The following is a 52,966-nucleotide window of genomic DNA, read 5'->3' on the forward strand; positions in this document are numbered from 1 at the left end:
TACGGTGACGACATGTGGAAAGTACCACGGCGTCATAACACACCGTCAGCCACCAAAGTGAAAGCGGCAAATTTGAAAAATGTAGGCGCGAAGGGATAACGTTCCATAGAACATTTGAATTTCGCGCCTTTTTCTACTGACAAGATTTGCTTGATCATCTATAATTTACTTGGAGGATGAAATATCATCAGAAGAGGAAAATAATCGTAGTACGGAATCATTTATTCAAATCTCGTGTCATTTATTCAAAATGGCGTCACCGCTATCTCATAAAACGTTCACGAAACTGTCGACACCGTCATGACGGCTGTCATCTTACGTTACGTTGACAATCGACGTAACGTAACGCCGTCTAGGAAACCGCGCCATCTTGTTTACATAAGATCGGTTTTCCTAGGATAGCGGTGCCGTCATATAGCGGCCGTCTCCATACTAAATTATTCGGCTAAATATGGATGTCGTAGTATTTGTATGGAGACGGCCGCTATATGACGGCACCGCTATCGGAGGAAACCAAAGCTATAGACCACGTTCTAGTGACGTCAGTCAACGCTATATAGCGGCCGTAACATGACGGCACCGTTTTCGGAGGAATCCAAAGCTTTAGATGTCTGGTCAAAATAACTCAACTTCCATTCAATAGATGGCGCTGAAACGGTAAAAATATAGTCATGGTACACGTTGGTAAAGTAAAGATATTGAATATCGTCACGGACAAAGTACCAAAAATATGTACACACTAGGTAGTTATTACCTTAATGTATGAGCTATAAGGTTGCGTATACATATTTTTAGCATTTTGTCCGTGTCATTCAATATCTGGCCTGGCTGGACGAGTACTCACCAGTCCAGGATCCTGCCGACGAACGGCGAGATGAGGGTGACATGAGCCTCCGCGCACGCGATGGCTTGGTAGAGCGAAAACAGCAGCGTCAGGTTGCAATGGATACCGTGTTTCTTCTCCAATTCCCTGAAGAAATGAACTAAATAAAGTAATAGGACCTAAAGTATATCACTACATAGTACAAAACAAAGTCGCTTCCCGCTGTCTGTCTGTATGTATGGGAGCGTTCAAGTATTACGTAACGCATTTGGGGGGAGGGGGGGTCTTGTAAAACGTTACGATGCGTTACAGGGGCGGGAGGGGGGGTTTGAACTACGTGTTACGTAACATTGATTTTAACCCTTCAGCCGGCCTAGCTAGAGCCAAAGTGACAATCGCTATCGCTCCGTAGCGATCGAAACGCAACTGTGACTGTCGCACTAATATGGAAGAGTGATAGAAAGACACAAAGCGTTTCGTTGTCGAAGCGATAGCGATTGTCACCTTGGCTAGGCCGGCAGGTACTTTAGGTAAAAAAATGGTCACTTGGTGGTTACGTAACGTTTTACTAGGGGGAGGGGGGTACAGAAAAACGTTACGGCGCGTTACATGGGGGGGGGACGGGGGGTCAAAAATGTCCAAAAATTGCGTTACGTAATACTTGAACGCTCCCTATGCTTAGATCTTTAAAACTACATAACGAATTTTGATGCGGTTTTTTTAATAGGTAGAGTGATTCACGAGGAAGGTTTATGTATAATCATAATCATTTATTTGCACATAAAAAGGGTTTTACATACAGGTGTTATAAAGTTACATTTCCAAGCTTTTTTAGCTGTTAACCCGTGCGAAGCCGGTGCGGGTCGCTAGTATTCAATAAACCGGACTAATCCCAACATGGTTGGGTTCCCCTCTGGTTTGGTAAATCACTTTCCGAAAATCATAATCGCTCTAGCATATTTGAACGATTGAGAGGGAAATAGACGATGGAACAAACGAAGTAGTTAGCGGTTGGCCATCTGTTTTTACTAGTCGTCAACAACTCTGATTTTGTAATGCCAATTAGGTTGGCAAATGAAACCTGAGAGGGCCTTTTATTAAGATAGTATGACATCTATTAATTTAACCATGGATCGGATGTCACTGGTATTTTTTGTATGGGGACGAAAACGCTATTTTTTCGTTATTTCCTAATTATTTCATTTCTAATTGGGCAATCTATTAATACGAAGTCGTTACCTAAACACACAGCTGAGTCCTACATTTCGAGTGTAAAACCGGTTCCGATCCCTGAATTTAACATCAAGACGGACATAATCGAGAGCACAGGCTTCGCCAATAAAACCAAGCAAAGAGAAGAGGAGAGTCTTACTTGGCAGCCTGGATGCCTTCCCAAGTGGATGCCAGCTTGATAAGGATCCTCTCCTTCTTGATGCCATACTCGGAGAAGGCGTTGATGAGCTTGATAGCCTTCGCAATGCTGGCTTCTTTGTCGAATGACAGTCTGTAATATATATGTGTCTGTAATAAATGTCTTAAAATGTACAGTTCACACACAATGTGTTGAGGAATCATACAAAAACCGTGTATCAGCTTTATTATGTTGCTAGACTTTATTATTAAGAATATTTATTTACCTGGCGTCAACTTCAACAGACACTCGGCCAGGGATGATTTTTAGGATCTCACATCCAAAGAGCACACTCAGCATGTCCAGTGTTTCGCTCACTTGTTCCTCGATGGTGCTGAAGTTATAAAAAAACATTATAGGTAATAATATCATACATACAAATGTTTTAGAACTAAAGTTTTAAAGTTCAAGTTAATCTTGGACCTAAGTTTAAGTTAAATTGAACCTTTGAATTCCTGTTGTGAAACAAAGTAACAATGTAAATAATACTTTTGTAAGTTATGCTACCTAGAGTCTAAACCGTAACTCAACAACATCCAAAATACTGGGCATAACCTTGAAATGCTTAATCCTCTTTTTTTCTAGCACTGCCAGCGCGAGCTACGCGCAATGTTTGTATCCATAGCCGATAACATGGGCTTTTCGCTTTTAAGCAAAAAGCGACTACAGATAGAGAACCCGCTTAGCAGATCGCTGGCAGTCAATGTGTAATTCAATTTATAGGTGTGGTGCTTAAACAGTTAAATTGTAGTAATTGTAGCATTATTGTCACCTGCCAGTATCCTTGCCATGCTTGATGGCTTTATCCAGAATGTGCTGGTACTGCTCCATTGCCGCAGCCGACAGGATCAGACTGGGGTTAGTGGTGGCATCTGTAGGCTTGTAAGCCTTCATGGCTGAAATGGAGCAAGCATTAGCAATAACTTTAAAAACAATATTTGATCTCAAGTATATGAATATTATTTGTCTGCGTGGAATAATAATAATGGTTGATAAAAACTACCCTATGTCTATTCCCAGGAGTGAAAATACCTCCATGCCAATTTTTATTATATCAGTTCAGCAGTTTAAGCATGAAGGGGTAGACAGACTGTTACTTTCATATTTATAATATTATAGTAGAGATAATGTCCTCACCTCACACCTATCAAGTATATTAGAAGTTTTCTTTAGGTCCATAAGGAGTCAATGGAATTTGAGTATATCAAAATAGCATAATATAATAAATTCATGAGATGAGTGGTCAAACCTCAGCCAAGCTATATATTATGTTCATTTAAATAAGAACTGCATGCACATCACATAGTTTTAATTAAAGAACCCATTTGCTTGACTTATCAGGTTTGACCACTGACCCCTCAGCATAATATGCTCTTAGCAGGCAACATATCCAAATTGCTAGTGTTAGGTACATTTTTTTTACATGCATATGATGTAATAATTCATACAACTTCTTAATAAGTGTGATAGCAGTTTATTTACAATTCATTTATTTTGCTAGCATACATTTTATGTAATTATACTTGATAGCATTCCTATCTTTGCAACATCAAAATATTCTCTTATCATCTCATCATTAAATAACACATCTAATTGAGTAAAGTACACTGGGCAATCATGTAAAATAATCTTTAAATGCAAAGTTAGAAGCAAAAGTGTAAAGTTTAATGAAGCAGTGATTGCATGCTTAATTTAGTAAGTGAGCTAACCTTCAAACTCCCCGGTGTCGGCGACCACCGTAGATACCTGCTTTAGCTGGTCAAGGGCGCTCATTTTGGTGCGCTTTGCTTGAGGTTCACCACTCATACTGACTATTGGGTGCTACAGTATTGTTATAAGTAGAGCGTGAATATTATGCCGAATGCCGACGGACAGAACACGAATATAACCTCTAAGTTCACAATCGCTTGAAGGTGACCCTGTCCAAAGAGCATAATAATCACTACATTCAGCATTCACCCTGTCACCCTGCCACTACCAGCTAGCGATGGGCGAGTCGAGTTATCTGATTCGAATAATTCGAATCAGCCTACAGATGAGTTAATTCGAATCAAGACTATGGGCAATTCGAATCAACTCGACCACTAGCTAACTCGGCGAACAACTCGCCGAGCCGAGTCAACGCTATCACACTGCTACTAAGGCCATTCAAAAATAAACCTTAATACTGTAGCCCGAAGGCTCTTTTTACAACAACTGCCGCTCGATTCGCCGTCTCAACTCGAGTTGGTACTATGACCATTCAAAAATAAACCTTAATTCCGTGACCCGAAGGTTCATTTTACAACAACTGTCGCTTGATTCGCCATTCCAAGTATCCCAACTCGAGTTCACTGCTAGTATGGGCATTCAAAAATAAACCTTAATTCCGTGCCCTGAAGGTTCTTTTTACAACAACTGCCGCGTAACTCGCCGTCTCAACTCGCTCCGCGCCTGTCCCTGTGACCTTGTCGCGAACCACGCGAATCGTCGAGTCGAGTCAACTCGATTTTGAATTCGAATCAGCGGCCGAATCAATTCGAATGATTCGAATTGAAAAAAAGTGGACTCGTCACATCGCTGTCTACCACTACACTACACCACTACGACCTACTACGACAACGACATTCATTCGCTAGCCTTCTCTAGTTCATTTATAAGTTAACGTATTATTATTTGAAGACATCTAAGACATCATTAATTACAAAATAATGCACGTGACTTTTACCTGACTTATATTTTTAACTTATTACGTTAAAATGTTAATCATTCTCTTTTATTTTTATTCATTTATATACATCTTATTACATCAAAATCTCTCAATGAGAATGCAATGAGAAGTAAAATTTTGTGAAATCCGAACGTCCTAGGACTGTCAAAGTGACAGTCACCGTGACAGAGGGGCTACCGCGAACCACGTACGACGTGTTGCATCTCTGTCGCACTTGTAATTTCGTATGTAAGTGTGACAGGGAGGCAACACGTCGAACGTGGTTCGCGGTAGGCCTTCTTAGCTCAGAGGGCCTACTGCGAACCACGTTCGACGTGTTGCCTCTCGGTCGCACTTGTAAATTCGTACGTAAGTGTGACAGGCAGGCAACACGTCGAACGTGGTTCGCGGTAGGCCCTCAGCTAATAGATGTGGTATACGCGTGCGTCCGTGAGGGACAAAACATATGCAATGCGACACTATGCTTGTCAACCAGGTCAGTAAAAAAAGGCGCGAAATTCAATTTTTCTATGGGACGACATCCCTTCGTGCCATAGAAGGTAGCATCCTATAGAAGTGGTCTACGCGTGCCTCCGTGAGGGACAAAACATATAAATTCGACCAATCATAGCGTCGCATTGCGCCGCTATGATTGGTCGAATTTATTTGTTATGGTGGGCAACAAATGAATTCGACCAATCACGGTGGTCAATTTACGGTGGGGAATAAAACAAGATGCGAGACTGTGACAAGGACAAACAATAATAGCGCTTTCGCTGCTACTCCTACTGAAAGATATATAAGACTATCCCGTTCTGTCAGTTATCCCCACCACTCATGCCCAATCCAGTTATACTAGATTCATGGTGCCTACATTTTTCAAATTTGCCGCCTTTTTCTACTGTCAAGATCAGCCAGCCTATTATGGATAGCTTTATCCATCTTTATCCACGTGATAAAATAACTGTCACTGTTTAACACCGTGGGAAAGAAAGTGACGGACACCGTTTTATCACGCTGTCACGTAGACAAGAACGACCATCATATCCGTACTGGTTGACCAAGTATTATATATCGGATGTCAATGTTTTATGCTCTGGTTTCCTAGGATAGCGGTGCCGTCATATAGCGGCCGTCTCCATAGAAATACTCCATATTAATCATAATCATAATCATAATCATTTAATCGCAATCCATGGTATTTAGCCGTAGTAGCCGTTTAGTATGGAGACGGCCGCTATAATTATGACGGCACCGCTATCCTAGGAAAACCGATCTTTAGCGCGGCATGAAATATTGCACTCTTTAGAAGTAATACAAACTATACTTGGTCAAGCAGATCTTGTCAGTTGAAAAAGGCGACAAATTTGAAAAATGTAGGCACGGAGGGACTTACTCTATGACATAGTTTGTCAAAGGACTGTCACCTTTCAAATATAGACAGAGAGAATCATACTCATATCATACTATCTTTGTCTTACACACCCAAAAGAAAAGGATGAGGAGTTTTTTTTTGTTCTTATTTACTGACAATTTGGTTTGACCAACTATAGTATCCTACGGCCACTATTCCAATATTTTCAATTTCATCTGTGTCCATTCTGTGCACTATTCTGTGTCATAAATATTTCACATTTTAGAGTTTGAGTTTTTAAATAGGAATAAATATAATGGGCAAACATTTCGGCGAATTAGCAACTATTCGCGGAATAGTCTACTATAAACTCTCTCATCATGAATTAAACCCTTTAGCCGGACTAATAAGTAGGGGACTTCCAAATGTTTTGCCGAGGACTCGAGCTACTATACTTTACTGGTTACCACGTAAGTGTATTTTACGGACAACAAACAAATTTAGGAAACGTGTTAAGGGAAAACCACATCCGCTTTGCTAATCATCATTTCGCATTTATAAGTTACTGGAACCTAAGATGGTCCAGGTAGTATCGTACCTAACATAGCCCATTTTTTAGGGTTCCGTAGCCAAATGGCAAAAAACGGAACTCTTATAGATTCGTCATGTCTGTCTGTCTGTCTGTCTGTCCGTCTGTCTGTCCGTCCGTATGTCACAGCCATTTTTCTCCGAAACTATAAGAACTATACTGTTGAAACTTGGTAAGTAGATGTATTCTGTGAACCGCATTAAGATTTTCACACAAAAATAGAAAAAAAAACAATAAATTTTTGGGGTTCCCCATACTTCGAACTGAAACTCAAAAATTTTTTTTTCATCAAACCCATACGTGTGGGGTATGGATAGGTCTTCAAAAATGATATTGAGGTTTCTAATATCATTTTTTTCTAAACTGAATAGTTTGCGCGAGAGACACTTCCAAAGTAGTAAAATGTGTGTCCCCCCCCTGTAACTTCTAAAATAAGAGAATGATAAAACTAAAAAAAATATATGATGTACATTACCATGTAAACTTCTACCGAAAATTGGTTTAAACGAGATCTAGTAAGTAGTTTTGTTTTATATGTCATAAATCGCCTAAATACGGAACCCTTCATGGGCGAGTCCGACTCGCACTTGGCCGCTTTTTTTTTAATTAATGTTAACAAAGAAAGACATTAAAATTACCTAATATTAAGGTCCTACACGCCAACATTACGCCAACCTAATATTGGTAACGGGCCATAAGGTAGGTACGTTAGTTTTCGTCCAGCTCTAGTTTTCGTTTGCAGAAATATGTACCTACTTATTGCAATCCTTAATGTCAAAACAATATATCTATCTACATAAAAATGATATTTCGCGAGTAGAAAATTAAAAATGTAATATATTATTTGCAAATCTCTCAAGTGGACGAAAACTAGAGCATAGACGGATAAGAGACGGATACTAGCGCAATGACCCTAGTCGACGGAGCACAGAGTGAGTTGAGGCGACACGCGTCTTGTAACAACCTATATTTCAGTAGGTACTAATAGTGAAAGCGAGAAGGCGCACAAAAGGGACTCAACCTGCTGTGATTTTGGTTTTGGCGGGGCCATGTAAGCCAAACAATCTTTTGTTTTTCAGCATTCGTTCTAGGATACGCATGGTACTCTTACGTAGAGTATGCGTTTTTACAATCGAAAAGAAAAAATCCGAAAGACTACTTAAATGAAGTCGACCCCAACCCACCGCCGCCCCCGGCGCCTGGAGAACCAAAGAAGTGCAAGCCCAAGAAGAAGCAAAAAAATTAGTAGGTAGTGAGTAAAGTGTTGTGAAAGGCTCGAGCCTTGCTGTATTAACCGTTAATGCTTGGGAGTCTTTTAGGGTCGAAAACATTCTGGTAAGGATAACGAAAAACTAACCCGGTAGAATTAACTATTTACACGATGAATTAATTCGGATTATGCAAAACGGTAGGTCCTATGTAGGTACATTTGTACAGTTAGCAATACCATTAGCTTTAGCACTCTCAGGAGTGCCAAGGTAATAGTTTTGCTGGTTGTACCTACTTATAGGTACCTATTGCACTTTTTATAGTCACACTTTCATACAACATAAACTCAGAGTCGTAATTAGATTCCAAAAAATGTTGCCACTGCAATAATTTGTTTGTAAAATAGTAAATTCCTTTTTATAAATAAACACGCTAAGATAATTTATTTATTGGTAATTTTACTCCTACGATTTAAAAAAGTAGTTTTATTTAGGGTGCATTGGGGTAATTTTGAAAATGGCAAATATCTACTAAACTAGAAACACTTCATACTTTAGCAAGTAGCAACACTTATACCACTGGCACGCTTACGTGGCATCTTGCGTACTGTTGCTACACAGTAGAAAGCTTTTCTAGTTTAGTAGATATTTGCCATTTTCAAAATTACCCCGTCTTCGGATTTACCCCAATGCACCCTACTTCTTTTTACAATTTTACATAAATACAAGACGCGCTAGTAAAAAGTGGCAACCTTGTCTTACTTTTTTTGGAATCTAATTACGATTTTCAGTTAGGTATATATAGCTGGTCAACCAAATTATGTCAGTAAAAAAAGGCGCGAAATTCAAATTTTCTATGGGACGATATTCCTTCGCGCCTACATTTTTGCCGCCTTTTTCTACTGTCAAGATTTGGTTGACCAAGTATTCCTATATTTTTACCTGACTGTAACAAAAACAACCAAAGTGTATGTTTGAAAAAAAAAACAATAAAATCTTCATTTACAAGGGTGAAGTGACTTCATGTGTACAATAAAAAGTAAATTCTAAATTAAGTAGCCTTCAAAGTCTGCGAGTTTTTCAAACTTAAAATCTAAAGCGTTTATTGCACCCATAACTAGCTGGTGACCGTCCACAGTGGAGGCATACTGTGCAGACGCACATGTGTGAATTTGAAGCCAGACGACGCTCAGAATTCGACACTAAGCGTGACGAGCTAAAGGCCAGACCACCTGTGGCCATCACATAATCGGAGGGGTGCTGACCTGCAGCGAGTGTGGCCGCGCATTTGCTGCAAAGATTGGCTACGTCAGTCACCTGAGAGCGCACAGCGCACCAGCGACGCTCTCAGCGGTTGAAAGCAGTAGCTGTGGCCGAAAACGACTAGATGATGATTACAAATATATGGATCAACTATTACTTATTCTGTGGTAAGGGGACGGCAATTTACCTAGTTATTTTATATAGGTAACATAAAATATAAATTATTTTTAAGGCTTAGAGAGCATTAAGGCTCAGGTATAGCACTCACAGCACTAAAGCACGTGGAAGTGGAAGGAAGTATTCGCCTAATATGTAATTTGTTTTTTTTTTGTATTGCTACTGTAAAAATATATGTTACGTAACATTGGGTTAAAAATTATAAAAAATAAAATACCGTTTTATACGGCAGGCATCTAGTTTTTCATTTAATTGCCTAGTAGTTAGTCTATTGCCTAATCGCATTCACCTACTTTATTTACGTAGGTATACTAGGTATAAGGTGCTATAACATGGTTAGAGTCTGTGCGGAAAGAGAAGAGTCGTGAAATGTATTGGGCCCCATACATTCCACGACTCTTCTCTTTCCGCACAGACTCTATTACTAATAATTTTTAATTTTTTTTTCAATATTTTTTAATAAAAAGACACGTCAAGATTGCTATGCAAAAAATAATATATCTATGAAAAAGTTTTTGGCAAAAAATTCATTTTTGGTACAAGCTTTTATCGCGGACTGTACTTTTCTTACGACAGACAACTAATACTCATCGAGACAATTCTAAAAACCCCTAACACAATTAGGTTGCGTTGTTTCATCACAGAGTTCCTATGGCCACCTCCTGTCTCCATCATCAGATCAGCTCGATGGTACCATAATATTGCAACATGTGTATGCAAAATTTCAGCTCAATCGGAAACCGGAAAGTGTATCAAATTTAACTTGCAAGATTCCATTACAAGTTAGTTACATACAGGTCGAGTTCCTATGGCCACCTCCTGTCTCCATTATCCTTGGAGGATATAATCAAACGGAGACGCCATGTCTGTAATTTTCTGTACAAAACAGTCTGCCGATTTTTGCGGGGGAGGGGAACGTCAAATGTATGCGTAACGTAAAAATAGCCATGTCAGATAAACGTCAGTCCATACATTGTGTATGACCGTTGGCCGCCTATTTTCGACAGAGGGGAAAGCCTGTTAATGGCTACTCCGTTTAGTTGTATCCTCCAAGCCATTATCAGATCAGCTCGATGGTACCATAATATTGCATTGTCACCCGACTTACATGTGTATGCAAAACTAGCTGTTGCCCGCGACTTCGTACCCGTAGATTAGCATATTTTCCCCATACAAACTTTGGACCCCCATTTCATCCCTTTAGGGGATGAATTTTGAAAAATCCTTTCTTAGTGGACCCCTAGACCTTATAAGGAACCTACTTGCCAAATTTGGACTTTCTAGTCCCAGCGGTTTGGGCTGTGCGTTGATTTAAGTCAGTCAGTCAGGTCTTTCACGTTTATATACGTTTGTATATAGATTTCAGCAGCCCATCGACACCCCATACTATGATAACTTAGGAACGTACTTGTTACCAACGTTGAGGCATAGTAAATAATCTTATCGAATTAAAATGACTGCTGTTGCATTTTGGTAACACATACCATACTTGCTTTTAAACATAGACGTATTATACCTACTTTTCTTTAGGTTGGTATGATCGGTAAAACGTCTACCGTCCGTCATTCTAAATTGTCGTGAAAGCGGTTATGTTACGTGTTTATTTTTGTGTTTAGACCAAATAACTTTAGCTTTTAGTTAAATGGGGGGCAAATCTTTAAGAAAATGTGAAGTTTGTGGGGTCAGGCGTGTAAGGAAACTTACTTCTGATATATTTTTAGCAAGATTTCCCCTTGATTCAAACAGGTCGGTAAACTGATGTTTTTGTGCGATATTTTCATTTTGAGTCGTTACCAGATACTAATTTAATTAGTTTGGAGTAGTTTTTATCGTTTACAATCCTTGATTAAAACGAAAACATTCTGTGAATAGATTCTTCTTGTAAAAAACTAGGTAACCTAAGACACGAATAGTGTGCGAACAACTTATCGATAATCCCTTTATTTCAGATATCGACTATGGGTAAAGGTAACAGGTAATGAGGATTTGGAATATTTACCTATACAAAGGCTAAATGAAACTCCATTATGATTATGATTATGATTATGATTAACCTCTGAATATCTACAAGTGAATGAGCCTGACAGCTTTTTCCCTTTGTGGGAAGTTGGAGTTCACAGCCTTCACAGGCAAGACTCAGTGTTTGCAGGAGTGCTCTAATAGTAGTTTATGCAACAGTGATATAATAAGGGTTCTTAAAATTCAAGGGTCGAAGTTACAAAACGAGACGTAGTCGAGTTTTGTAAAAAAAGACCCGAGAATTTTAAGAACCAATTATGAGCTGTTGCATACATTACTTTTTCTATGACAGCTGCAGCCAAAAAAAAAAAAAAAAAAAAAAAAAAAAAAAAAAAAAAAAAAAAAAAAAAAGTTATTATTAAAAAAAAAGTTATTATTAAAAAAAAAGAGTTATTATTTAAAAAAAATTGAGTTATTATTTAAAAAAAAAAAAGAGTTATTATTTAAAAAAAAAAAGAGTTATTATTGTAAATGAAAACATACCTCTTTCAATCAAGATGATCGGAACTTGTATCTTTAAAAAAAATAAAGCAGTTGTATTATACTCATAAGATGACTGCTAGCAGTCATCTTATGAGCCTATAGACAAAGCATTCAAATGACATTGCTTTAGATATCACTGTCAGTCATTTAATTGACACATTTAAGTGCTGGAGTAGAAAAAAGTAGATTGTAGCTTTAGTTACGTTCATAAGCGTATTGTGTAATGAATCAAAGTCCTTTGTACAATCATTTACTTTTAATTTACTCCGACTAGTTACTTCTACGTACACTCTTAAACAATCTTAAGTTCACAAGCAGTAACCTTCGTGCTAAATTTAGTGTTACTCGTTCCAGCGCCGAGCGAGAATGAGCCTTCCACCCCATGGTACATTATATTTATACTCTTTTATCATTACAATCTGCGGGTAGGAGAGAAGGGTCATTTTCGCGACGACCGACAGATTAATTAACAAATATTCGGGTATACACAGATCATATTTTTAATCACTACCTACTGAATACCATTATTTTAACTCGAAATCTTACGAAATATCACAATTGTAATATGCCTACGTAAATATAAAACTATTTGTATCTTATCTTTATTATGTAAAATAAAATTATTTTTATATTTTGCATTTATTTTATTAATCCACCTGATTTTCAATATTTACTTTTACAGTAGTACAGTACAACAGCACGTATCGCACATTTATCGATATCGATAAACAGTAGGTACCGGAAGTGTCGAGCCCTAGCGTTGTTTTTTTTTGTGTTGGCAGTATTGACATGTATTTGGTGTGTTGGCACAATGTACGTTCTTAATTCGGTTTAAGGCTTGTTCGAGAGTGCCGACTCTTAAAACGTAGTGATTTAATACTCTTTGGATTTCAGCTCAATCGGAAACCGGGAAGTGGATCAAATTTAACTTGCAAGATTCCATTACAAGTTAGTTACATACCTACAGGTCGACCTAATAAAAGCTTGTTAAAAAAAATACGAACGTTGCCACATTCCAATTTCAATTTCATGTGTGTCATAAATATTTGACATTTTAGAGTTTGAGTTTTATAAATTGAAATAAATAGAATGGGCAAACATTTTGGCGAATTAGCGACTATTCGCGGAATAGTCTACTATAAACTGGCTCCTCATGAATTAAACCCTTTAGCCGGACTAATAAGTAGGGGACTTCCAAATGTTTTGCCGAGGACTCGTGCTACTATACTTTACTGGTTACCACGTAAGTGTATTTTACGGACAACAAACAAATTTAGGAAACGGGTTAAGGAAAAACCACATCCGCTTTGCTAATCATCATTTCGCATTTATAAGGTACTGGAACCGAAGATGGTCCAGGTAGTATCCTACCTAACAGCCCATTTTTAAAAATTAATGTTAACAAAGACATTAGGTACCTAATACATATTAAGGACCTACACGCCAACATTACGCCAACCTAATATTGGTAACGGGCCATAGGGTAGGTGCGTTAGTTTTCGTCCAGCTCTAGTTTTCGTTTGCAGAAATATGTACCTACTTATTGCAATCCTTAATAGGCGGGGGAAGAAAAAATTTTGCTTGCATTAATTCGTACAGTTTCGAAAGCTTTTTCTAATCAATATTTAGGGTTTACAGATGCCCACGATATGATTATCTCCAGTACCGTAATTGAGCTCTTCATGAAATTAATGACCCTAGGGTCAATATCTAGAACACTATACAGACTAAGTCATACAGTCGGGATAATGTATCAATTATATGTCTTAAGTTAGTTCATGATTAATAACAAAGAAATCCCGAGAGTTTCCTGTGAGCTGTGTACAGTAAGCTCAATCTATAGTTTTTTTTTAAATAATCGATATAAATGTAACTTAAAAATTCCTACACAATTCGAAAATTTGATGATTAGGTCATAATATTAATCTCAATTGATATGGAAATTTGCACCACTAGGATACCGTGAGATCTATTTATTATGATTTTTTATTTTTTATTTTATGCTTAAAAAATATGTTTATTCATCCTACACTCGAAAATTTTATATTTCTACAATTATATGTTTATTTAACACGTGTTATCAAAAAAATATTGGAATAATAACAAGTGCTTTGCGAGAAATCAAAATAAATAACAAATAATTTGAGACCAATACTTTTAAAATTGCTACGCTCAAAATAGCTACGTTCAAAAAGCCTAATGACAATACTTTGAAAGTCAATATTTATAAAAAAACGTCACCTTTCTCACTTGTTTGACACTGACATATCCCATCCATAGAAGTGTCAAGAGTGACGTTCCTTTAAAAACGTCACTTTTGTCACTTGTTTGACACTGCCATAGCCCATCCATACATGTCAAAAGTGACGTTTCTTCAAAAACGTCACTTTTGTCACTTGTTTGACACTGACATAGCCCATCCATACAAGTGTCAAGAGTGACGTTTCTAAAAAAACGTCACTTTTGTCACTTGTTTGACACTGCCATAGCCCATCCATACATGTCAAAAGTGACGTTTCTTCAAAAACATCACTTTTGTCACTTGTTTGACACTGACATAGCCCATCCATACAAGTGTCAATAGTGACATTTCATAAAAAACGTCACTTATGTCACTTGTTTGACAACAACATATATCCCATCCATACAAGTGTCAAAAGTGACGTTTCTTAAAAAAAGTCACATTTCTCACTTGTTTTACCCTGACATATCCCATCCATACAAGTGTCAAGAGTGATGTTTCTTCTTCAAAAACGTCACTCTTGTCACTTGTTTGACACTGACATAGCCCATCCATATATGTCAAAAGTGACGTTTCTTTAAAAAAAATCACTTTTGTCACTGACATTTCCCATCCATACAAGTGCCAAGAGTGACGTTCCTACAAAAACGTCACTTTTGTCACTTGTTTGACACTGACATAGCCCATCCATACAAGTGTCAAGTGTAACGTTTCTAAAAAAAAACGTCAATTTAGTCACTTGTTTGACACTGACATATCCCATCCATACAAGTGTCAATAGTGACGTTTCATAAAAAACGTCACTTTTGTCACTTGTTTGACACCGACAATCCCATCCATACAAGTGTATTAGTGACGTTTCTTAAAAAAAATTCAGCTTTCTCACTTGTTTGACCCTGACATATCCCATCCATACAAGTGTCAAGAGCAGGGATGTTGCGAACATCCGCATCCGCATCCGCAACCGCGGAACATCCGCATTATTTTCAACATCCGCATCCGCATCCGCATCCGCATAAAATCGATGCGGAGCTTATGCGGATGCGGATGTCGAACAAGTCGGTACAGGAACGTCTTACCGGCGGCGTAAGTGCTAGGTAATTTCGTCATTACCTATAACGAAATCGTCTAGATCCAGAAAATTCGGCGAAGTTACTGTTTATTAAATATAACGCACCTATATTCTTGCTCAAATACTAAACGTTTGGTTTTTTTAAATAAAAAAATACTAAAAATGTAATATTTGACGTTTTCTAAGTACCTAATCTTGACAACCGCATCCGCATCCGCGGATGTGAGCCTTTAAAAATCCGCATCCGCATCCGCATCCGCGGATGTCAAAAAATCTGCATCCGCAACATCCCTGGTCAAGAGTGACGTTTCTTAAAAAAACGTCACATTTTCACTTGTTTGACCCTGACATATCCCATCCATACAAGTGTCAAGAGTGACGTTTCTTCAAAAACGTCACTTTTGTCACTTGTTTGACACTAACATAGCCCATCCACACATGTCAAAAGTGACGTTTCTTTAAAAAAAGTCACTTTTGTCACTTTTTTGACACTGACATATCCCATCCATACAAGTGTCAAGAGTGACGTTTCATAAAAAACGTCACTTTTGTCACTTGTTTGACACCGACAATCCCATCCATACAAGTATATTAGTGACGTTTCTTAAAAAAAATTCAGCTTTCTCACTTGTTTGACCCTGACATATCCCATCCATACAAGTGTCAAGAGTGACGTTTCTTAAAAAAACGTCACATTTTCACTTGTTTGACCCTGACATATCCCATCCATACAAGTGTCAAGAGTGACGTTTCTTCAAAAACGTCACTTTTGTCACTTGTTTGACACTAACATAGCCCATCCACACATGTCAAAAGTGACGTTTGTTTAAAAAAAAGTCACTTTTGTCACTTTTTTGACACTGACATATCCCATCCATACAAGTGTCAAGAGTGACGTTTCTTAAAAAAACGTCACATTTTCACTTGTTTGACCCTGACATATCCCATCCATACAAGTGTCAAGAGTGACGTTTCTTCAAAAACGTCACTTTTGTCACTTGTTTGTCACTAACATAGCCCATCCACACATGTCAAAAGTGACGTTTCTTTAAAAAAAGTCACTTTTGTCACTTTTTTGACACTGACATATCCCATCCATACAAGTGTCAAGAGTGACGTTTCTTAAAAAAACGTTACATTTTCACTTGTTTGACCCTGACATATCCCATCCATACAAGTGTCAATAGTGACGTTTTATAAAAAACGTCACTCTTGTCACTTGTTTGACACTGACATAGCCCATCCATATATGTCAAAAGTGACGTTTCTTAAAAAAAAGTCACTATTGTCACGGACATATCCCATCCATACAAGTGCCAAGAGTGACGTTCCTACAAAAACGTCACTTTTGTCACTTGTTTGACACTGATATAGCCCATCCATACAAGTGTCAAAAGTAACGTTTCTAAAAAAAAACGTCACTTTAGTCACTTGTTTGACACTGACATATCCCATCCATACAAGTGTCAATAGTGACGTTTCATAAAAAACGTCACATTTTCACTTGTTTGACCCTGTCATATCCCATCCATACAAGTGTCAATAGTACCGTTTCATAAAAAACGTCAATTTTGTCACTTGTTTGACACCAACATTAGTGATGGGTAGGACATCAATTTAAAATGAGTTTGTATGAGTACCTCATTCTCTAAAATGAGGTGTTACAATGTCTTACTTCAAATGAGGTGAGGTACTAGCATATTTTCAGCGTCGACTATTCCATTAATTCCAACGACGACAAAAATATTTAATGTACATACTTATTTATGTATTCATCACTTCCTTTATAAATAAATAAATAGTAACATTTAATTGGAGTGCAATTCTGGAGGTTAAAAATAGAACTTTTAGGAGAAAGATAATTTTAGAATCAAGTAAAATGAATAGAGGAGTGAAGTAAGACATTTTTGCGGTACGAAGTACTGCGACAAATTAACAAAATGAGTGGTACAAATGAGGTGCCTCACGAGTGAGCGACTCAACACTAACCAACATATCCCATCCATACAAGTGTCAAAAGTGACGTTTTTGTTTGAAAAAACGTCACTTTTGAAAGTTCATGAACGACCAAAAATCGTGTTATTAAATAAAATTATCAGTTTCGTACGGTAGTTCCCACGCTAGCCCAGTGCGGATTGGGGACTTCACATACACCTTTGAATGTCTTCGCGGTACAGTAGACTTTTTAAACTTAGGTCAGCTAAACGTGGGACACATGTCGTTAGAAATTTCGCAATTTATACATTTTAAACTTAGGTCAGTTGAGATTAGGGCTCGCGGTCGTGTCCGGGTTTCGTGTACACGTGTTCGGTACCCGTTTCCGTACTACACGTACACGGTTTTCTGACCCGTTCTACACGTGTACACGGGTACACGTGTAATTAAGATCCGTGTATCCGTGTACCCGTGTACACGGCGAAACGGATCTTAAATACACGCGGGTCTAACCCGTTCTTGACGTGTAGCGGAGATTAAAGTTATGTATAGCTTTAAATAAAACACAGATTCAGGGTCAGGAGCCCCGATTGTTTACCAGTTTTATCGGATTTTCAAATTCGGACTTGCAAGTTATATTTGACCCACTTCCGATGAAACTGAAAATTTCCATACGTGTGTAAGTCGGGTGACAATGCAATATTAATGGAGCTGAACTGATGATGGAGACAGGAGAAGGCCATATGAACTCTGTGATATAACAACCGAATTGTTTGGGGTTTTTAGAATATACTCGTGGAAAGAAAAGTACAGTCAGCGATAAAATCTTGTACCAAAAATGAAAGTTTTGCCAAAAACTTATTTATTCTTTATTTGAATAGTCCAGGACTTGCTTATTTTAATCGCTTAATATCGCTTTCAAATAATTGCTAAAAACGACACCGTTATTGGTAGAGTGAACAGAAATGAAAATATTTATTTTTGCGTAGTACCTAGTTAAAAATATCAAATTGTATTATAAAAAGAAACATAAATGCTATTATTGTTCGACACAGGCTGTGAAATGCTTTACAACGGTTGTCATTTTTAACACGCTTTTATTATGTCGACCTGTATGTAACTAAATTGTAATGGAATCTTGCAAGTTAAATTTGATCCACTTCCCGGTTTCCGATTGAGCTGAAATTTTGCATACATATGTAAGTCGGGTGACAATGCAATATTATGGTACCATCGAGCTGATCTGATGATGGAGACAGGAGGTGGCCATAGGAACTCTGTGATGAAACAACGCAACCTAATTGTGTTAGGGGTTTTTAGAATTGTCTCGATGAGTATTAGTTGTCTGTCGTAAGAAAAGTACAGTCAGCGATAAAAGCGTGTAACAAAAATGAAATTTTGCCAAAAACTTATTTTAAATTAAACAGTAATTTTCAAAGATATAAAAAATTGTTTTTCTACAAATTGTCACAAATGGTAAAATGCTTGTTTCCATATAGAAAATACCCATTAATCACAAAATTATTTGTAATATGTAGTGACTGTTTATGGTGCATAATATTTTGTGAATTGATTACTTTAAACTTAAAATATCTACAAGTAAAATGTGAAGATTTCATTAGTTGATTTATTGATTGATTGATAAAAACTTCATTATATATCATATACCACACAATAATAAGAACGGTAGTTTTAAATCCCATCCTCATTCCCATTCTGACCCTTTACAAATATACTACAGAACTGTTTATTTAAATATACTAAACATTCGAATAAATTATAACTGTTATACCCAAATGTAAACTTTCGTACAATTTCCATACATTGACGACATCACTCAAAATTCTTCTTCGAGTCAGATGGCCGCTGGCCTTGCATCGAAGCAGATAACTTATAAATGTAAAAAAATCGCATTCATTTTAACGCAGTTTTTGGTTTCACTATACGAAGTAGGAAGAAATGTACTTACTTAGGGGTCGTCATGGTGGGTGATTTTTGATGTATTGATAACAAATGTCTTCCTATGGCTCCTGTTGAACCACCATGGCACGAAAACTCGTTATTTGCCCGGTCATTGCACAAAGAGCAATAGGCTTTGTCACCGGATCTGGCAAAGTTCCACACCCAACTTCTTCTCATTTAATTAACAGTAAACAACAAAACAAAAACTATTAATAAAACAACAAACCGGTACGATTAACGTAGATAGACTTTAGTATCCAACTGACCAATAGGTGAACTGGAGTCTAACTAAAGTTCTGAGATACTTTTTAAATCTTAGGCATAGATATTATTCATTGTTTGCTGTCTCTGTCACTATTAAAATGCTTTTAATAGCCGCGCGGCAACAAAACAATAGAATAATCCTACCTGAAAGATTAGTTGTTGTATTTTTTTGCAGATGTGTCTAGCTTATCACAAAGAGATAAGACCAAAAGCACCAACGCACGTTGTAAAAACAACACGTTCTATTGAATGAAACTTCTGCACTTTGTTTATTATCTATGTCATGTATTTTGTTTTTCACACGATATGGCAATTTAAAATACTTAATCTCATTTTGTTAGTACCCCGTTCGTGGTAGTTTCAGTAAGCATAACTATCTACTTTTGTCTTAGTTAGATAATCATTTAGGTCGTTAAATATTCAATTATAAATATAGATTTCATTGCTATACGTATAAAATGCATGTATGTACCTACCTAGACTTAACAAATATGGAGTGCCCTAACAGGGTGTCATATATGTACCTACCATCCTCAAATTATAACAGCTGATGTATAATGAGCATGACTATAGATGACAATACAATAAAGAATAGGTTTACTTTCATTATCAAAAAACTACATCAACGAAGAAAATTATATAAATGAACTCAACGGTACCTAAGTTATTGTTAATTTTAATTTAATTGGAGTAAAACAAAACATATGAATTATTGAAACAAAGTCTACTTTATTATTGATATCACCAATCAATACCACGTTAAACTGCAAAGTAATCGAACTTTCCTAATCTCTCTTATATTCCACCGTATCTCTTCATAGCACGAATCTCTGCTACACGAAAATGAACGGTTGAACCCGCGGGTAAATAAGATCCGTTCTTTCGTGTACCCGTGTACGCGTGTACACGGGTACACGGGTACCCGTGTAAACGTTTCTGGATCCGGGCGGGTTCGTGTAGTTCGGGTTCTTAGTACCGCCGGGCTTAAGAACACGGGTACCCGTGTCAGCGTGTAACACGTGTATCGGGAGCTCTAGACTTGAGATACGTCAAATATTAGTTATAGAAACGATATGGATCGGATATATCAGTGTCAAAAAGTGTTAAAAGTGACGATTCTTAAAAAAACGTCACTTTTGTCACTTGTTTGACACTGACATAGCCCATCCATACAAGTGTCAAAAGTGACGTATCTTAAAAAAACGTCACTTTAGTCACTTGTTTGACAGTGACATATCCCATCCATACAAGTGTCAATAGTGGCGTTTCATAAAAAACGTCACTTTTGTCACTTGTTTGACACTGACATATCCCATCCATACAAGTGTCAAGAGTGACGTTTCTTCAAAAACGTCACTTTTGTCACTTGTTTGACACTAACATAGCCCATCCATACATGTCAAAAGTGACGTTTCTTTAAACAAAAAAGTCACTTTTGTTACTTGTTTGACACTGACATATCCCATCCTTACATGTCAAAAGTGACGTTTCTTAAAAAAAGTCACTTTTGTCAATTGTTTGACACCGACATATCCCATCCATACAAGTGTCAAAAGTGACGTTTCTTAAAAACAAACGTCACTTTTCTCACTTGTTTGACCCTGACATATCCCATCCATACAAGTGTCAAGAGTGACGTTTCTTCAAAAACGTCACTTTTGTCACTTGTTTGACACTGACATAGCCCATCCATACATGTCAAAAGTGATGTTTCTTTAAAAAAAGTCACTTTTGTCACTTGTTTGACACTGACATATCCCATCCATACATGTAAAAGTGACGTTTCTTTAAAAAGAAAAGTCACTTTTGTCACTTGTTTGACACTGACATGTCCCATCCATACAAGTGTCAAGAGTGACGTTTCTTCAAAAACGCCACTTTTGTCAATTGTTTGACACTGACATAGCCCATCCATACTTGTCAAAAGTGACGTTTCTTTAAAAAAAGTCACTTTTGTCACTTGTTTGACACTGACATATCCCATCCATACAAGTGTCAAGAGTGACGTTTCTTAAAAACACATCACCTTTCTCACTTGTTTGACCCTGACATATCCCATCCATACAAGTGTCAAGTGACGTTTCTAAAAAAAAAACGTCACTTTAGTCACTTGTTTGACACTGACATATCCCATCCATACAAGTGTCAAAAGTGACGTTTTTATTTGAAGAAACGTCACTTTTTACAGTTCATGAACGACCAAAAATCGTGATGTTAAATAAAATTATCAGTTTCGTACGGTAGTCCCCACGCTAGCCCAATGCGGATTGCGGACTTCACATACACCTTTGAATTTCTTCGCGGTACGGTAGACTTTTTAAACTTAGGTCAGCTAAACGTGGGACACATGTCGTTACAAGTTTCGCAATTTATACATTTTAAACTTAGGTCAACTGGACGTAGGAAAAAAGGTCGTTAGTATTTTCGTGCACTAGCAGACATTTAATTGCTGGTGACTGTACGCGTACGCTCGTATAAAACGCTACTCTGTAACCGCCCTAAGATACCTTCATCCTATCCAATCCGTTGCTTTGCGGCCGTGCGGCCTTGAGGTATCGCCATCGCTTCCCCTCCCGCCCCGCGCCGATCATTTAAATAATTTAACGATAGCCATTTTTACAATTGTGACAAAAGCTCATTGTATTAATAGGAGATTCTTTGACGTTGTGATAACATTAATTACAGACTGTATGGTGCATTAAAAAAATATACTGTAGAATTAATGCGCGTGGGGTAAAATACGTTATAATTGTTTAAAAAATAGTAAAAATAAAATCCCCTGGTTTTTTATTTTATTACATTGAGTAGAATAATTGGCGTAACAATATAGTGGAAAATCACCAAGTGTTTAATTAATGTTGTATTGTAATTATTTATTTCAAACATTTTTATTGCTCGTGACGTATGCACCACTAAAAAAGTGGTGCATATTTTACTTACAGTGTAAAATATTTAGTTATGCCTTTTGAACAAAAAATCGCTACTGTAGAATTTGATGTTTACATCTTTTTAAAAACTAAATTTTTAAATTTTTTTTTTCCAAAAATCTCAATATATTTTTTAGAGATTACTTTACACATACATTCACAAAATAGTGTTCTATTATATTCCAAACACAAATATACTGTAGGATATAATGTGATGCTCTCGAACAATTTAAAGTTTAGTAACCGGCCTATAATGTCAAAACAATATATCTATCTACATATAAATGATATTTCGCGAGTAGAAAATTAAAAATCAAATATATTATTTGCAAATCTCTCAAGTGGACGAAAACTAGAGCATAGACGGATAAGAGACGGATACTAGCGCAATGACCCTAGTCGACGGAGTACAGTGTGAGTTGAGGCGACACGCGTCTTGTAACAACCTAGATTTCAGTAGGTACTAATAGTGAAAGCGAGAAGGCGCACAAAAGGGACTCAACCTGCTGTGATTTTGGTTTTGGCGGGGCCATGTAAGCCAAGCAATCTTTTGTTTTTCAGCATTCGTTCTAGGATACGCATGGTACTCTTACGTAGAGTATGCGTTTTTACAATCGAAAAGAAAAAATCCGAAAGACTACTTAAATGAAGTCGACCCCAACCCACAGCCGCCCCCGCCGCCTGAAGAACCAAAGTGCGAGCCCAAGAAGAAAAAAAATAAGTAGGTAGTGAGTGAAGTGTTGTGAAAGGCTCGAGCCTTGCTTTATTAACCGTTAATGCTTTGAGTCTTTTAGGGTCGAAAACATTCTGGTAAGGATAATAACGTAGTAAAATTAACTATTTACACGATGAATTAATTCGGATTATGAAAAACGGTAGGTCTTACGTATGCGCTTTTATAGTCAGTTTCATACAACGTAGGTATAATTTTATTTTTACCTGACTAACAAAAACAACCAAAGCGTATGTTTGGAAAAAACAAAAAGTTTTAATTTACAAAGGCGACTTCATGTTACAATAAAAAGTAAATTCTAAATTAAGTAGCCTTCAAAGCCTGCGAGTTTTTCAAACTTAAAATCTAAAGCGTTTATTGCAACCATAACTAGCTGGTGACCGTCCGCAGTGGGCATACTGTGCAGACGCACGTGTGAATTTGAAGTCAGGCGACGCTCGGAACACGACACTAAGCGTGACGAGCTGCCATCAGACCACCTGTGGCCATTATAATTACGCCGGAGGGGTGCTAACCTGCAGCAAGTGTGGACGCACATTTGCTACAAAGACTGGCTATGTCGGTCACCTGAGAGCGCACAGCGCACCAGCTACGCTCTCAACGGTAGAAAGCAGTCGCTGTGGCCGAAAACGGCTAGAGTCGGACCAAGAAAAGTCTTTAGCGGATTTGATAGCCCCCGCAGGGCAAGTGTTATTTATACGTCATAATTTCATAGAAGTTTGACGTTTAAAATAACACTTGCCCTGCGTGGGCTATCAAATCCGCTGCAGACTTTTCTTGGTCCGACTCTAGATGATGATTACAAATAATATGGATCATGTAAGGGGACGGCGATTTACCTAGTTATTGTATAGATTATTTTTAAGGCCTAGAGAAAGCATTAAGGCTCAGGCCTAGCACTCACAACACTAAAGCATGTGTTTAAATAAGTATTCGCCTAGTTTTTTTTTTTGTATTGCTACTGTAAAAATATAATATGTTACGTAACATTGGGTTAAAAATGATAAAAAACTTAATACCGTTTTATACGGCAGGCATCTAGTTTTTCATTTAATTGCCTAGTAGTTAGTTTATTGCCTAATCGCATTCACCTACTTTATTAAGGTAGGTATACTAGGTAAGTAGGTAGGTATACATGGGCGCTATGCATGTCTCTGCGCGCATCCGATGGGTTTTTAATTCCATGTTCAAAAGAAGAGAAGTGGGTAATTCCACCGTAATTAACTGACGACGCATTTGAAGCAAAGTTGCGAATTTTAATTTATGATATAATGTAATTATAAACTTTCATAAATAGGGGGTTACTGCAACGAATAGAGTAACTTATACAAACAGTGCCTTAACTAAGTTTTTAAAGATAATAAAGGCCTACCGGGAAACGCGAAAATCGAAATTTAGTTATCTGCCTCTATCGCTCGAATATGCAAGAGTGATAGAGAGGTTAGATAACGAAATTTTGATTTTCTTGTTTCGCGGTAGACCCTCGGATTGTGATGGATTGTGATTGTGGTGCCCCCTACGCAGTTTCGCGAAATAAAACAGAGTAAGTATTGTTAAATCATTCATTTACTAAGCTCTTAACATTCAAAATGCACAAAATAACATATTATAATGGTTGAACCATTTGCTAGAATGTAAATTATAGGCCAATGGACCTTTTCCACTGTGTTACATTGATAATGTTAAGTTTAAAAAATCTTTAAGCACACATTCAAACATACCCGTGCTAACAAAAAAAAATTTAAATAGGATCACCTAAACATTTTGTAGGCGGTTTGTATAGTGAGAATATTCAAATTGAGAATATGTATTGAGATACCATCTCACCAAAACCTAAAAGGGAAAGAAGAGGTAGCGAAAACGAGACCTCCCTCGGCGTTTATCTCGAAAGTTTAAAAAACGTCACTAATTTGCTCCAAATCCCAGTGTTTAGCAACTTTAGTATAAAAAAAAGTACTGCACTTTCTACCACTATTAAATGCTGTGCATTTATCACAATATCATCACGTAGTGTTATATTTTATGACATGTGTATAAAACAAATGTTAACACGTCACTGTCCCGTGCCCCACATATGGGTCACGGCAAGCCTCTATTAAAAGGCTGTAAGGTTGACAGTTAACAGTTGGGATAGTGAACGTGTTAACACATTCACTGCCCCCGACGCACATGTGCGGCGACCGTCATACAAGTTTGTTCCTAGGCCACGCCCCCTGGCAGTGAATGCGTTAAACCGCCTCAAACTAATGAAAGCAGATTTGTTTGAAGTGACAATTTACAGGGTTCCACAACGTAGGTACATCGGTACACGGGTACTCGCAATGTGTCAATAATACGACAACTCGTTTTGATCAATTATTATAAGGGACTGGTTTTATTTTTGACACTCCAGAGCTCCAATGTATTCAATTTTGTTGTATGTGGAAGGTAAAGTCCAATTGACAAAATAATGACTATTATTTCATCACAGAAGTAACCACAATAATAAGAATTAAGAAAATAAATGCTATGAGACACAACGAATTTGAATCCTGCGAGCGTATGATGGTCATCACTAAAATTAAAACGTTCTTATAAGTTGGAAGTTAAATAAAAAAGGTACTAATTTATGCATTTGTTGATATACCTACGTGATCATTATCTGTTGTTTTTGTACATGGTCCAAGAGTCCTTGCAATAATTATATTCAAATTTGTGAACTTTACGTGCTAGGATTGTTCCACTCTTATAAAAAAGTACGTTTTAATTTTACATTTACAAAATGATTAAAATAAAACCCAACATATTGTGAATAAATGCGAGAATGTACATAGGTGCATAGCATCATATGATAATTATCAAGCCATGTGACTCGGTTAAGTCAAATTTAACTTTTAGGTACCTAATTAAAATTAATATCAAAGAGTGCATAGCCACAGTGACTATTTTAAAGAAAGTTACCTATAACATGGTTACTACATATAAATGCGCTAACTGTAGATATTTTTGTCAAATATGAACTTTATTGTAAAGTATATAGTAGGAAGCCGTCATTTTCAATGCAGCGTCAAACTATAAAAAATATTCTCAGTGATTACCACTTGATTATTCCGCGAGAAGAGTAACGCGAGTCACCATTACATTGCGTGTTTCATGATGCAAATTGAAGTGGTTTTCCTCTGTCTCTCTTTTTATCCCATTCGTTATATTTACACTTTAAAGTCACATCGTTAACACAATATCACGCAATGTAATGGTGACTCGGGCTATTTTTAGTGTACTGCACAAAACTTTGTTTCGTAAAATGACGTTGGTTGTTGGACTGAATGGAACAGATGAGCTGAGGGTGTGCGGGATTTTTTAAATCGACGAATACCAATTTCATATCCATTAAAATCCAGTTACATGTTGAAATTAAAAACATTAACTAATTAAAATTAGGCTAAACCTCACTTTCCAATTCTTTTATAACTATCTCACAATCAACAACGTAATCATTAAATCACACGAGCGGACTGCAAAATAAAGGTACAAAAGACGTTCATTCACAATTTTAAATTAATAATATTAATGGTTAATGCTATTCAGCGTTGCTTCAAATATAATTTTTGTTATAGTAAAATCGTGTTAGCCAACGAACTACAATAGAAGGGCATCACGGCAAAATACCCTACGTAGATTAGCTCTTTTAATGGAGACATACATAGCAAACATAAATTTTGCGGTCGGCTAACAAAATAAATATTTTCTACTTTAAATTAACTTCAGTGGTTATGTTGAGAGCCGAAACTAGCCCGATACATATAATATCACATATCTGACCTTACAACATACAAGTAAATCGTTAACGTTTCACCCGCGCTATCGTTTCAGCAGTCTAGTAGGTCGCTGCTCGACATCCGCGATGATACAGATTTGGTCCTTGTATACCCTAAGTCTGTTGTGTGCTCGTTGCACGGATAAACTTCGAAACTGGGCTCGACTTGTTTATTAAATTCTATATTTTTGTAATGTACAAGTTTATTATCAAGACAGACTCCATTTTAATTTATAGATATACAATTTCACTAACTTTACTAATTTAGAACAACGCGGACGTTGAAAAAATGCTCTTTAGTAATATAATACAATTACATAATACATACAGCGTTCCTAAATCGATTCCAATCTGATAGTATCGAGTCAATCATTTCAGCTCTAGACATTTATATGAAATATTAAGCGACACGTGTTCATATAGAAAAGTATTATTTTCCGCAACTTATCGAAGGATGTCGGTTATGGATATTCGTTCCAACAAAAAAAGCAGTCACATCGAAACATTTAAAAAGCCAAGTCGTCGGGTGTTTACCATAACCGACAGTGATAGGTCACGCTCACGCATCGCATCAGAACTGAATCTTACAATAGTGACGCATTAGGGACGCTGGTGCGCAGCGACCCGCGCTGCGGCCACCGGGGAATCCAAAGTCTCGGATTAAGACCTAACGTGACGCCGACACCACATCACTACAACTAAAAGGAGTTACACTAGCGTGCTCGCACAGATGTTAAGGCCTGTCTCCATATTGCGCGGCAAACTATCGAACATTGGCTCGCGAGGCAGCCGCGCGCGCGGTAGCCATTGCGCGCGGCTGCCTCGCGAGCCAATGTTCGATAGTTTGCCGCGCAATATGGAGACGGGTCTTTACTTTCGCACAGTGGGACATTAGGTACACAACAGGGATGTTGCGAATATCCGCATCCGCAACCGCGGAACTTCCACATTATTTTCAACATCGGCATCCGCATAAAATCGATGCGGATTTAATGCGGATGCGGATGTGGAACAGGTCGGTACAGGAACGTCTTAACATCGGCGTAAGTGCTAGACTGCTAGGTAATTTAGTCATTAACCAAAAAAACCTATTAGAAATGAGCAGTCAAGCGTGAGTGGGACTTAAGGTACGGAACCCTTGGAACGCGAGTCCGACTCGTACTTGGCCGGTTTTTTGAAATAAAAATTACTAACTTGTAATATTTGACATTTTTATGGTACTATCTTGACATCCGCATCCGCATCCGCGGATGTGAGCCTTTAAAAATCCGCATCCGCATCCGCGGATGTCAAAAAATCGGCATCCGCAACATCCCTGGTACACAAACCGCTCGTTTCTGAAGTGCCCCCGTGAATGCGGTACGGTCTAAATAGTAGGAAAATGTAACATTGTCACGCTGATAATGAATATGTGAGCCTTAAATAATTAGATATACTGGATCAACCAAATCTTGTCAGTAGTAAAGGGCGGCAAATTTGAAAAATCGCGGGTTAGCAACACTGTGTTCGAATAATTCCAAAATCGCGTGTCATCTGTGTGTTATCTAATGTAGATCGTGAATGACAGCCATCATCTTATTGTTTACATTCTGAATTGTTTCTATTTGAAGAGAAATTCCTGCTGTCACCATTAAATACCAAGATTATGCATGACCTCAAGCAAAGCTAAGGTGCCTACAATGTACAATCATGCTCGTTGACGGTAAACATTACTAAAATTTGAGGTTATGATAATTCACTCGAACTGACGTATGAAGGGCGGAAAAATAAACACGTTTTGGTTCGATGTCCATTGCTGCTTTTCTTAGCGCAATTCTGCTCTTTGAGTGTTACATGGTGTTACCCTACTTTAATTTGCAGTACATTGCTACTGACAAGATTTGCTTGACGCACTATAATATATTGACTGTGAACAGTCAGTAGTGAGTGGGTGTGGCTGGAGCGGGGTGGGTGTGGCGAGGTCAGTGTTGGCCGAAAGTTAATGCGAATTGAAAATGTTGGCCATTAACCATTATAAATTGAACCTTAAACCGTATCGGACGATTATAGTTTACGATTCAATTTATAATGGTTAATGGCCAGCATTTTCAATTTGCATTAACTTTCGGCCAACACTGGGCGAGGTGTTCACTCGACGTCCATGTGGTCGGGCGCGGGCGGTGCGTCGGGCGCGGGCGCCTGCCCGTCGCCCGTGGAGGCGGGCGGCGGGGTCTTCTCCTTGGGCTTCGGTTTGTTGAGGATCGGATTCACGGTGCTCTCGAAGTTCTGGAAGATCATTTTTCTCAAAAATGGACGGCAAAGTCGACGTTGCCGGTTAAAAAATAGGTCGCGAAGTGCGTAGTTTATGGTCATTCAAAAAATTTAAAAGTTAAAAACATTGCAGTCTCGATTTCGGGACTGCAATGTCGCATACAAATTCCATTATTTAACGAGTTATAAACTTTTTAAAACTTTAAATGGCCATATCAAATGAAGGCATAGGTCCCTTAAACAGCCAAACAGATGATCAGCACTTATTATTATAAAGCCTATAACAGACTATCGCACCGCACCGCGACCTTGGAGCGTCGCACCCATAAGTGAGAGCGAGAAACAGATATCTCTTTCTCGCTCTCACTTATGGGTGCGACGCTCCAAGGTCGCGGTGCGGTGCGATAGTCTGTTACAGGCTTAATGTTGGTACCGCGACTATTTAGGTGTCTCAAATAGGTTGGCGTATTTTCAGCAGAAAAATACACTTCTTTTTTTTTTTTTTTAAAGGCGGCAAGCAAATTTTCTTAATAGTTGTATTTTTTTCTGTGAATATTACAACGTTGCTTCTGTAAGTTCTGTAAAATATTTCTATTTCTTGCACCATTTTTGAGAAAAGCACTATATATGACTCGGCTGGAAGGCTACGTGCTGGCTTCGGATTCAATTAAACGGACTCCCAAGGTCGTCCGTTTAAAACGAATCCTCAGCCTGCAAGTAGCTACTTCCGAACCTCGACAATAATGTACTATTTCAATACAAAATCATAAAATAGGGAAGCATTTATTACGTTTGGAAACGCTCAGCCTGCGGTCTACCCGGCCGGCCGCCGTCCGAATGCTGTTTAGTGTTTGTAAATGTATGTGCGTGGACTCCGACTCACCCGCGACGTGCGAGTTCCACTAAAAGAGGGCGAGCGAAGGTCACCCCGCCCCAGATGGCGATCGGCATTTAAACATAGCAATACGGCGTCCACCCGCCGCGGCTCTATTGTAAATACAGATGATTACCGATCTCAAGAAAAGATGGGCTACTTATGTTATGAGTTTAGTGCGGTCTAATAATTTAAATCTTCTCGGGGCAGAGGTGTAGGGTTGGAGCCGGTCTACCTAACTTTATTTGACGTTCATAAGTGCATTGTAATTATGCCTACTTGAATAAACTATCTTTAATACTGTTCGTATGATGCGGCGCGGTCGTCCGCCGCGGACGGCGGACGGTCAAACCGAGCGCGTGCGGCGGCCGGCGTGTTAGGCGCCCGTCGGGACGTCACCTTAACGCTCATTGTAAATATCAGCCAAATTTTTGGTGCGGGGCTTTTCGAATTCAGAACAGTTAGTGGTACCTGTCGCTCCTGGCGGATCTGGTGCGTGGTGTGCAGCGGCGGCGCGTGGCGCGGCGCGCGCTGCAGCGCCTGGCGCGCCGCCTCCACCCAGCTCAGCGCCGCCGCCGCCGCCTCCGACACCTTAGCCATGTCCGCTTCCGTCAGGTGGTTGTATTTCAAGTCTCCCGCTCTATAGTTAAAATGGTTATTTTCATCACACTAGCTCGTAAATGCTCTATTTATACAACAACTTATCCACAAGAGTGGCGAGCACAAGTTATTATTATTATTCCGTCTTAGACAGGCAGCTGATGCTAGGGTCGACTACAAAGAGATGTAACCACTTTTTCACCTTATTACAAGGCAGTAAGGTGAAAAAGTGGATACATCTCTTTGTAGTCGACTGTACGTCTAAATCATAGTTCACTTAGCACGATTTCACTGTTTAATATTAGATAGTTTGTTAAGTCTATTTTTAAATTGATTCACACTAGTAGAGTTTGTTCCAAGCCTTTACTATTCGGTTTAAGTGTGTGATTGTCAGTGTCATAGGGAACATCATTCACCGCGAGGAGTATAGAAGTACAGATAATAATGGTCAAAGTGAAATCAAAAAGTGTTACTTGAACAAGTCGACGGCCTTCTTGACGAGCTGTATGGCGAGCGAGTAGTCGTCGAGCGCGCCGGGCCGCAGCTCGAACTCCAGGCGGCGCTGCTTGATGGGCTCGCCCTCCGTGCGCAGCTCCGTCAGCTTGTCCACGTACACCTGCGCCACAAAACAGATACACTACAGAAATCAATCTACATACAAAGTGCGCTCGAGCAACGCACACATAGACACTGCTCACGGACACGATATCTCGGACCGGTTGGGACCAGTGCGAGCGCGAGTGCCATCCGCTTGAGGCACGCGTCTGTGAACTTTTTTGTGCAATAATGGAGAAACAAAAATAAAGTTATTATAACTGTTCAGTGGACGGTTGTTTCAATTCAACATTAAACGGTGAATTGTCGTTTTTTAAGCTACCAGTGGTTTACGAGATGTAAGTTGGTATCTGCTTGTATTTCGATGGTTCGTTTTAACGTTAAACAGACAGGTAGGTAGGTAAGCACCCCGCCCCGGCCACTACTAGATACGAGTGCCACTACCACGATAGTTTTTTGTGCATAAGTCATAGTTGACAACCCTAGAGCGACCGCCGAGCGTAGGTATGAAAAGTGAAGTACATACATGTGATTGACTTCTGTACTGTACCTGTTTTGTGCCTGCGCCGACCAAATTGTTGTGCTTATGACCAGGGATGTTGCGGATGCCGATTTTTTGACATCCGCGGATGCGGATTTTTAAAGGCTCACATCCGCGGATGCGGATGTCAATATAGTACAATAAAAAACGTCAAATATTACATTTTAGTAATTTTTATTTCAAAAAACGGGCCAAGTGCGAGTCGGACTCGCGTTCCAAGGGTTCCGTACATTAAGTCCCACTCACGCTTGACTGCTCATTTCTAATAGGTTTTTTTGGTTAATGCTTTGGTTTGGCTAAATTACCTAGCAGTCTAGCACTTACGCCGATGCTAAGACGTTCCTGTACCGACCTGTTCCACATCCGCATCCGCATTAAATCCGCATCGATTTTATGCGGATGCGGATGCGGATGTTCAAAATAATGCGGAAGTTCCGCGGTTGCAGATGCGGATATTCGCAACATCCCTGCTTATGACGATCTAATACAAACATCCATACTAATTCACGTAGCTCCTCTAGGTATATAGGTTTCATTTAGAGTAGCCCGGCGGTTTGAGCTTGTAGAAAAAACCCCTCTTTCATATCCCCAGTAATCGTACTTCATATGCAAAAAATGGTTTCTTTAGGAGAACGTGCAGGCTCTATGACAAATATTTCTAAATGTAGATATTTATTTTCTATGAAACACTTGTTATTTTTAAACCTTTAAAATTATATTCAACAGCCATAATATTGTTATCAGTGTTATTACATAACTGCAAGTATCCTGGCACTTATTATTAACACACCGTTTATGTTATTAGCCGGGTCCACACAGAGCGAGCAGACGCGCGCTGCGCCGGCTCCACGAACTCGTGCAGCGCCTCGCCCTCGCCCAGCTCGCCGCGCAGCTCGTACACGTACTGATCCCAGTCTGTACCTGTCTGTTCTGGTCCTCGCCCTCCTCGTAGAGCCAGGCCTCGAGCGCGTCGAGCGCGGCCACGAGGCGCGCGCGCTGCGCCGGCTCCACGAACTCGTGCAGCGCCTCGCCCTCGCCCAGCTCGCCGCGCAGCTCGTACACGTACTGATCCCAGTCTGTACCTGTCTGTTCTGGTCCTCGCCCTCCTCGTAGAGCCAGGCCTCGAGCGCGTCGAGCGCGGCCACGAGGCGCGCGCGCTGCGCCGGCTCCACGAACTCGTGCAGCGCCTCGCCCTCGCCCAGCTCGCCGCGCAGCTCGTACACGTACTGATCCCAGTCTGTACCTGTCTGTTCTGGTCCTCGCCCTCCTCGTAGAGCCAGGCCTCGAGCGCGTCGAGCGCGGCCACGAGGCGCGCGCGCTGCGCCGGCTCCACGAACTCGTGCAGCGCCTCGCCCTCGCCCAGCTCGCCGCGCAGCTCGTACACGTACTGATCCCAGTCTGTACCTGTCTGTTCTGGTCCTCGCCCTCCTCGTAGAGCCAGGCCTCGAGCGCGTCGAGCGCGGCCACGAGGCGCGCGCGCTGCGCCGGCTCCACGAACTCGTGCAGCGCCTCGCCCTCGCCCAGCTCGCCGCGCAGCTCGTACACGTACTGATCCCAGTCTGTACCTGTCTGTTCTGGTCCTCGCCCTCCTCGTAGAGCCAGGCCTCGAGCGCGTCGAGCGCGGCCACGAGGCGCGCGCGCTGCGCCGGCTCCACGAACTCGTGCAGCGCCTCGCCCTCGCCCAGCTCGCCGCGCAGCTCGTACACGTACTGATCCCAGTCTGTACCTGTCTGTTCTGGTCCTCGCCCTCCTCGTAGAGCCAGGCCTCGAGCGCGTCGAGCGCGGCCACGAGGCGCGCGCGCTGCGCCGGCTCCACGAACTCGTGCAGCGCCTCGCCCTCGCCCAGCTCGCCGCGCAGCTCGTACACGTACTGATCCCAGTCTGTACCTGTCTGTTCTGGTCCTCGCCCTCCTCGTAGAGCCAGGCCTCGAGCGCGTCGAGCGCGGCCACGAGGCGCGCGCGCTGCGCCGGCTCCACGAACTCGTGCAGCGCCTCGCCCTCGCCCAGCTCGCCGCGCAGCTCGTACACGTACTGATCCCAGTCTGTACCTGTCTGTTCTGGTCCTCGCCCTCCTCGTAGAGCCAGGCCTCGAGCGCGTCGAGCGCGGCCACGAGGCGCGCGCGCTGCGCCGGCTCCACGAACTCGTGCAGCGCCTCGCCCTCGCCCAGCTTGCCGCGCAGCTCGTACACGTACTCCTCCAGCGCGTTGCGCGCGTCCGCACGCTCCTTCTCCTGCCGGTCCTGCGCCTGCATCTTGCCCTGAGGGAACCGATGCGAGGGGAAACTTTAAGTAGGGTAAGGAAAGTTCAATATATACTCTGGTGAGCCAGCTTTGTCACTGGAAAAAGGAGGCAAATTTGAAAAATATAGGCGCGATGGACCGATTACCATACAACATTTTAATTTCGCGCCTTTCCAACTGATAAAGTAAAATCGAGCTACGGGCGAAAGAAGACGAAAATTTACCTGGCAACTGTAGAAATAAGTCGTATTACTTTTTTTCTAATTACATTGCACGCATAGTGACATGTCTATGTACCTCTTGTTCCATGTAGGAGTTGAGCTCGGGCTGCGAGAAGCCGTGGGTGCGCGCGTCGATCGGCAACTCGACGGTCTTCACTAGCACCTTCTTCTTGTCTTTCGACTTGTCCTTTTTGTCGTCAGATTCCTGAAATATCACACGAACGGTTCACATCTTACATAGACTGCTTCCCCCATCACCGACGCTGCTTGGAAACATGTTTGTTGCGCGACTCTAGTGCAGCTTAATTGCCAATAGGATTAAAAGAGGACGTTAGTTTTCCAAGCGGCGCGGTGCGCCCATTTGCACCAGAGCTCTTCCAAAATCCACACAAACTACTAAGATAAAAGAAAGCTTACTTCACTACGTCTTCATCTGAAACGCTGCCAGAAAAATGTTAGAAACAAATATAACCGTAAGGACAAAAACATGCGCGGACACAGAGACAGAACTGTAAAGAAACTTCACTTGACGAATGCATGAAAATAAAAGGAATTAAAAGGCGATATTCAAAAGCCTTATGAAAGTACTGTGCAAATGGGGCCTCGGAGCGAGGAGGGGGATGACACAAAGCATGGATGTCTGCTGGCTCATTCAGGGGTACTACTACAAGTGTCTAATAATACAAGAATAAAGTGAGAAGCTAACGGTCTATTCAATCTCATTGTTTTATTTACCAGTCAATCAACTAGCCTCAATAGCACTAGTTTGAATCAGATATTTAACCAGTTAACAGAGTTGCAATCAAAATCAAAACCTGTAGGAGCGTTTTCACAGCCGCAGTTTTATGTAAGAACTTACTAATGTATAAAATTACATTTAACAATAATTTAATTAGTGCAAAATACGACCCCATTTTTATTAAAACTTGATGAATGTAAACTATTCGTTACATAAAGCGGCTGTAAAAACCGTTCGCGGCTTTATTAAGGCTTCATCACACTGCATCGAGGCGTGGCGTACGAGCTGATCGAGAGCGTGATGCTCGCGCCCCGCTGCAATACGACAAAGCCTTTTTTCTAGGCTACGATCAGTATTGGCCTTCGGAAGTGTTGATATTAAGTTCATCAGGTAAAAAGTAAGATTGAATAGACGTGGGAGCGTGAATAAGTCAGCAAACATCTCGCAAATCACTCGACACTCGCGCTACCGACACGTACCCCGCTGAACCACGATCCTACTCTCTGTGTCCACGACTGTCTTTGCTGAGGCTCCCCTTGCATATCGTCTTGCCTCACCTCTTGGCTCTCGGGCCCATTCTGCTGTTGCTCTTGTGACCCGTTAGTTTCCATGGGCGTTTCCTGGTTGTTCGCGTTCTCGTTTTCCATTTCTATGCTGTCGCTTTGGGCGTCCGCTTTCTTTTCTACCAATGACGCTGAAGCGACAGTGACGATTCCGTGAATGTTCACTCTCACTTTCAATTTTACTTTCTGTGATTCGCCCTCAGCGGTCGGCTGGACATCCTTTATGTTCCATTGACCTATGGAAAAATGTTTTCTAGAGTACTACATATTACAAAAGCTTTGTAACTAGGTAATAAAATCAAGAGAAGAAACTGAACATAAAGATGTTTGACGCCACTTACCGATGAACGAATCGGGATAGGGCACGGGGTCGGTATAGTAGGCTCTGACCGTGAACGGTTCCTTTCTGTAGAACGTCAGCATTTTAGAGAATGGTGCTGGATGGAAAGCTGGGAACACCTGGGGAGATAAAAGATATTATTTATTTTTTTATTTATTTAAGCCTTTATTTTTCCTTAAATAGTTTTACATAATAAAAGTTTTCTAATAATTTTGTTGTTCATTTTACTATATTAAGAACCCCTGTCGGGTGTCGGGTGTAGGCCTCCTCCATATCTTTCCACAACGTGGGATTAATTGTTATTCGAAATGATTATTTTTTAGGTATATTTGATTAATGATGAGGAAATTGATATTCCGATGTATAGTATTGGCAAGGTGCGAAGTCGGTGGAGGGGGAAGTGGCGCTGATCGTCACAAACACAGGTAATCTTATGGAATGGCCGCCATTAGTACTAGCGGCAGCCGCTTGAACTAATTTTACTCCATAAGATTTAACGTAGAAAGTCTGCCAAAATGAGGGCAGCACCAGTCGTGCACCTAGCGAATATACATATTTTTTTTTTTTTTTTATTTATTTGACATTTAGATTTTATTCTAGAAACATTCTAGACTAGTAATTTTTATTACAATTTTTTTTCATGTGTGACGATCCTTTTGTGAAATTCTTAAATTTGTGTTTAATTTGATTTGTATAATAATCCAATATTCTTATGGAATAATAACATCAATAAATTGCTCTAATAATTAGCTTAAGATAATTTATAAGTATGTTACGATTCATAAGTGCTTGTTGCTAGGCCTACATGAATAAAGTATATTTTGACTTTGACCACCTTTCTCGGTCTCAGTCAAAGATATTATAACACCTGACAAATAGCAAAATAAATAAATTAAAAGTAAAATACACACAGGGCATTTAGACTACTCAGAGCGAAATGTAGCTCCCGTTCCGCAACCACCCTTATTGCAGCATCACATTGCGCGCTTGTCTCTTGTAAGCAAGAGACGGAAGGCACTAGAGGCGTTGCGTACCTCCAGGTCGCCGTCCTCGCCGCGCGCCGCGTCCCAGGCGAGGCGCACGGCGTAGGGCTGCACGTCGGTGACGCTGAACTCGCGCACGCGCACGGCCGGGCTCAGCATGGCGCACTGCAGCGCGCAGCCGCGCGACACCGCCTCGTCCTGCGGACCGAACACCGTTAACCTGTCATATCCCAAGGGCTCAAATAGGAGCCGTAAATAAATTTTCCAGATTTCCCACGATATTCAAAATTTCAACTCCCACGGCTCAAATGTGAGCCACACTGGGAGACAACGACAAAATTAGTTTTCGGGTCGCGGGATCGGACAAGTTAATCGGCTTCCCATATCGGACCTTACAATGAATACACTCACGCTTTTACTAAATTATTGGTATCATCTTGGGTCGTCCCATTCGTTTTTCGTCAAGTTCTTAAATTAGTCCTATTCTGCTTTCGTCACTCATTCTACATTGAAAGCCACCGACGATTGTGACGAATGTAGAATGAGTGACGAAAACAGAATAGGACTAATTTAAGAACTTGACGAAAAACGAATGGGACGACCCAAGATGATACCAAATTATTGGATAAACGTAGACAGACATTTTTGACCCAATCTATTTAATAAATCGGAAAAAACTACAAGAGTAGGTAATTTGACCGTGAACTCGCAGGGTATTTAAAATGGGGGTCAGTGCATCTTGTCTTGCTCTGTGACACAAAATTTGAGACATTTACTATTTCATTTAAGTGAACTACATTCACCGATTTTGGAAAAAAATGGTAGTATGGGCAAAAATAAAACGTAAATTTTAACAATGCAGATCGATTCTATTTGACTCAAAAACTTCTCAGAAACTAACCTAAGTTAGGATACTAGCTAGGACGTAACTCAAGTGTGTAACAGAACCGAAATTTATCTTACCTGGTTAAGTGTTGTTGAAGCCACTTTCCCGAAGACTTGTTCAATCAGAGCTTTAACCGCAGGGACTCTGGTAGATCCACCTACAATCTCCACTGAGTTGATGTCCTCAGGACGTAGTTCTACAAAAATAAATAAGTTAGGACTTAGGAGTCATTTGATTGTCTGCATAAACATGTACTACTATTCAGATTGGGGTGTCATAATATTGATTTTAAAAACAATTTAGAATCGGCAGTGTGGCGAAAACTCACTAGCATTGTGGAGTATAGATCTAAGAGTCCTCTCGACGCGGTTGAAGGTGTCAGCGCAGATCTCCTCCATCTGCGAGCGCTGCAACTCGCCTGACACATCTCTTTCCTCCATGAAGCATTCAACATGGAGAGGCAGTTTAGTACTGTTTGCTGACATTTGTTTCTTCAGCTTCTCTACCTCTTGGATCAAACGGAAGAATGCCCTGAAATATTAAATTAGTCAACTCTGCACTTCCCCCCTCTCTAGTTCTACCTACACAACAGTTACCTAGTCAGGACATGCATGTGGCTTGCCTAGCCTAGCCTGGCAAGGCCCAATGTGCATGGCAATGTACACTCCTAATTAAAACCTTTCATAAATCAAATACTTAAAGTAGCTTTTCATAGCTTTTTCAAACAAGCAAAATTTATCCCAATTTACCATACAATAAGATTCAAATTAAAAATAGGAAAAGTTTATATGGTAGCCTTTACGAGGCTAGAATGAAACACAGAAGCTATTAGTATTAAGAACTGTTAGGGTGTAGGGACTATCGTATCATTTAACAACCAAGTTCCAACAAAAGCGGGATCATGCTATGAACCTTTAAGATAAAATTATTATTATTTCCGTGAATATAATTGGCGCAAGTCTGAAAGAAAATAACGACTAAATAAAACCTGACCTGTAGAGCCTGATATATGGATATATGATCACGCGTCATGTTGCGGAATTTCACTAGAACAAATTTTTTCATACTATACTGAACTATCACCCTATATATGAGAATAAGCGCTCTCTTGACAATGATCATATACTACTACTGGTCAGGCTTTATGTGTGTGTATGAATGAACTATCCTTATATTTCTTGGATGGAAATATTTCTTGGATAAATTAAAACTATGAAACAAAAATGGTTACATACCTCTGGTTTTTCCTAGCGTCTAACTTAAGTCTAGTTAGGATGTCCTGGGAGAAGTATTCAGCCAATGCCATGTCTATGTCGCGGCCTCCACAGTGGGCGTCCGTAGCAGTGGCCAGCACACGCAGCTTGCCCTTATTAAAGGCACATGCGGACACCTATACACAACATTAGAAAACAAAATTAAATTAATGTATGTGCCTTGTTTTTAAGTAAAACTAAGAGGTTTTATAATCTGAGAGACATAATCACAGGATTAATAGTTGTGCCCACTGACCATCCAGCCTCTAGACTCAACTTAGGCCAATTCTTTCATGAAACCGATGCTGCCAAAAATACAGGGGTGCGGGGGACGAGGTGCGCGAGTCCCGTGCCGTGATTGGTCCGTTCAAACACACGTGGGCGTCAGACAGTAATATCTGCCGGGCGCTAGTGATGTGACACGTTGAATAATAAGTAATAACATTGTCAATCACGGTCAATAATGTAATAACAGTAATAATATGCAAGCATGTTTTGAATGCTATGTTGATTCGTTCGTTCGAAAACATTAACCCATAACGTTGTGGTTTCGTTAGCAGGTGTATCTGCTTTATATAATTAATTTAAAAATAAACTATTGGTAAAAAGGCGTCTTATGGGATTTAGAGAAGCGCGAGACGAGACGAGATGCGGATGCGGATATTCGCAACATCCCTGCTTGGAAGCACTTCTTCACGCAGCTCGCCCTTCGGCCTCGCTTTAAATTACTGAGGGTTGCACGCTTGGGAGTCGGGGTGAAGGCTTCGGGCCTTCGGCGGGTCAGCCTTCGGCCTCCCAGCCTGATATTCGCCCTTCGGGTTCGCTTAACCTACTTGGAAATTTTCCTTTGCCCGTGTCCGCCGCCATTTTGAGCGTTTTCAAAAAATAATTCACATACTAATCTTGGGCCCCCAAGCTCGCCGCATGCCAAATCTCAACGCGCTCAGACCAACTTGAAAAAAAAAAGACGGCCATTTTCATAATCATAATCATAATCATAATTCTTTATTGCAACCATGGTATTACAAGGTGTTTTTATGTTAGTTAGTACATTTTGAAACTTTTTAAATGCAATTTGTGTTGTCTCGGGCCCTCTATGGCATTTGGTCGAGCACCCCCCACCTATCTCTCACCTTTGAAGCTTTTCATAAAAAATAAGTGGCCATTTTTACCGCCATATTGGTTTTATTAAAAAAAATCCATAGGAATACAGCTAGGTGACCCCGAGTTTTCGTGACCAAAATTTTAGCGCGCTGGGAGCATTTTGAAAAATGATCGCCATTTTGAATCCGCCATTTTGAAAAAATAATGGCGGCTTCAGAAACTGTCAGCGTCCCTCTATGACATTTGGTCGAGCATCTCCCACGTATCTGTCACCGTTTAGTGACCAAAAGTCGGATAATCCGGTAGACCAAAAGTCGGATTTTTCTGGAAGTCACCAAACCACCCCCTCTATACGACCGTATCAAAGTCAAATACCCCAGGAACCCCCTTCTGGGAGAGCAATTATGTCAATTAATCAGTCGGGTTGCGGCTTTATATACAGGGTGGATTTTCTTTTTGGCTCAGTGAGGGCAGCTACCAGATCCCGTACTGCTACGAGAAAACGGTCTTAGGAGACCTTCCCTCGATTTCAAATTAGATCCCATTCCTATTGAGGATCAAAAGCTTGTATGGAAGCAAAAAAAAATTCCGGCTAGAAAAGCCACAAATCGAGGAAAACTTTTCCCATAATATTTGAATGAAAATGAAGACTTTTATTTTTCACATGCTACTTTTGTATGCCAATCGATTCCATTCCTATCTAGTATCAATAGTTTCCTAGGGGTCGACTTACGGCAATGTACTAAAAAGCCACAAATTAATAAAAACTTTTTTCATACATTTACTATGGAGAAAATGTGAAATTTTATTCACAATTTTCTACCTCGCCCATCATTCGTACAGCAATGTCTTCATACAGTATTATGGTTCTTAAATGTAACAGGACAGGACTGATTGGTCAGATAGAAAACTGTGAATTAAATTTCACGTTTTCTCCATAGTAAATGTATGGATAAGTTTTCTTCAATTTGTGGCTTTTTAGTACATTACCGTAAGTCGACCCCTAGGAAACTATTGATACTGGATAGGAATGGAATCGATTGGCATACAAAAGTAGCATGTGAAAAATAAAAGTTTTCATTTTCATTCAAATATTATGGGAAAAGTTTTCCTCGATTTGTGGCTTTTCTAGCATGAAATTTTTTTTTGCTCCCATACAAGCTTTTGATCCTCAATAGGAATGGGATCGATTGGCATAAAAAAAAGTTTGTCAAAAATGACCTTTTTCTCGTATCCTGTATGTTTTTTCCAAAATCTGTAAATGCCAATCTTCATTAATTTAAAATCGAGGGAAAGTCTCTTAAGACCGTTTTCTCGTAGCAGTACGGGATCTGGTAGCTGCCCTCACTGAGCCAAAAAGAAAATCCACCCTGTATTCGCGGTATCCTACTATACCCACCCATTAAAAACATCCTGTATAATTCTATTAAGAGTTATTACATGGTTTAAATCAAATATTGATTTGTTATTATGTAAATGAAATGTTATTTAACACAATCTAACTAAATGAGGTTTAAATTATTTGGCCGAATGTTCAAGTATCATTGCCATGTTGGCAGTCGTACACAGAAAAAAAGCAAAAATTAAAAAGTTAAACCGGCGCCCACTATTCTCAACAAAAATGGAATCAAAATAATGCATTTTAAATTGCAACCGTGTGTTTTTGTATAAAATTGGTCTTGTGATTAATTTTTGCAAAGTTTTTATAATCGCTAAAAGTAATACGAGTACCTATGTAGTGCTGAATTGACAATATCGGTTATGTTCAAGGGAAAATTGGTACCTGACCGTAAGTGTAATTCTCATATTATTTATTTGTTTTATAGTGAGTTTTTCGCAAATACCTATGCGATTTGAATTGAATTACCTTATCAATAGTAAACAATCACATTCTATGGATATGGACATCACTAGTTTGGGGTTAGGAATGTCACGTAATAAAAGACAAGAAAGGATGTATACGGATGCAGCGCGATAGAAAGAGACTTTCTTAAAAGACGTCATCGAGTTTCAAGCGCTGTCAAATTTGATGAGACGCTTAAATTAAAATATTTTTTTATCCAAATCTCTAAAAAATCGGCTTACCTGTGAAATGAAATGCCATTTTTTTGTACACCAGAGTTTTTAGTGTTCTTGCCACACAATTTGACACAACAATAATGCATTTTTGATAGCAAAAACTTCTTCGAGCTACCGAAGTTTCTAGACCGAGCCCGGTCCGCCGACTGAAGTAAGCGGTGTAGGCGTGACTCGAAGATGGAGTAACGCTACCGTATGTGTGGCAGAGGGGGTAGCGCGACTATGCTATGTCTAGAGGCTGGATGGTCAGTGGTTGTGCCTGTTTTCAATTTTCTCTTTGTCTATTGTGCATTGCTTTTTACATGATAAGAGTAAAGATAAGTAGATGCAATTAGATAACCAGTTCCTCTGAGATTATTTATCAGTGTAAAAAAAGTTAAATAAAATAAAATTTTACTTTTTCTATCAGAAATCCATCCATAATATTGGAGGCCATTATTATAGGAGAAGGAGGATATCCATGTTCCATTTACCTGCAGGGAACTATGTCCAAAGTCTACAAAAACCACATTTCTCGGTTTTTCTTCTGGAGCAGGCAGATCTTGTTTGTAGATACCGTAGGCGAGAGCAGTGGCAGTGGTTTCATTCATAAGTCGCAGCACATTGAGCCCTAGAAGCAAAAAACATTTTATCAAGTCATATTGCAGTGAAACTGATATTCACTTGTGATTAACTGTACAATCACCCATATGGGAATTCAGTGATATTATTTTCAATAACCTACCATACAAATAAATGTGATGATACAAACAAAGTGTTGAGTTTCAAAATGCTGTGCAGGATATTTTTTCTTTGATTAAGTTTGGGACATTTTAATGTATAAAAACAAAGTGGTTTGTTATTAAAATACATACAATGTACCTAATAATTTTCATAGTGTATTTGGAAAATTTTAACTGTTATTTTGTGGTACAACATATTCTGAAGTACAGTTGAATTAAAGATTTTATTACATTCTTTCCAGACTTTATCAGTTTAAATTGTTTAATAACTTTTAAATAGTATGCAAGTAGAAATACTTAAACATACAGATTTCATATAATAAGAGGAATGTTCTCTTGAAGCTAAAGCCCCGTCTCCATATCGCGCGGCGAACTATCGAACATTGGGGCTCGCGCGGCAGCCGCGCGCAATGGATACCGGGTTGGCTAGCCAGCGAGTTGGCTCGCGAGCCAACCCGGTATCGATTGCGCGCGGCTGCCACGCGAGCCAATGTTCGATAGCTTGCCGCGCGATATGGAGACAGGGCTTAATAGAATCTAAAAAACACAAACATTATAATCAAAGGTGTGAATTTTACCAGAGATGGCAGCAGCATCTAACAGAGCATTTCTCTCGGCATTGGTGAAGTAGCTGGGCACGGAGATGACACAGTCATTCACTTGAGTGCCGAGGGCCGTGGCTGCGATATCCTTGAGCTTTGTAAACAACATTGCCGTTATCTGGAATATATTACATGTAATATTAAGATTATTAAGTTAAACATTGAAAACAATGTTTGTGCTCACTTAAATCTTAAAACAAAAGTGGTTTGTCATATAGTTATTGTTAATTGCAACTCTAGGCTTGCATTGTAAAGGCAAATCCTTAACTCCCCTAGTTTCCCCTACTGGGCAGTGACCTAACTTGATGTAATTACAAAAAAAAACTAGCCTCCCCCAGAGAAAACAAGAACTCTCTAGTCAAGCATAATAGATGCCTCTATCCAGGGACAAGCTAGTACTAACAAACAAGTAAAGGTCAAGGTAGTTTTCCATTCAAGTCTAGATCAAGATGATGATCATACCTGTTCGGGGCTGAAAACACTTTCTTCACCTAGATAGTGGACCCGGATACCAATTCCATCATCAGGTCTTTGTTCCACCTTGAATGGAAAGTGCTTCAGCTCTCTTTGCACATGTGGGTCCGAGTACTTCCTGCCTAACAATCTCTTGAACCCAAAAACGGTGTTTTTCATATTTGTAACTGTCTGATTCTTTGCAGCAACTCCCAATATTCGATTTTTTGATGAAAATGCAACACATGATCTGAAATCACAAACAAATCTAACCTCAAAAAGATAACAGAGCAACCTAATTGACTTGTATAACAGAAACAGATTAAAATCTGTTAGAATTCCTATTTGTAACACTAAGAAAGTATTGCGATATTTGAGAGTGACACAGCATAATAACCACAAAAATATAATGTTGTAAATGGCAAACGTCAGAACTGATAAAAATATATATTTTCAACGAACTTAAAAGTCTGATGAAATACGTTATCCAAATAAGCTACTCTTACTTCCATACAAGGTATCGACATGAACATGACGTGCAAATCATCAAATCCTTGAGTAAGTCGAATGAATATCACGAGGATGATTAAAATGAAAAGGTTTGTAGTTTCATGTCATGAAGTGAATAATACATTTCAAAAATACTTACGGTGTACCTCGAAGACTGTAATCATTAGCTATTGTTTCAATGCCTCCTGCTTTTGCCACAGCAATGTAGCAAGATTCATTGCCGAAATCAATACCTATGACAGACATAGCAGCCATTGGAACACAAAATTATTTATTTATCGAACTGAAAAACTAATGGATCTCTCTCACGAATTCACAAGCACGAAAAACACGTCGGTGAAAATCACTTTTAATACGCGCTGAACAAATTGCCGGTTTGTCGCTGAAGTCTCTCGCGATCGCTGGTGGTTTACTGTGCGGCGGTGCGGTGCGTGCCCGAATTTTCTAGAAATTGACTTGACAGATATAAAGTGTTGCCAAAAGAGTAAAGTAAGTGTTGCCTCATTTTTTTTTTCATATACGCTTTATTTTTTATCGCTCTAACACACTTCCGTACCGCATCGCGACCTTATCTTCTTAGTAGAGTCAGAGGGCCTACCGCGAACCACGTTAGACGTGTTGCCTCTCCGTCGCACTTGTAAATTCATACGTAAGTGTGACAGGGAGGTAACACGTCGAACGTGGTTCGCGGTAGGCCCTCTGTTCGGAAAGAGAAGAGTCGTGGAATGTATTGGGCCCCATACATTCTATGACCGCACCCATAACTGAGAGCGAGCAATAGATATCTCGCTCTCACTCTTTCGATCTCGTTGAACGGTGCGGTAAGGTGTTATGGCTTTATAGCTGCGTCCTTGTCGATCGGTTAAATACAGCAACGTATTGCAAATATGATTGCAAATCGTATGCGATATCGTCGTTTGTAGAGGCTAATAGCGCTGTCAACGTCCATGTCAATGTCAATGCCACTGTCATTAGTGTCACTATCAGAACTCTGAGAACTCACTGTATAATAATTTATAGGCTACAAATTATCTGAACAAATACATAATTCAATGAGATTTATTATCCTACGAGTTGTGCTGTGCCGGCATAATATATAAACAGCTGCCGCGTTCTATGATGCAGTCTATCTGTCGTTGCGCAGCTAACCAGACCTCTAACAATTTTCAATTATTTAATATCTTATTTAAAGTAATTTTCAATTTAAAGTGATTTAAGAGTTTAGTTTAGCTCCGATAATGAGTTCTGTTTGCTTACCCGCTGGAGACATTTTTGTGCCTGTCCAAATTGAGGAAAATGATATATATACTGGAATATTTAAGCTTCTTGAAGTTATACGGCCCGAATGGTCCAAGGAACACGTAAACTTTAAGGTAAGTACTATAATGATGTTTAATAACCAAAGTAATTTTGTTGTGTGCACAGGGATTTATATAAAACCATTGTTTACAGTTGTACACCGATGGTATCACAAATAAACTTGTTGCATGCCAATACCAATCCCAGGCTCAATTTAATGATAATATTAACAGCGGAAATAATGTCGTGCTCGTTCGTATCTATGGAAATAAAACGGATCTGATTATTGACAGAACTGCTGAACTGAGGTCAGTGAAATCCATGATAAGTAAATAATTCTTTATAAAGCAGAAAATAATTTGGTCAAGTTATATGGGCTCACATACTTATAAATAAATATAACTAATTACATTTTTTTTTTCATCTTATCTCCGACGAAGTAACTACTTACATAAAGCATGAGCTTCAAATTACGACATATATGCATCTGGTAAAATTGATATCATAGAAAATCATGGTTTCAAAGTATATAAAATTGATCAAATACATATTTTTCCCAGGAACATAAAGAAACTCAATGTTCTTGGCTTGGCGCCTAAGATATATGGGATATTTGAAAATGGATTGGCTTATCAATACTACCCAGGTGTAACTCTGAATGTGGACACTGTTTTGGATTCAAAAGTTTGGCCACTGGTGGCTAAGCAAATGGCAAAAATGCACAAAGTTCAGTTGGGACCTGAGGTATGTTATAAAATTATCATTGTTTTACTGCATGTTGTTTGTTACATCTTAATTTAAAAATATAACTTTCCCTGTGTCTAAACTCTAAAGGGACGTCTAAAAGGACTAAAGCAATAATAAAATTACAAAAACACATTTGTATTGTTATTTATTACAGAAATTGTCCATTACACACAGTTACAAACCCTCGGGTGTCCATGGGCGGTAATCGCTTACCATCAGGCGATCTATCTGCTTGTTTGCCTCCTGTATAATTAAAAAAAACTTTTTATGTGTATACATTTCATGGTTCAGGTGTTGGTGCCATGTGCGTCCTTGGCAGTAATTTATCGTTTTTTTATGGACTCAGATTTTTTTTCTTGCAGGTGACAAAAAATCCAATGGTATGGGATAAAATTGATCAATTTTTAAATTTATTACCAGAACCATTTACAGACGAAACTAAACAGAAGAGGTCAGTAACGTGTGAAGTAAAATTTTTTTTATATTTTTTTTTACTCTAACATTGAATAACATTCATAAAAACTGTTATAAATCGGTATGCAAAATATTTACATCTGATATAAATATTTATATATTTCATCTTTACATATCGTCAGGTGACAACCAAAACTCACTAATTGTAATTTATTACTAAAAAATAATTAAACAAAAATCAACCTTATTGAGGTGTTAATATGGTTCAGTTGAATTAGTGAGTTTTGGTTGTCACCTGACGATATTTATAGAAAAAGTCGGCAAAATTTAAAAATGTAGGTGCAAAGATAAAAGTAAAAAAAAAAAAATCGTTTATTCAGATGAAATAAACCCTATCATACATATTTTTCTTCTGCCAAACTGCAGGACAGTTTGTTGGCAGAGGGAAACTCCCTTAAAACATAGATGGGTCAACTTAGCTAATTGCCTAATTAATTGTTAACAGTACATACTTACATCTTATTGCTTATGGTGGTAACTTTAATTTAATTTTGTCTAATAGAAACATTTTCATTTTAAATTTAAAGATCCTAAATGATTTACATTCCCAATCATACGGTATGTTGTTATACAATTTTGGGATCAAGTACTTCCTACATCTTTTTCCATAATAATTTTTACCACAAGACGGGACCTCTAAGTTTATACTCATGTATGTATGATATTGAACTTCGCGCATTTTTCTTCTGATAGAGTTTGTTTGCAAGACTATATTGCTCTATTGGTGCAGTCTCCATACCATAATATCGTCGGGTGACAAGTAAAAGTCACTAAGTACTATCAAAAAATTTAAGTAACAATGCACTTTATTACACATGTATAGTTTGTAGCTTTCTAGTAGAGCCCGAAGGCTTATCCTATTGTCTATTGTTCAGTAAAACCGCACGTGCCACGTGCCACAACCACCTGCATAAAAATCGCTCGTTCACTTTACCCAGGTAATTGAATTACAACTCCTATGGAAATTGCAATAAGATTCAAAATGAACTAATGGATAAATATTTTGTTACAATGTGTGTGGTCAGTACTTCGGTTACTGAGTGCCGGCGAGTCGAACGCCACAGAACCAGTCTAAAATGTGTCATCGAGATGCGTAACAAAGGCGCGTTATCGGAGAGCGCACCTACACTGGTTTTTTGAGCGTTGGACTAGCCCGCGCTCAGGTGCCAAATAGAATAAATAAGACCCTTTTTTGCAGGTAAGTAGCACGTGCGGTTTTACTGAACAATAGGATAAGCCTTCGGGCTCTACTAGAAAGCTACAAACTATAACACGGTTTATTGTCCAATAATTTCAATGATGTTAGTGACTTTTACTTGTCACCCGCCGATATTTTCATATTGTTAGATTTGTAAGGCTTGGTCTCTGCTAGTATCTCTCTTTAGCCCTTTTCTACCCTTCGGGTGTAGGCCTCCTTCATTTTTCGCCATTCGTCACGGTTCTGTGCAACCTGGAGCCATCTCATCCCCGCAGTCCTTTTGATGTTGTCTTCCCAACGCATATTGGGTCTACTTGGAGGACGTTCTTCCCCCCATGGTCGCCACTCGAGTATTCGTTTACTCCACGAGTCGGTCTTTCGTGCCATATGACCAGCCCATTCCCACTTCAAACTGGCTACGCGTTTTACAACATCCGTGACCTTGCTCTGCTGTTTCAGCCACTCATTCGTTTTACGGTCTCTCAATGTGATCCCCACCAGCTCTGCTAGTATACATACAGGTAACACCATGGTAACACTGAATGTTTTAAAATATGACTCAAAATAGTCAAAATGAAAAAGGTCTTAAGCGAGATTCAGACTCACTGTCGGACTTGGCCCACTACACTTTACTTCTAACTGAGATCCTAATTTCAAGGCTCATCTTTCCTCACAGACTCTAGTGCGCTTACGTAATGTCACTACGTGCCGCCCCTAGCCTAAGGCTTGTATAATTGTATATACCTATAACGAATAACAATGAATATTCGCTGCGGTCGGATAATCTTTGCTAGCTCAGTTGGTACATATAAAATGTCCCATCCTTATCTAATACCTTTAAACGAGCAAGTCTTGTATATTTATTTTTATCTAATACCTTTAAACGAGCAATATATTTATTTATATATTATTTCGGGGATCTCGAAAACGGCTCTAACGATTTCGATGAAATTTGCTATATAGGGGTTTTGGGGGGCGAAAAATCGATCTAGCTAAGTCTTATCTCTGGGAAAAGGGCATTTTTGAGTTTTTATATGTTTTTCGAGCAAAGCTCGGTCTCCCAGATATTGTGTTTATTGATTACATAATTATCAGAGGTCGATTTTTGATTCGTGCTCGATTTCGTCACTCGAAAATCTGTGGAAAACGGCGTATTGATATTTTTGTAATACGAGCAATAAAAAATGGGAATCTAGTGATATTTAGTAGAATTAAAATGCCTAGTAGTGGAGATATATTGAAGGGAGCCACACGAACCGAGCGCTCGGAATTCAAAAATCGACCCCCTCTTGATCAGCCATCGCTCCAGATCGCTCCTCAATTCGAGCAGCTAGAGACTGCTCGGAAAGTGAAGAGCACGGTGAAGAGTCGTGGACTGTATTGGACCCCATATATTCCACGACTCTTCTCTTTCCGCACAGACTCTATTCTATAAATTTCACCGGTTCCCCACTTCTCCGAGTCAATAGCCGATAACAATGTGAAATATAAATGAAATAATTTACAGTTTCTTTAATCAATATCTAATCGCCATTAGACACTAGGTGGTAATAATTTTATATGTAGGTACTCATACATCACTTCTACTATCACGAAATCGATGTTCACGTTGGACATGGGTCCGCACGCCGCTCTGCATCAATGTGATATGATAACCGCGTGACGAAAACAACATTTCATAATTTAAAAAGGTAGGTAGACATATAGGTACTTCTTTTCCGCTCAACAACTTGAACAATCAAAACATGCCCAAGGCCGTAATAATAATGAAACGATTTATTACTGTTAGACTAGGTACTCATTCAATCGTTTTGTCGATTGATAGGTATTTTAATTATTCATGTGATTGCGGAATGCTGGAAATATTTCAAAATTTCCACTCGGCGTCGCGTGTCTTATCGTTATCAAATCCATTGCCTTGGTGCCTCCAGTTATTGTCCACGACACGACGGAACGTCGGTAAATAGTATCTTGCTGAATACGCGTGTCATGTTTAATTACAATAATTACTGCCTAACTACGCCAGTTTGAATGTTCCCATTTAACTCTCATATTTGGTTAAAAGCGTTGATGGTTAATTCTTAATAGGTATTATTCTAAAAACCTATTCAAGGAGTGGAAATCAGATAGGTTAATCTTATTTGTTACTTTGTTGGCTTAATTATAGCATAGCCTTAGCTATGATGTATGAAATTATTTGGTCATATCGTCATATGTACTTAAACAAGTTTCACTATGGGGCTTTACAGATTAAGTACAAGTTTTACACATCATCTGTTTCATATATTTCGGATGAAAAGATGTCAACGTTTTCTATGGATCAGCAATTTTTTTTCGCGATATTGGGATTGGTCCCGTACCTACTAAAAGTTGTTCAGTAGATACCTATAAGTATGATCGTATCACTTACTTAGTAATTTATTCACCTCGCGGAGTACCTACGTATCTATAAGGATTTATAAAACACTTTGTATCTAATTTAATTTTCAAATAAAAATATTATTAGGGAGTTAACAAAACATAGGTACCAATAAGTACAAAAACATGAATTTACTGATAGGCATTTACTTTGCCAATCTGATTTTCATATCATCACGAAACCTTTCTCACCCCGTCCATCATGGTATACCTACTATAGAGATATATACTTACCAAGTTAAAATTGACCGTTATTATTTTCTGTCCGTCTCTTATAGATTTGTCGATAGCTTTGGCTCACTAACCAGACTCAGGATAGAATCCGAGCGATTAAAGTCGTATGTAACAAAAACCGAGAGCCCGATCGTGTTTGCTCACAATGATTTACTTCTAGGAAACGTTATCCACAACCAAGATGAAGGAACCATATCTTTTATAGACTATGAATACGCCGCTTATAATTATCAAGGGTTTGACATAGCAAATCATTTCAATGAATTTGTTGGTAAGTTGAATTTTTACTATTATTTCTGGATGTGATTACATTTGGCGAATACCAAACTGACGGCAATTTATATACTTACCGAAGTTTCTTCAAAGTACTTTTGTTTCCGTGACCCCATAAAAAAACATTTTTTTGAAATTCCATTTTTTTTTTCATCGAAATCTCTAAGCGTTTCTGATGAATTCAAATAGGTATAATGCGGTCGAGGTAAAGATATTAGAAGAGAATGGTTGAACGGTAGGTATATAAACGGTGATCTAATGATGAATCAAAGATGGTTTTAAGAGAGAGGTCAGTAGATGGCGCAGTACTTTAATATTATGCTTTTATTGGGATTTTATTGTAGTTTTGTGTGCCTGTGAGTATTCAGCAAGCAATTCAAGTTTTATGCATAGGTAAATACTTAATTCTGCGAGTGTTTTTTTTTTGAGTTGCGGGACTGCCGGACCTGCCGTTATGGTACTCGCCAGATATAAACCCATCTTTATCATTAGGAATTGTAGGTACCTAAAGCTTATCTCCATTTATAGGGTTGTCAATAGATGATATCGACTACGGCAAATATCCTAGCAAGGAGTTCCAGATGTCTTGGATAGCTGCGTACTTGGCGGAGTTTTTGAACGTGGATTCACCAGACCAAAGGGCAGTGGGGAAAGTGTACGAGGAGGTCCAGCAACTGGCGTTGGCCTCCCATTTTATGTGGGGGGCGTGGTCTTTGGTGCAATTCGAACTTTCGGATATTGATTTCGATTTTGGAAGGTGAGTTGTTCTATCTGGTTTTTCAGGAAATAAAGGAATGTTTGGAATGTACTCCGACTTTCGTGATCTAATTGTGATGTCTTCAGGGTAATTTATTATGTGTGACCATATTCTCTAACTAAGGGGTGGATATGTATATATAGGTCGAATCATACTGAACATCTTTTACTAATACATAATGTCACCCCTCAGAGTATGGTCAGACCTAACAAAATCATCCTGAACTTTTTTTCATGTAGTTAATGTAATTATTATATGGAAAACATTTTCTTTGGTTACCTATCTATGGCTTTCTAATACTATACCAGGGTATGACTTATTAGGTATTGCCAATACATTTAAGAGGCGTTTGATTCAGGATAACATGGTGTATTCCCATCTGCCCTCGGCTCGATCATGTTGGCGGATAAAAAATAGAAATAATTCCTTCCTACCTGTATCCGCCGGATAGGTATAGACGAGAAGTTAATTTTTCCCATCTGTGACCACCGGGACAGATAGGAACGATTCGATTCCCATATTGCCTATGCTATTGCAAAAATTCATTGATTGAATGTGTAAGATATGATATTTAAGAAAAAAATAGTGCCTACGAGTTCCTTACAGCTGAAGTAGTTGACGTAGTAGGTACGGCGCATATTCAGTTCAACCATATTTATGTACTTAATGTATACTTTGCAGGTACGCCAAGATACGGTTCGATCGATATTTCGAACTGAAAGATAACATCTTCAAGCAACTGAGTTGATCTCGCGTCGAATGAGACAATATTAGCAATAAGCGGTAATTTTAAATGTACCTACAAATACTTCATGCAACAATAAAGCTGGACACAAATTATCGGACGCGGCTGACGGACGCGGCTCACAGCCGCGACTTATAGGTATCTAGATAATGAATATACACTGAACTGTGCAAACTATCGGAGGTAAGCCGTGGACGTAACCTTGAGCCTTCGGACATCCGACAGAAATCTGGTGCGCTGGATGTTCCTGACTGCACACTTTTATGTCGCGCGCGTCAGCCGCGTCCGATAATTTGTTTCCAGCTTAATAACAACTATGAAGTTTGTGCTTATCCGGCAGAATAAGATGGATGTTGCC

At 39.3% G+C, this 52,966-nt stretch overlaps 3 protein-coding genes across 4 annotated transcripts in view; 1 reads left to right on the top strand and 2 right to left on the bottom strand.

The window, feature by feature from the left end:
• The window catches only part of LOC134662442 (transaldolase), a 7,236-nt gene extending 3,086 nt beyond the window's left edge, over nucleotides 1-4,150 (bottom strand). Inside the window, exons 1-5 of the mRNA XM_063518668.1 lie at nucleotides 3,944-4,150; nucleotides 3,007-3,130; nucleotides 2,461-2,568; nucleotides 2,196-2,327; nucleotides 845-970 (exon numbers count right to left, since the gene is read on the bottom strand). Coding sequence (XP_063374738.1) covers nucleotides 845-970; nucleotides 2,196-2,327; nucleotides 2,461-2,568; nucleotides 3,007-3,130; nucleotides 3,944-4,040 — 587 coding nt within the window. The 5' untranslated portion in view covers nucleotides 4,041-4,150. The remainder of the gene's footprint in view (nucleotides 1-844; nucleotides 971-2,195; nucleotides 2,328-2,460; nucleotides 2,569-3,006; nucleotides 3,131-3,943) is intronic.
• A 26,999-nt stretch (nucleotides 4,151-31,149) lies between these two features.
• Nucleotides 31,150-44,895, bottom strand: LOC134662418 (heat shock 70 kDa protein 4). 2 transcript variants are annotated; one of them, XM_063518634.1, is made up of 13 exons: nucleotides 44,603-44,895; nucleotides 43,963-44,203; nucleotides 43,477-43,618; nucleotides 42,650-42,786; nucleotides 38,976-39,130; nucleotides 38,069-38,271; nucleotides 37,818-37,936; nucleotides 36,906-37,052; nucleotides 35,873-35,990; nucleotides 35,526-35,767; nucleotides 34,306-34,434; nucleotides 32,689-34,025; nucleotides 31,150-31,287 (listed from the first exon to the last, which is right to left on the bottom strand). In XM_063518634.1, exons 1-13 carry the CDS (start codon nucleotides 44,716-44,718, stop codon nucleotides 31,269-31,271), a joined length of 3,105 nt encoding a protein of 1,034 aa, XP_063374704.1. In that variant the 5' UTR covers nucleotides 44,719-44,895; the 3' UTR covers nucleotides 31,150-31,268. The 2 variants fall into 2 exon arrangements, with proteins under 2 accessions (XP_063374704.1, XP_063374703.1); XM_063518633.1 differs by having other exon boundaries at nucleotides 34,306-34,416; nucleotides 35,448-35,767.
• Nucleotides 44,896-45,626: 731 nt separating this feature from the next.
• LOC134662440 (ethanolamine kinase) lies at nucleotides 45,627-52,668 on the top strand. Its single transcript, XM_063518666.1, has 7 exons — nucleotides 45,627-45,836; nucleotides 45,916-46,070; nucleotides 46,323-46,506; nucleotides 46,872-46,960; nucleotides 50,878-51,104; nucleotides 51,635-51,863; nucleotides 52,545-52,668. The coding sequence occupies exons 1-7, from the start codon at nucleotides 45,702-45,704 to the stop codon at nucleotides 52,609-52,611; spliced, it is 1,086 nt and encodes a 361-aa protein (XP_063374736.1). The 5' UTR covers nucleotides 45,627-45,701; the 3' UTR covers nucleotides 52,612-52,668.
• The last annotated feature ends 298 nt before the right edge of the window (nucleotides 52,669-52,966 follow it).

This window comes from Cydia amplana, chromosome 3 (assembly GCF_948474715.1).
Source record: "Cydia amplana chromosome 3, ilCydAmpl1.1, whole genome shotgun sequence".
Classification (NCBI taxonomy): domain Eukaryota; kingdom Metazoa; phylum Arthropoda; class Insecta; order Lepidoptera; family Tortricidae; genus Cydia; species Cydia amplana.

Bases quoted from the DNA above. Each gene is read 5' to 3' on its own strand.
- LOC134662418 (XM_063518633.1), bottom strand. From the start codon at position 44,718: ATGGCTGCTATGTCTGTCATAGGTATTGATTTCGGCAATGAATCTTGC. The intron at 35,991-36,905 runs GTACGCAACGCC...TTATCTCCCCAG, and splicing joins GCGAGGACGGCGACCTGGAG to GTGTTCCCAGCTTTCCATCC. The intron at 34,026-34,305 runs GTACATAGACAT...CGGTTCCCTCAG, and splicing joins ACTCCTACATGGAACAAGAG to GGCAAGATGCAGGCGCAGGA.
- LOC134662440 (XM_063518666.1), top strand. From the start codon at position 45,702: ATGAGTTCTGTTTGCTTACCCGCTGGAGACATTTTTGTGCCTGTCCAA. The intron at 45,837-45,915 runs GTAAGTACTATA...CATTGTTTACAG, and splicing joins AGGAACACGTAAACTTTAAG to TTGTACACCGATGGTATCAC. The intron at 51,864-52,544 runs GTGAGTTGTTCT...TATACTTTGCAG, and splicing joins ATTGATTTCGATTTTGGAAG to GTACGCCAAGATACGGTTCG.